General features: G+C 39.2%; 3 protein-coding genes across 5 annotated transcripts; 2 read left to right on the top strand and 1 right to left on the bottom strand.

Moving 5' to 3' along the window:
* Window positions 1-12001: 12001 nt before the first annotated feature.
* LOC134813956 (hemicentin-1-like) lies at window positions 12002-20450 on the top strand. Its single transcript, XM_063821907.1, has 12 exons — window positions 12002-12099; window positions 12396-12482; window positions 12623-12778; window positions 12930-13097; window positions 13275-13440; window positions 13555-13706; window positions 13845-13982; window positions 14238-14387; window positions 15393-15552; window positions 17190-17308; window positions 17479-17625; window positions 20296-20450. The coding sequence occupies exons 1-12, from the start codon at window positions 12033-12035 to the stop codon at window positions 20448-20450; spliced, it is 1665 nt and encodes a 554-aa protein (XP_063677977.1). The 5' UTR covers window positions 12002-12032.
* Window positions 20451-20464: 14 nt separating this feature from the next.
* Window positions 20465-52076, top strand: LOC134814365 (titin-like). The gene is made up of 31 exons (XM_063822463.1): window positions 20465-20554; window positions 20878-20989; window positions 21845-21913; window positions 22078-22152; window positions 22313-22624; window positions 22744-22865; window positions 23923-24088; window positions 25761-25905; window positions 26090-26244; window positions 27840-28023; window positions 28407-28513; window positions 30058-30167; window positions 30884-30974; window positions 31563-31661; window positions 31800-31917; window positions 32080-32176; window positions 32687-32771; window positions 32967-33109; window positions 33696-33876; window positions 34549-34648; window positions 35071-35152; window positions 35667-35787; window positions 36090-36200; window positions 36401-36604; window positions 40308-40433; window positions 40713-40901; window positions 41083-41171; window positions 51165-51282; window positions 51469-51540; window positions 51719-51850; window positions 52069-52076. Exons 1-31 carry the CDS (start codon window positions 20465-20467, stop codon window positions 52074-52076), a joined length of 3813 nt encoding a protein of 1270 aa, XP_063678533.1.
* Window positions 52077-60296: 8220 nt separating this feature from the next.
* LOC134814164 (neutrophil cytosol factor 1-like) lies at window positions 60297-65113 on the bottom strand. 3 transcript variants are annotated; one of them, XM_063822215.1, is made up of 9 exons: window positions 64924-65113; window positions 64512-64701; window positions 64204-64310; window positions 63940-64060; window positions 63617-63690; window positions 63110-63232; window positions 62857-62974; window positions 62271-62375; window positions 61226-61692 (listed from the first exon to the last, which is right to left on the bottom strand). In XM_063822215.1, the coding sequence occupies exons 2-9, from the start codon at window positions 64589-64591 to the stop codon at window positions 61611-61613; spliced, it is 810 nt and encodes a 269-aa protein (XP_063678285.1). In that variant the 5' UTR covers window positions 64592-64701; window positions 64924-65113; the 3' UTR covers window positions 61226-61610. The 3 variants fall into 3 exon arrangements, 2 of the variants coding, with proteins under 2 accessions (XP_063678284.1, XP_063678285.1); XR_010160108.1 differs by lacking the exons at window positions 61226-61692; window positions 64924-65113 and adding an exon at window positions 60297-60964 and having other exon boundaries at window positions 62271-62570; window positions 64512-64703; XM_063822214.1 differs by lacking the exons at window positions 61226-61692; window positions 64924-65113 and adding an exon at window positions 60736-60964 and having other exon boundaries at window positions 64512-64703.
* Between the last annotated feature and the right edge of the window lie 6976 nt (window positions 65114-72089).

The raw sequence follows: 72089 nt of genomic DNA, 5'->3' as shown, positions 1-72089 counted from the left end.
TTGACATCGTCAATTAACCTGGGGACGGCCCAGTCTTTACTGTTCATATAAACATGCAAATATGGCGAAGTGACATGCCGAAATGCCCCAAACACCGCCCCCGGTTTTAAATAAATTCCAAAACAAATTTAATTTTAAAATTTTTGTATACCAAAAAAAAACCCTAAAGTTATTGTTTATTGGGGTCCGACAACCCGGGTCTGTTCAAAAAGTAAAACTAACTCAAAAAAAATAATAATTTGGGTATCAATTAGTGCCTATTGGGTTTCAAAATGAGAAATTAAAATGTACCCTTTGGATGGTTTTTAGCGCCGCGGGGCGCGCAAACCAATTTTAAAAATATAATTCAGATTATCACGAAAATAAATTTTTCGCAAAATAGTCAAAGACTCAAAGGGGGCGATAACAGTCTCGCAGGGACGTTTTGGGGGGCCACCCCCCCAGTACGGTCGCACAGCTACCCTATTTTTAAAAAAACCCGATCGCAAAACCCTTTGTCTTTGACTCTTTTTTTTGCCTTGGGGAACCCTTTGGGGTCATTTTATCGGGGAAAAAATTTTGGGTTTCACGTTTTATTTTTGGGGATAATTTCCAGTAAAAAATTTAAAATTTTAAATTTATATTGCATATTTTTTTTACTGTGTTTTTAGTTGTCGAAATTTTTTGTTTTATAATAGGGGGCGGACAGGGCACAAAATTGAAAAATTAGTCGCCTTTTATTTGCGTTTTGCTCGATATTTCAATATTTTTTTAAAAAAAATTTACTGTCGAAAAATAACCATTTTTTTTTAGTTTTATAAAAAAAACAGAAAAACCCGGGTCACAAGAAAAGGGAACTAATAGTTAATTTTTTAGAAGTTTAAACCGGGTTTAAAAAAAATTTTTAAAACAAAACCCAAGAATTTCCGCCATAAAAAAATCGGGTCGGCAAATAAACACCCGTAAAAAACAACAAAAACCCATCAAAAAAACATTTAAAAAAATCATTGCCCGTGCACGTGCGTGCAAACTAATAACCCTCGTTTTCCATGTTCCCAACAACTTCCAAAAAAAAAATTTTATTTGATTTGCACGTGGGCGGCGTATTAAACTTCCAAACGCGGGATAGCCCGTTACCTGGCAACCGGGCCCGGGTCATGGGTGTCTTCTCCGACCAAAAAAAGTGGGCAGCACCCCCGGGGGATTCTTAAAAGGGAATCTGCACGAGGAGCCCAACCCCAGCTACCCAAGAAGTTTGTTTTCCAAAGGCCCAAAAAGCCGGTACTTTTTTGGCAAACAAACCGAGCTTTTTTATAATTTAAAATTTTTTTCATAAAAAATTAAATTTATAAAAATGCCTTTAAAATGACGGACCGTTCTTTATATTTTTGCCTTAAAAATATATGTAGTTATAACCATTTAAACGGTATCGACTTTAATTGAAAAAAAAGGCCTCTTTTGGCTCGGGGCCTGATCTTGGGGACGGAATTGACTAAGCCCAAAACTAGGTTAGATTTCTAAAAAACAAAAAGGGAATGGGCATTCCAAACGAATTTCTGCATTTGTGAATTTTTAATTTTCAATAAAATTTATATTAAATTTTTTTTAAAAAAATTTTTATATAATTAAAAAAGCCGAACGTAGAATTTTGGGTCCCTAAAAGCTGTGAGAGTTAAGAGAACTCATACAAATTTTTATTTTTTATTTTTGCCTTAAAAGGGGCCGGGGGGGGTTAATTTTTTCCCAAAAATTTTTTATTAAAAAAAAAAAGAAAAAATGCGTAATTATAGGCCCTGTATTATTTCCCTCCACTAAACCCAAAAAAATAAACGTTGTGGGCGACACCCCAAAATATTTGGGGGACAAAAATTTCTCCCCGGGGCGGGAAAACGCTCATCCAAAAAATTTTTTGGGAAAAAAAAGAACTACGTTTACAAATTTAAGGGGGGGGGGGGGGGGGGTTCACCCTGATTTTTTTTGTGAAAATTAGTTCGAGATAGCATTTTTTAAACCCCCCCCAAAAAGGGGCCGGGACCGAAATTTTTTAGGGGGGCCCGGACCCCAAACCCCCAAACGGTGCCCGCGGGGGAGCCACGCCCCATAAATTTTGGGCCAAATTAGGCCCAATTTTTCCAAAACCCTGAACAGCCCACAAAACCCAAATTTTAGGGGCCCACTTTTAGCTATTGGGGTTCCCGAACTTTTATATGAATTTCATCAAGATGGACAAAAAATTGGGGGGGGGGGGGGGGGGGGGGGGGGGTGAGTTAAAAGAGCCAAAAAAACCTTTTGCCAATTTGGGCATACGCCCCCAAATTTGTCGATTTTTTTGGGCCCCTAAATTTGGGTCAAATTACAATATTTTTGAAAGGGAAAACCCAACTTAATATGAAAGGTAAGCCTAAACTACACATTCTCTATGATTATCAGCACAGTATCTACCTAACTGTGGATTCTGTATTCAAATAATCGCAAAAATTAACAAAATCGCCCATATCTCAGTTCGCGATATTTGCAAAACTGACTTCGCTCAAAACAATAGACTCATAGGGTTTCAATATTTTTTTATGAAATTTTCAGAATCGACGTAGATCAATTGCCTCATGACCTTAAGTTTTGTATTAGAATTTTGAGTTAGGCCTTTAAAAAAATTTGGCGTACAGGCAGTTTGTATATCCCGTGTCAATTCGAGATATGCCCGTATTTTTTATTCATTCGTCAATGAAAAATTCAATCGTCACGTTTATTCGTGATCAGGAGAATAGGAAGTATTTAGCGATTCCATGAATAATAGGACATCATACCGCAAATAGACGGTATTCTAGAGAATTTTTATGAATTCGGAATTCAGTTATTTACAGCACAACTTAATATTGTTAGCAGATATCAAGGAAATCGTACTGTAGTGCGACACGTACTCTAGTGCGAAGTCCGACAAAAACACCTCTTTCGCACTACAGTACATAACCTTTATTTACCATACATTGCATGTGGATAAATAAAGGTTAGTAGAGTGACATAATCAACCAAAAAGAGAAACAGATCCTAGAAAGGTAGATATTTAGACATATAATGGAGTGCGTAAGAAATAAAAGTCAAGGTGTCTTGCAGAGTGAAGACAAATGGAAAGAAAAAGCATCAAAACTGATTATATAAATGGTTCTTTAACATTCGCTTGAAGCAGTTGGTATCAGTAATACATCTCAACATCAGTGGGAGAGAGTTCCATGCAATCGGTGCATGGCTTGAGAAACGTCTGTCATCAATTTTGGACGTCCAAAAAAAGTTGAAAAAAATTCGGATTTTGTATGGTTTTCTAGCGTTCATATTAATGTCCGTTCATAATTATGTCCGTTCAAGTAATGTCCGTCCAAATAAGGTCCGATAAGGTATACAATATATATTATTATGTACGTGTCGCACTAAAGTACGGGAAGACTCGGGTTTTTCATATAATCGAGCGGTTCTATTAATATTTATCTTCGTGAACTGGTGAACACTGGGTTGGATATATAATTATGACATATTTAATTTGTAGAAAACCTGATTTTATTTATTTTAACTCAATTACTTAATATTGTTAGCAGATCGGGAAGACACGGGTTTTTCATTTATCGTGCGGTTCTATTAATATTCATCTTCGTGAACGGTGGATTCGATTCACTAAAAATCTTAATGCCCGGCAGACAGTAATATTCGGTATTCTACACCGTTTGTAATCAATACGTATTTCTACAGATATTAAGTAACGCGGTGAATCGTCTCAAATCCTGAAGTTTGTAGCCGCCCCTGAGTCACGAGCTCCATTATCATTTCTACACACCGCGGATGCAAGAACATTCGGGAACTCCGTCATGATCACCAAGAACATGATGAACAGACAGGAGAAGAAACAATACCACGGGATCCTACCCTGTGGAGATGCTTCATATGCTAACAAGTTTAACAAGACAAGACCAAGGAGAGCTGCCCAGCATGTCTGGGATACTTAGGGCCAGATGGCGGAACCTATTGCCAGCAAGATGGCTTACATGGTTTCTCCGGGTAACCACGAAGTAGAACGAGTTTGAGAGTGCGTTTGAAATGGGACGATGTATTCTAAGAGGTTCATCATGCCTGGCAATGAACATAAGCACCCGGTTCTGGGCCCGCCTACCATTATAGTTTTATTCTCACTTTTAGCAATTATGACATATGAATAACTAATAATACCTCAGTAATATAATCAGCAAAGCACGATACAGTATGGTATGGAATTGAATTTGAAGGTGAATCATAATGAAATAGTCACCCGGCCAAAAAATGTATAACCACTTTTTCCGCCTTAACCAGATTCCTAGTCACTTTTTATATTTTAGTAGGGCCATTTTGGTAGCAATTTGTATTCAAGCAGATTATGATGCCGATTACTGATTATAGCTGGCAGTATTATAATACTTTTTTATATGATGTCAGATGTGCGGCGCGTGGCAGCTGATCTTTTAGTTTTAACTTCAGTACTTGCATACTTTCAACTTTGCGGAATCGTTTATTGCAAGAAATACGTGCGTATTCGTTCGGACAAAATTTAAGGCTGCATTTCTTAGAATTTTGTCAAACGGTTTTTCGGCGTACCTACTGTACTTAACTGTAACATCGATAAATACAACACCGCACTTTGTAGATAGCAGAGACACGCACATCAATATCACAGCAGTTTGTATATCCCGTATCAATTCGAGACATGCACCGTATTTGTTTTTTATTTATTCGTCAAGGCTGAAAGCTGATTGGTTCTTCGGAAAAATTCAATCGTCACCACGAGAATAGGAAGTATTTAGCGATTCCATGGAATAGTACAATATCAGACAGTAAATATACGGTACGAGGTGCTCCCCCAATTATGGTTTGTAACTTCCGAGTAAGTGATACGGTGATCACTGTTACGGGTTCCTCTTCCCCGGATCATTGCTTTTGAGAGGACACAGAGGATCGAGAAATTGAGATGATATATCTTCTGTTCCTAATACCGTTAGGATGATTAAGTTTGTCATATTATCATAGGTCATAACTGGAACTGGAAAGTAGTTGAGTGACCACACTCCACAGCCATTTTGACGTCAACAAGATATGCGATTGTACCCATACCACATACGAATAGTACCCAGAAGTCAGAACTGCATCTGGAGGTGAAATGTTTTTATTTTTTATTGGCACTTTTTGCCTCTTTATTTTGTATCTGCAATGTAAAGAGAGCTTGTCTGGTAGATCGTAGAAACAGGGTACATTCAAGTATCTTAATTGCCCTCTTAAAGACGGTCCTTGTTTGTGCAATTTGCCTCTTACTGCTCATAAAAGCATAAATGTGCCACTCACATTTTTAGGCTATGACATATACCTTAATTCTAAAAATTTGGGCGACAAAAAATTTGAGCGGGCCTCTCGCCCAAATTTTTTGCAGACCAAATTAATTGCATAAATCTTTTCCGTCTGCTAAATTTTTTGCTAACCAAACTTTTGGCATTTGGCCTGTGGCCCTGAAATCTATAGAAAGATCGCTTTTTCTTCATATCCAAGTGAAATAATATTTGAAATTTTAGTTTTCTAAGCAACAAGCCTTCCACGTAACTGTAGTTCAAAGAATGTGATGGTGCATATGTCTGGACTCTGGTTAATTAAAATTAGACTTGACCTTTGGTCCGGGTATACAGTAGTTCGCTACACACAATTATGTACACCTTTGTTTCCCCCAAAGCTAAGCGTATGTGCCGCTTAGTTTGATAGATCATGATGTAAACCTTCTAATTTTCTTCCAAACCTTTCGACCATCTTGTGATGCGTCATAATGATAATTGTATGTGAAAGGGGTATGATAAGATATGCTGAGTGTAAGTAGACTAAACTATCTGATTGAGAGACTAAATATCACTATTGTATATCTGTCATTTTGTACTGCGCCATCATCACTGTATTTTTTAGTAGTTACTAGGCAGATCGTAAATTTCATAATGTGAAACAACTCAGACTACCACCTACATGCTTTAAATTGAAAGCAAAATGAATAAAAAGGAATAATAATGAACTACTACTAATATCTAACTGAAATTTTAGTGGAAAATCGTTCATTTTTCGAAGAATCTGTGCCCAAATTTTCGGTCGCCCAAATGAGTTCAAATTTTCTGCCCAAATTTTTCGGGCTCAAATAAATTGTGCTCAATATAATGGCACACAAATTTTTGGGAACTAAGGTAATTGTTTTTGTTTCTAATTTTTGGGGAAAAAAACGAAATTCGTCAACTGCGGTATACTTATAGGTGCCCAAGTTTTTATTTGCATATTTGTCTGATTACGAATGAGCTTCGTAGTTCCACAAAATTAACGTAATCAAATTATGTTGAGTCTTGGTATTCGGGTTAATTATTCAGGATATTATTTTATTGTAGGTAACAGTTAAGTCTGATATGACCGGCTCCAAAATTGAAAATACACAAAGTTAACGTTCTGATCTCATTTTGACAATGACCTTTGTCTTTTCAAGTTATTTGCGTTATAATGGTGGTAAAATGTCGAATTGACCAAAACATTTTTCATTAGCACCAACACTCAACGGCTCCTTTCTACATAGATCACCCGCGTACCATTACAGTGTTGAGTCTCCGTATTTGTTCGAAGAGAATCATTCCTACACCCCTCATGACTAGGAATCGACAGAGCCGGGTGCCTGTAGAGTTTAGACCGGTTACAACACGAAGGTTCACGAGGCCTGGGGGCATCCGATGGGTTTTAGGAGGATCCATGGAGATGCTTTTATTTATGGCCGGTGGCGTAACGGCCGACCACCGAATTTTAGGTTTTTTAAAACGTCCCATTTATGATTTGTCCCGTTTAGGTTTACCTGAATTCGTCACATCAGTAATTTATTATTAACATATTTGTCATACTACTAACAGCAACATCAGTAATCATTTATTAGTTTATTAAAGAGTCATACAATCGTACAGTTCTTATTGTAGTTTAATTTGATCACAGTGCTGGCAAGCATGACCGTTGCCATTATACCTCCTTATGCTATTATACCCCCTTTACTGTTTTTTCAGGCATTATAAGCCTCATCAGAAGTCATTCGGTAGGGTGGGCCAAAATTCAGTACCCATACGTTGGTCGTTGGCCTTTATAATAGCTCAGTTTTTCAAACTTTGGCGACGGAATCCTCGAACAAGTAGGTACAGTATGCCATCTGTAAAGCAATATGAACTCTCAAATGTAAAACACGGCGGAGGTACAAGGCCCAACGTATGAGTACTGACTTCTGGTTCACGCTGTATTTATACTAAATATATATATATCGTCTCGCTTTATATAGCTTTATAAACCGGTAGGTTGCATTTCTTGAGCTCAATATATATAAATATATATTGAGCTCAAGAAATGCAACCTACCGGCCCTAATTTTGAACGGTCCTATAATCAATAATCAGGCAACATTACATAGCTGAGCCTGAAGAGGAGACAAAGTCTTAACCTGATTTAATTTTCCCCTTCCGTCTCTCACAATGTTCATTTCACAACAATTCCAGACGCACAAGTTTGTTTAAGCTGTCATTTAAAATTGACGTGTTATTCTCTGAAACTGCATTATAGATCACTCAGCTACAAATAAGGGTATTACTGGGCGGCGCTCAGCCTGTCATTCCGCCTAATCTCTATGTTTATGAACATGATAGCCTGGGCCGGGGTCCCCAGGTAAATAAGGTATTATCTGGTCATCTATTTGCTGTTACTTAGGACCCCCCCTCCCCTCCCTCCTCTAGATCTAGTTGTCCATACCGGTACTGTTTGAGATACCTTTTTTATTAGCAAACATAACAGTGTCATAACTCACATTTATTAGTCAAATTAGCTTGATTTCGTAAGTATTCGCTATAAAACTTGACCTAATTGTCACTTCCTAATCATTCCTTAATCACTTCCTTTTAACTAAAGTACTCGTGCGTGTATTCCGGTATTCGGCCATTTCCGGCTTCATTTTCTAAATTCAATTGCTATAACGTAATGGTCATGGCTCCCATGAGCACACATTGACAAACACTGTTGCAAAGTTACAAGGTTCCATGTCGTAAACTGTAAAAGAAGATAGATTTTAAACAAAATTGCATTTGAAGTTTTCATTTACAATAGAATTACAGCCACAGGTAAACCTCAAAATTTTACGCGCGATATCTACCAATGGAAGTTCCCTGAGAGAAGGCAGTACGTAATTCAATTTTTCGAAATTGTGAGATAAATTGGTACCAAAATTGTCAGGAGAAGATTCTTTACAAATTAAGCCGTTATAAAAATACTGTTTTAGCTGTCACGAAAGGCAGTAAGTCTCACAAAACTTTAGCACGTTATCCCAAAACCTTCCATGAGAAAAGGCAGTAACTCCATTTGTATACAGCCTTCTCTGAGGGAAATTTTTCTGTTCTCCAGATTACAATTATGCCCGTATGTGCAGCTTAAAACTACGAAGTTGTGACGTGAAACTTAGATCTCATTATGACATTAAGAAATGCTGCTGTTGATCTGATTATTGATCTGATTATAGGTGATTGTCCGTGCCGGTGCAGACTACAGGGTATCATTATTGGGAGGCGCTCAGCCTGTCATTCCGTAGAATCTCTATAATATGCTTATGGTCATTGGGGTGATCCCCAGGGTATCAATAAGCATTTCGCGGAATAATAGAAATACTCTAATCGTAACTTCATTCTTTTGCCTTTGGGTGAGGGGACATTTATCATTTCGTTCCTACTTTCTAGGGTGTTTCATAAATAGTGTCCGGTTTTTGATTTTTTTGTAAAATTGAGTACAAATGAAATAACTTTTGGTTGTTATTGTGACAAGTATATCAAAAAAAATCATAAAACACAATAATATGTGACTCAATAATTTATTATCTGCTCGAACCATGATCGTCCTTTATTGGAGGGCACATGTAAATCTCGGGTGAGGCAGTTGTCTACTGCAGACTGCATGGCACCGTGCTCAACAGTCAACTGTATTCTCCTTGCCTCTCTCCTGATATTCTGCTTAAGTTCTGCGGTTAAGTCTTAGGGACCTGGATTGCTATAGACTTTACTCTTGAGATATCCCCAAAGGTGGAAGCCGGTTGAGGTCGGGGGACTATGGGGGCCAGGAAAAGTCTGCATTTCGGGAGATTATCCTCTCCTTCACCTTGAACTTCTTCTCCAACCACGCAAGACTCTCTTTGCTGCAGCGGGGAACCACCTATCAAGCACATGCTTTCTTTTAAGAGCTGGCACAAACTTCTTCTTTAACATTTCAATATACCTTATCGGACCTTATTTGAACGGAAATTAATTGAACGCTCGAGGTCCTAGCTTTCATCTTAATGTCCGTTCAAATGAAGGGGGTCCCGGACCCCAACCGCCAAACGGTACCTGCAGGGCAGCCACGCCCATATATGGTCCAATTTTTATTTAGGCCCAATTAGGAACCGACCGGAAATCCGGCTGAATCCGGATCCGGCCGGATATCCGGCTTCAAAATCCGGCTCCGGCTCCGGCTCCGGCTCCGGCTGGAAAAAATTTGCCGGATTTTTGCCGGATTTCAGTTTTTTTTAACCACTTCCTAGCTCGTGTTGCAAAGGGGAGGCCTGCCTTCCGAGATCACATTACCGGGGGAAACCTCTCGTCCAGAATTGTGTATCGAGGGATAGGTGCGGACTTCGAAAAACCGAAAAAAAATTTTCGGCTAATAATGAACAAGGTAGCCGAATCGTGGAAAAAAGTGGTTTTCAGAAAAACTTAGAAAAGATTTTGACTTAGAAAATTTCGGTCCAATTCGTTCTCGAGACGTACCTCCTGTATCGGGAGCTCCCGCTTCCTAGCTCGTGTTGCTAAGGGGAGGCCTGCCTTCCGAGATCACATTACCGGGGGAAACCTCTCGTCCAGAATTGTGTATCGAGGGATAGGTGCGGACTTCGAAAAACCGAAAAAATATTTTCGGCTAATAATGAACAGGGTAGCCTGAATCGTGGAAAAAAGTGGTTTTCGGAAAAACTTAGAAAAAATTTTGACTTAGAAAATTTTCGGTCCGAGTCGTATAACCTCCTGTATCGGGAGCTCCCGCTTCCGAGCTCGTGTTGCAAAGGGGAGGCCTGCCTTCCGAGATCACATTACCGGGGGAAACCTCTCGTCCAGAATTGTGTATCGAGGGATTGGTGCGGACTTCGAAAAACCGAAAAAATATTTTCGGCTAATAATGAACAAGGTAGCCGAATCGTGGAAAAAAGTGGTTTTCAGAAAAACTTAGAAAAAATTTTGACTTAGAAAATTTTCGGTTCCGAGTCGTTCTCGAGACGTACCTCCTGTATCGAGAGCTCCCTCTTCCGAGCTCATGTTGCTAAGGGGAGGCCTGCCTTCCGAGATCACATTACCGGGGGAAACCTCTCGTCCAGAATTGTGTATCGAGGGATAGGTGCGGACTTCGAAAAACCGAAAAAATATTTTCGGCTAATAATGAACAGGGTAGCCTGAATCGTGGAAAAAAGTGGTTTTCGGAAAAACTTAGAAAAAATTTTGACTTAGAAAATTTTCGGTCCGAGTCGTACCTCCTGTATCGGGAGCTCCCGCTTCCGAGCTCGTGTTGCAAAGGGGAGGCCTGCCTTCCGAGATCACATTACCGGGGGAAACCTCGAGTCCAGAATTGTGTATCGAGGGGTATGTGCGGACTTCGAAAAACCGAAAAAATATTTTCGGCTAATAATGAACAAGGTAGCCGAATCGTGGAAAAAAGTGGTTTTCAGAAAAACTTAGAAAAGATTTTGACTTAGAAAATTTTCGGTCCGAGTCGTTCTTGAGACGTAGGTACCTCCTGTATCGAGAGCTCCCGCTTCCGAGCTCATGTTGCTAAGGGGAGGCCTGCCTTCCGAGATCGAATTACCGGGGGAAACCTCGAGTCCAGAATTATGTATCGAGGGGTAGCCGTAGGTGCGGACTTCGAAAAACCCGAAAAAATATTTTCGGCTAATAATGAACAGGGTAGCCTGAATCGTGGAAAACTTGAACCTTATTACGAACAGTAGCTCTAGTATTTATCTTTATCACGTTTTATAATTAATATTATGATGATTAAATGACAAAAGTATAAAAATAAGAATATGAATTTAAATTTTCCGGCGAGATCCGGCAAAATCCGGCAAGATCCGGCTGCCTTATATTTCACTCTGAAACCACCGGTTCAGGTCCGGCAAAATCTGGCTTGCCGGATTTGAGATTGAAATCCGGCAAGATCCGGTCCGGCAGCCAAAACCCCAATCCGGTCGGTTCCTAAGCCCAATTTAGCCAAATTCCCCGAACATGCCCAAAACCCAACAAACATTATACATAGTTACATAGAAATATACACGATATTCAATTCAATATGGAATTAACTGGGCGGCGCTCGGCCTGTCACTCCGCCATATCTGCATGCTGATAGTTATAAACAGTGAAGACTGGGGTCCCCAGGGTATATGAAATATGATAAAATACGCCATAACGGATCTGGAAATTGAGCGGCCATATACACAAAAGAAAACCGGCCGCATTTTTGTTTATTCTACGTTCTCTTCGTTCAAGAAGAAAAATGTCGGAGGATACGAAATGACAGCAGCTCTTTATATCCTTCCACAAAGTCAGAATAGTGATCTATTGCATGCCAATCCATTGTATCTGTCCATCGCTCTTATCAATCATTGGACCCGTTCTTTAGGAGTGCCAGTACAATATCACTAATGCAGCTTCTTTCCTGTCACGTGATGAGCTTGTGAAACTTTCCGTGAAGCTTGAAGTTGAAGCTTGAAGTTTGGCAAATGCCGTTTTTGAGAATAATTGTATTGATTTTCTCTTCCGATACTCGAGTTTGCCGCTATACATTTAGTTTATGATATAAATCCATTTATTAACATTATAATCTGAATTAAACTTGCTTTCTGTTAGATTTTGATATTTCAAACTTGTTTTTTGTAAGTATAAAATAAGCTTCTTATACATAGATAAGATAAGTGGAAAAGAAACTTTTCGGAATTAAATGAGGATATATATCCTGCTGACTTTATTGGGAACGCTCGCTAAAGAATCGACGTCATTTGGGATTAGTAAGTACTGGTTTTAAATTAATATAATGCAAGGGGTACTGTACATGTAATCATCGTGTTTCTTTTTCAAACAAAGTATTCCAATAAACTAATTTAGTTTTTCTCGTAAACTTGCTAAACCAATTAACTCACAACTTACCAAAATCATGAATATTAAATATTTATCGAAGAACTGGTGAGTATGTAAATTAGCGCCTCGATATCAATTGATATGGTTAAGTTTATCAATCGCTTGTTGATAATCAGTTGATATGGTTGAATCGCTTGTTGATAATCACTAACTCTCACATTCACAGATTGGGATTTTGACGAAGCCTCAGACGTGGACTATGAATCTACAGTGGAGTGTGCCTCCCCACTTATAGCAGTAGACGGGTTATGTAGTAAGTATGCCTTCTTCTCTTTCTCATTGTTTTACGTCGCCAAACTAATAATCAAGTATCTCAGTTTCTACGCATAATACTGATGTTTATCCTTTCTTTAACACCACGTGTTCTTTAATTAACACCACGTGTTCTCCCAGAGGAGTGCTCAGCTGGAACCTACATCGGCACCTCAGACTGTATTGACTGTCCGATTGGTACCTACACAGACACAGTCAGTCAGACCTCCTGTACTGCCTGTGGAGGTGGGACCAGCACAATGAGTATCGGCTCCACCGCCTCCAGTGACTGCATAGGTTAGTTATATCGACTGGTTCAGGGTATTTGTTTAGGTTCATTACTAATTATTCAGTATTGTCCACGGATGAATTTTCTTTATCTTCTCGTAACTAAATCAACATATTTCCGTTGCATTATAGTAAAACAACACGTTACCTTCTTTTTCAGCCGTATGCACGGTCCCCACTGCAACCTTCTCGAGCGGTATGTATCCACTTGCTGGAACTAACGTGGCAACTGGTACCACAATTACCACATTCTGCCAGAATGAGTACTATATCGATGGTCAGAGTACTAAAACGGAAGCCTGCAGCACCACACCTACTAGTTGTAGTAGTAAGTGATTTTACATATTTTCTTTTAAACTTTGGTTACAATTGGTTACCAATGGTTACTAACGATTACTATTGATTACTTATGGTTATTAATGGTTACTAATGGTTACTAATGGTTACTAATGGTTACTAATGGTTACTAATGGTTACTATTGGTTACTAATGAATCTTCTCCCAGAGGTGACAACAACAATTGGACAGAGCGGCTACTTCACAGCTGGATCTAACGTCCAGCTGACTTGTACTGTAGTTACTGGCGACACTCCTACTTTAAACGATCACTCTAAATGCTCTTGGACCAAAGAAGGCAGTTCCATTGCCAATTCCGGCGGGGCCTCGTTTAGGTATGTCAATAATCTTAGTGACAGTTGATTTAGGCACTCTAATTCTTTAAAATCACGCACCGCTGGTAATTGCCAGGAACTTGAAATTTCAGTTTCTGATTTTACCTCTCTCAGTGCTCACACTACTGCTGCTAACACATACGAGTGTGTGCAGACATTATCTGGAGTGACCTCCAGTAGCGCAGGTATCTACGCTTGTTCTGCTGTTATTGCCTCCAGAACTGAAAGTGCCATCTGTATACCAACTGCTACCCTCAATGTTCTGAGTAAGTTTATTGTCTCTTAGTTTATAATGTTGCACTGATCAGTGTTAGAAGTAACTTGTTGTAAGATTAGTAGTCTCATTGCTTCCTCATTAATATGTTTCTAATAAAGCATTTCATCTAACTGACACTCTACTTCAGCTCTCACATACGACACGGCACAAGTAGTAGATATCCTAGGAGTATCTATTCAGTTAACGTGTACAGCAACCATGCCAACCCCTCTTAGCGCTATACTTACCTTCGAGTGGGAGAGAGATGGAACCTTAGTTACATCAGGTGAGTTGTCAGGTGGTGTGATGTCATGTCAGGTGGTGTGACGTCATGTCAGGTGGTATGACGTCATGTCAGGTGGTGTGACGTCATGTCAGGTGGAGTGAGATTGGAAAATTGTTTGCAGCAGACTCTGGTCTAATAGTCAATATATTTAGAACTAGAACAATCATACCAAGTTGACTTCGTTGGGCCTTGGACACTTAAGACGATGATTACAAAAGTTTTCCTTGTGTTTGAGTTAAACAAATATTAAAACAGGTGTGGTCTCTGACACATACGGAACAACACGTGACAGTGTGTTGACTCTATCTCCCCTGGCAAGTACTGACACTGCAAAGTACAAGTGTTTTGCTACCTACAGTAACATCGGAGTCCTGGAGTCTTCAGAAAAACAAGTCGTCGCTGTCTGTAAGTTTGTGTGTTAACTTTACCTTTTCAGTAGTTGTTATTTATATTTATCAAACTCTATCATTTACCCAAAAACATTGGGATGCTCACAAACCTTCATTGGACTTAAGTATAAGTCTGAGGGCTGGGTTCTTGTCAGTCACTGGTCGTTTGTGACGCCACACGTCACGTGATTTTACACCATGTGACGTCATCATGACGCTATCGTGACGTCATGTTAACTGTGACGTCACGTGAGTTGTAAGTATAAGTCTGAGGTCTAGGTTCCTGTCAGTCACTGGTCGTTTGTGACGCCACACGTCACGTGATTTTACACCATGTGACGTCATCATGACGCTATCGTGACGTCATGTTAACTGTGACGTCACGTGAGTTGTAAGTATAAGTCTGAGGGCTAGGTTCCTGTCAGTCACTGGTCGTTTGTGACGCCACACGTCACGTGATTTTACACCATGTGACGTCATCATGACGCTATCGTGACGTCATGTTAACTGTGACGTCACGTGAGTTGTAAGTATAAGTCTGAGGGCTAGGTACTGGTCGTTTGTGACGCCACACTATACGACTCGTATCCTATTACTGCGGTGACCAAGAGCTCAGGAATTGGAAAAATGTCAAAAATCATGACTTAATTTTTAGTGCATTTTTAGTGACGATTCTTTCATGTTATTAATGTGGCACTGTATAAAGATTTATATGTTGGAAATATACGAGATCATCAGAAGATGATCGGAAATATTCTGGAACGAATTGAAATATACCTATCAGTTGGAACATAGGAATGATGACTGCCTGGTTAGGCGGTATGGGTGAAAAATTGGTCAGCCACAAAGGACACCTAGTGGGACTCAAAAATGTCAAAACTCCTTTGCAAGCTCGTTGTGAGGACTGTGGGTAAATCGGGTTTTTTTTTGACGGATCTGTCTGTACTATAATTGGTGGGGGTTGTAAATTGTAATAAGTTGTGGTTCTGAATGTTGGGGTTTATAATTCAAATATTTGCAGATATCGCGACGCCTATACCTAACAGACAAGCAGTAGCAGGAACCAGTATTACCCTTACCTGTATAACGTACGGTACAGCTCAGACCATCACTTGGACTACACCTCAAGGATCAAATGGTGGCTCACAAACAAGCTCCTCCACTACTGACGGCGTCAAAACGTAAGGAGAGAGCCTTTTCTTTCTGTTTTAGGCCTACTTTGTGTTTTAGGCCTACTTTGTGTTTTAGGCCTACTTTGTGTTTTAGGCCTACTTTGTGTTTTAGGCCTACTATTACTAAATATTGGAAATAATTATAATTATCATTGCAAATCTGCGTCATCAGAAAGGCTCGCAGGGAAGTCGGTAAACGTTAATGAAATTTGTCTGCCAATATCTCGATTGTGAGACTGGAAGAGTAATGACAAATGATACATAAGATCATCACAAATACGTTTAGTACTTCCTAACACTGCGTCACCAAATATTATAAGAATGTTCACTGCTTCAAACTTCAAGTTAAACGCACCTAGAAGATAACCTTAGTTCTTTGCAGAACCGTTCAACAGTTTATGTTTTTGTTGTTTACTCAGACAAGAGCATTTTTACATTGGCCCTAAGTTATACAACAAAACGATCAACATTATTAACCAGGACATAAAAAACATCACGATCACTTGCCTACAAGACAAATTCTTAAATTCATTCAAGTCTACATAACAGTCAACAACAATTTTCTTACTACACAAGCACTTGAGCCGAATGAATAGGACTGGAACGATTCAAATTTCGTACTTTTAGAAACTTAAATAATTTGGTGCAACATCACCAAACACAAAACGTTTACCTTTAAATATGACTATCTTTATCAAATGTTCTCTGTTTAGTTCTAAATTTATGTCAAGAGGTAAGAAGATAAGAGTTATCTAAAAATTTGTAATAGTAGGTAATATCTAAATTTGCTAATAGCGTTATCATATTGATGCATGTGTGCATATATTTATATTTGATTTAATTTATATTTGATTGTAATTAAAGATTTTCGATGGGCCAAATTGGCCCATTAAATAAAAAAAAAAAAAAAATACACAATATTTTTTGTGAAAGTTGATTTCGAGATAGCAGTTTGAGTTTTGACCAACAAACTACGACCGGTGACCGAACTTTTGAAGGGGTCCCGGACACCAACCGGCGAACTGCTCCCGCGGGGCAGCCACGCCCATATTTGGTCCAAATTAGGCCCAATTTTACAAAATACCCTGAACAAGTCCAAAACCCAGGTTTTAGATGATATACTTGTAGCGAATGGTCTCCTGAACTCATTAGGACGGAGCGTCCTAATAACTAAATAACTAAATAACTAAATAACTAAATAACTAAATAACTAAATAACTAAATAACTAAATAACTAAATAACTAAATAACTAAATAACTAAATAACTAAATAACTAAATAACTAAATAACTAAATAACTAAATAACTAAATAACTAAATAACTAAATAACTAAATAACTAAATAACTAAATAAATAAATAACTAAATAACTAAGCAACTAAATAACTAAGCAACTAACTAACTAAATAACTAAATAAATAAATAACTAAATAACTAAATAACTAAATAACTAAATAACTAAATAACTAAATAACTAAATAACTAAATAACTAAATAACTAAATAACTAAATAACTAAATAACTAAATAACTAAATAACTAAATAAATAAATAACTAAATAACTAAATAACTTAATTACTTAATTACCAAATTATTCAATTACTCAATTACTTAATTACTTAATTACTTAATTTATAACTACTCAGCTTGACGAACGAGCTAGTGTTAGCAAATGTTGAAAGTGCTACACACGACGGAGCGTATACCTGTGTTGTAGTCAATGCTGGTAAAACTGTCACTTCATCCGGCAACCTAAACGTTTACGGTAAGTCCACACATATTGACTGACACTGTGTCATGAACATTTTGGCAACCGCTCTTTTATGAAAATTGTTCCCTTTATTCAAAATAGTCACAATTTTATGGAAACACCCTGTAAATCCATCATGAGTATTTTGCTGAGCTTATCTTGCTTAAAACTCGAATACATTTCAGTGGATGGTTGGCGGTCCACACAGTCAGATATTGTTGGAGTTGTGGGTAGCGACATCGTATTGACTCTTAATGCAGACACTTACGGACCCGATGCAACAAAATTCAAATCAATAGCGTGGTACCACGACGGTAACGGGATACATTCTGGTGAGTCACTACACATACTTTACCGTTGCAGATATTGCAGATATTGCAGATATTGCAGATATTGCAGATATTGCAGATATTGCAGATATTGCAGATATTGCAGATATTGCAGATATTGCAGATATTGCAGATATTGCAGATATTGCAGATATTGCAGATATTGCAGATATTGCAGATATTGCAGATATTGCAGATATTGCAGATATTGCAGATATTGCAGATATTGCAGATATTGCAGATATTGCAGATATTGCAGATATTGCAGATATTGCAGATATTGCAGATATTGCAGATATTGCAGATATTGCAGATATTGCAGATATTGCAGATATTGCAGATATTGCAGATATTGCAGATATTGCAGATATTGCAGATATTGCAGATATTGCAAATATTGCAGATATTGCAAATATTGCAAATGTTGCAGATATTGCAATGTCTGCATGCAGACATTGCAGATATTGCAGATATTGTAGATATTGCAGATATTGCAGATATTGCAGATATTGCAGATATTGCAGATATTGCAGATATTGCAGATATTGCAGATATTGCAGATATTGCAGATATTGCAGATATTGCAGATATTGCAGATATTGCAGATATTGCAGATATTGCAGATATTGCAGATATTGCAGATATTGCAGATATTGCAGATATTGCATATATTCACTATTTGATAAACCTGCTGCAGTCAAAACTGACTAGCAATTTAATCTAAGTGTCTGACAAAAACTACTAGGAGCTTGTTCGTTTACTATAGTAGCAGGGAGTAGTTGAGATGTACACGATTTCTGACAACACAGGGTTGTATGTTGGGTCATTCTAAACCAAAATCGTTTAGGTGCACAATTTGTTTCGCTGTAGACAACCCTACAGGGCAAATTTTCTAAATTACCCTCAGTCGCGTATACGGGATTTTTGTATTTCGGCTCCTGAAGGTCATAGAGACTTCATTTTTTACTTAAAATTACTGCAATGGCCACATTTATCTACAAATTATTAATCAATGTATGGTCTAAAATTGTTTGTTTCCGAGATTTCTGCAAAAAACTAATTTTAAGCTCAGGCGTAAGCACAAATTTCATCAAATTTGTATCTCAGCTAGTTTGAGGGTCTTAGAGACTTAAACTTTGGCTTGAAATGACCGCAATGCTCATGTTTATATTGACACTATATAAAAGGCCCAAAATGCTTACTTTTGGAAAAAATCCAGAAAAACTGATTTTCACTGGGGCGAGTGAAAAAAATCTACTCTAGAAGCTTATTGAAATCGAGTATGCAGTTTGATGTTTACCACTTTTCTAGAAACTAGGTCCTTTGTAAGGTCATTCTGAGTCAGAATTGATAAGGTACGCAATTTCTATCAGTAGTTCCAACCCTAGGGGGAAATTTCTAAATTACCATCAGGCGTAAATATATGACTTTTGTATCTCGGCTTCTGAACGTTGTAAGAGACTCTCTTTAAGCCAAAACTAACTGCAAAGGCCACATTAACATACAAGCTATAAAGCAACATAGGGTTTATAGTGCTTAGTTTTTGGAGATATTTATTAAAAACTGTTTTAACATTTGTGCATCGTAAAATAGTAACATCAAACATGTACTTAATTTTGGTATCCTGGACTAAAAAAGTCTTACAGACAATTTACTTGCAACACAGCAAGTAATCAACTCCATAACAGGTTAGAATGAGCGTTCTGAATAACACTATCATTATAAACCCCTCCGGCTTAGAATAAGATTCTGATAATCCCGGCTCCCGCTAGATAGATTCTGATAATCCCGGCTCCCGCTGTTAGTTTTTTCCCGCTGAATAAATAACCCCGCACAGCTTCTATAATCCCGCCCCGCTAATTTGGCTCAACAAGATTTGTTTTGTATTGATATTCCATGATAATTTCAACCGCGCACTGTCACGTGTTCTGATGACGTGTATCACGTGACTAACTACTACGACGCGCATTGGTAAAAAATGTCACGTGATCTATGGCTTTATGTAAGAACTATACATACACTTGATCTACGTATCGGTCTAATTGCAGGCGCTGGCAAAACTCCAGCACACTGCGTACATTACTTAAACTCTTACATTACTTGGACCAGTTAGTTCCAGAACTTGTCTCGACGGTTACATTTGTCCGGTTAATTTTGTCGTAGCAATTGCCCAACTCGACGCCCCTATCGATATTCATTCAACGTTCTGACTGAGGAATAATGTTTAGATATAACGCCAATTTTCAAAAGTCATAGTACCTTAGTTGTATTTTATTTGGTAGTATAATATACTCCCCAATTCCAATTCATATTTTCCATACTGATCTCGCATAAAGTGGAATATTGATATTCCACTTTTGATCTAATAAAGGTAGTATTTCAATAATTATTTGCAAATATAAATATACTAGCTGGGATTTGAGTTATCACTTGAGCAATCTGAATAACACTATCATTATCACCCTGTAATGTGGAATATTTTGATCTGATATAAACATTGAACATATTGGGAGGAGGGAAGGTCCGTATTGCTTGATGATAGGTATGGTAGATGGTGGGATAAACTCGCTTAGTTTATTCAGAAAAAGTCAAAAATTATGGACAGGTTTTTCGGTTTACTGGGACAACAGCTTGATTTGGACCAGTCCAAATATTAAAAAACTGTTATTTCAGGGGTTGAGTACAAGATTACAGCGATTGAGTACAAGATTACTTACTCTATATGGAATGGTATGATCGCAAAAAGTACAAGCCCTCAGTTTGTTAGCATTAAAGGATCAAATGGAGCTGAACAGCTGAACATCTGTGTAATGCAGACTTCAATGTAATCAACCAAGATGTTATGTGTGTTTTTGAGAGTGATATTGACATCGGGGATTACGAATGTATATCTCTGAGGAATGGAGGAAATGATGGACTTGATCTAATAAAGGTAGTATTTCAATAATTATTTGCAAATGTAATAGCTGGGATTTGAGTTATCACTAGAGCAATCTTTTGCACATAGAAACTCGCTCAAACTTACAAAGATTATTCGTCCTATAATCACCATACTTTATGGAAAGTTTCAAGAAAATCGCACGGTAGGATCCGACATAAACTATTGTCCGAATAACATATTTTCTGAGTCGGACAGATGTCGCCCAATCTGCTCAAGGTGCACACTATATTTGCAAAATAATGCCACAATGCCTTTCTCGGCTTCAAGCTAAGCTTATCAGAGGTTTTTGCTAAATTTTAACTGAAATCAACCAGGTGTTAGTGCAAATAGACGGTACAGTGACACACACAATTGTTCCTGAAGGAGGTGCAGACTATATACGTCTGGACACGGATTATGTTGACACCAAGGAGTTCTGTACATCTGGTAAGACTAACGTATCTTATTTCTAGCATTTTTGATAAATGCATGTACATAATAATAATAATAACCTCATATAGTAAAATCTACTTCTAGTTCCCTTCAATTCTGCTACGTCCACTCTAGCTCTTTCTAGCATTCTCTGAATGCTACTTCCTGAATCCTGCTCTATGTAGCTTCCACCAACACCCAATAATTGTTGTTATGCTACCACTAACACCTGAAAATCCTAGCCCTATCCAGCAACCTCAAAACTTACTCCTATTCTTTTCAGCTATCACTAGCAACTGCAAATTCTAGCACTATCCAGCAAGCTCAGACTACTTTCTAATTCTGCTCAAATTAGTAGCATTTAGAGGTTGCTAGAAATAGCAGGTTTCCTCTTTCTCAATGAGCTGAAAATTGTATAATGCAGCTGTGGCAGCCGGAAAAAGCCAGAATGGTGGTAAGGCAAGAGGTAGCTTAAGTTAAGTTTGCTAGAAAGAGCAGAGATTGGAGGGGCCAGGGCGACTTGCAGTAGTATTTAAATATATGTAGCCGAAATAGGTGAAAAGAGCTGGAATTGGTGGTTTCTGCCCACTGGTAGTGGTGGTACCTGTATAGAGCAGGAGGTAGCATTTAGAGGTTTCCAAAAAAGTGCTAAAATTATAACGTGCTGGTGGTAGCTGTGTAGAATAGGCATGACATGGAGATAGCAGAATTAAAGGTAGCTAGAAGTATATTCTACTTCATGAGGTGGGATTGAAGTTGATTAGCCATAATAGTCAAACAGTACTGGAGAGAGCCCAACTTGTGGTAGCTATAACGAGATAGTTAGTTGAATCCTTAATACTGAACCTTAATACACAGTACCCTCTCCAGGTATTGTATCTCCGACTACTCATACTACAGCTACCCTCACTTTATCCTCCGTCATTATCTCTGATACTGGTAAGAAATTTAACTTTTAAATTACATTATTGTTAACTGGTCACACAAAACGAATTTTTCAGTTGGACCAATCAAGCAGAAAACGGTATATAACAAGTAAAATGAAACGGTTATTCACGAGGAAAGTAATGAAGTTAGCTTGTTAACCACTGTACTATTCTCAGGTTATTATTGGTGCGTCATTACCTACGAAGATATTAAAGCCATAACCTCCGACATCATCAGAGTCTTTATAGAAGGTTTGTGTAATTTTATTGTGTAAATTCAATTATCATCCATTCTGAATCTTTTCTTTTTCTTATTTTTCTCTGATTGCTTAAAATTAATTTGACATCAGACACATATAGAGTTTTGGGGAGTCGATATAAGTTTGCAAACAATAATCTAAATCCTCTGCAGGAGTAATAACACCCCCGGTCCACACTGTGGGGGACCTAGGAGAATCTGCGACCTTCACTGCAGTATTCACTGGACAAACCACCACGTCAGCCCCAACCTGGGCAAAGAAGGCTCTTACCACCGGAGCCTCCTATGATGCTAACATCCCCAGATCAACAATAACCCAAGCTTATGACTCATCCACCCTCAGCTGGACCTCCAAACTAGTTATATCAACTCTGGAAACGGCTGATGAGGCTGCGTACGCGTGTACGATAATCTACGCCAGTTCAAATCAGAAGACGACAACTGATGCTGCGCTATCTGTCTCTCGTAAGTCATTGTCCTTTTATCTTGTGATGCTTAGTTCTAGCAAAACATCTTCTAACTGTGTTTTCATCTGTTGTAAATTGAAACGTGGATATCATTTAATAACACACTTGTTTTGTCAGACGCGGCAGTAGAACCCGCGTACGGGTTTGTGGGTAGTTCTTTAACACTGACAGCCAAGATAACGGCTAATGAGGAGGCGACCAACATCGTGTGGTTCAAAAACAGCGCCCATATGGCTGATGTAAGTTTCGCTGAAACTATGGGATTTTTATATTAGTTTCATATTATATAATTCCAGTAACTAGTCTCAGTTTCCTATTATATAATTCCAGTAACTAGTCTCAGTTTCCTATTATATAATTCCAGTAACTAGTCTCAGTTTCCTATTATATAATTCCAGTAACTAGTCTCAGTTTCCTATTATATATTCAGTAACTAGTCTCAGTTTCATATTATATAATTCCAGTAACTAGTCTCAGTTTCATATTATATAATTCCAGTAACTAGTCTCAGTTTCATATTATATAATTCCAGTAACTAGTCTCAGTTTCCTATTATATAATTCCAGTAACTAGTCTCAGTTTCCTATTATATAATTCCAGTAACTAGTCTCAGTTTCATATTATATAATTCCAGTAACTAGTCTCAGTTTCCTATTATATAATTCCAGTAACTAGTCTCAGCTTCCTATTATATAATTCCAGTAACTAGTCTCAGTTTCATATTATATAATTCCAGTAACTAGTCTCAGTTTCCTATATAATTCCAGTAACTAGTCTCAGTTTCCTATTATATAATTCCAGTAACTAGTCTCAGACCTCAGTTTCATATTATATAATTCCAGTAACTAGTCTCAGTTTCCTATTATATAATTCCAGTAACTAGTCTCAGTTTCCTATTATATAATTCCAGTAACTAGTCTCAGTTTCCTATTATATAATTCCAGTAACTAGTCTCAGACCTCAGTTTCATATTATATAATTCCAGTAACTAGTCTCAGTTTCCTATTATATAATTCCAGTAACTAGTCTCAGTTTCCTATTATATAATTCCAGTAACTAGTCTCAGTTTCCTATTATATAATTCCAGTAACTAGTCTCAGTTTCCTATTATATAATTCCAGTAACTAGTCTCACTTTACTACATAAATGTATTTTATAATTTCAGTAAATTAAAATATAGTCTCAGTTTCTATATAATTTTAGATAGATTTTGCTTCCAAGGATAGGATTATACGAAGTGGGATAGCCCATTAAATCATCCTGAAAAAATGTGTCCTAAACTATTCTCATTTTCAGACGATAAATAACGTCTATGACGTCGGAACAGGAGTCACAACTTCTGAAATCGTATTCGGGTCTGCGGTCTCCGCTGGAGACATCACCAGTACCTACAAGGTCACCGCAGAGCTCAACATCGCCAGGGTTACCGTTCAGTCCCCTGAGATAACTCTTAACCAGATTGGTGAGTCATTTCCCTATCTCATATTCAATGAAGCGAACTATACGGGCTAATCTCTATTATACTTAATGTTTTCTATACCTGTTTATCTGGAGAACTAACCACGTGATATACCTGTTTATCTGGAGAACTAACCACGTGATATACCTGTTTATCTGGAGAACTAACCACGTGATATACTGTTTATCTAGGAGAACTACCACGTGATATACCTGTTTATCTGGAGAACTAACCACGTGATAGATAACCTGTTTATCTGGAGAACTAACCACGTCGATATACCTGTTTATCTGGAGAACTAACCACGTGATATACCTGTTATATGGAGAAACTAACCATGTGAAATACCTGTTTATCTGGAGAACTAACCACGTGATATACCTGTTTATCTGGAGAACTAACCTCGCTGATATACCTGTTTATATGGAGAAACTAACCACGTGATATACCTGTTATCTGGAGAACTAACCACGTGATATACCTGTTTATCTGGAGAACTAACCACGTGATATACCTGTTTATCTGGAGAACTAACCACGTGATATACCTGTTTATCTGGAGAACTAACCACGTGATATACCTGTTTATATGGAGAACTAACCACGTGATATACCTGTTTATCTGGAGAACTAACCTCGTGATATACCTGTTTATCTGGAGAACTAACCACGTGATATACCTGTTATCTGGAGAACTAACCACGTGAATATACCTGTTTATCTGGAGAACTAACCACGTGATATACCTGTTTATCTGGAGAACTAACCATGTGATATACCTGTTTTATATGGAGAACTAACCACGTGATATACCTGTTTATCTGGAGAACTAACCACGTGATATACCTGTTTATCTGGAGAACTATACCACGTGATATACCTGTTTATCTGGAGAACTAACCACGTGATATACCTGTTTATCTGGAGAACTAACCACGTGATATACCTGTTTATCTGGAGAACTAACCACGTGATTACCTGTTTATCTGGAGAACTAACCACGTGATAATACCTGTTTTATCTGGAGAACTAACCACGTGATATACCTGTTTATCTGGAGAACTAACCACGTGATATACCTGTTTATCTGGAGAACTAACCACGTGATATACCTGTTTATCTGGAGAACTAACCATGTGATATACCTGTTTATATGGAGAACTAACCACGTGATATACCTGTTTATCTGGAGAACTAACCACGTGATATACCTGTTTATCTGGAGAACTAACCACGTGATATACCTGTTTATCTGGAGAACTAACCACGTGATATACCTGTTTATCTGGAGAACTAACCACGTGATATACCTGTTTATCTGGAGAACTAACCACGTGATATACCTGTTTATCTGGAGAACTAACCACGTGATATACCTGTTTATCTGGAGAACTAACCACGTGATATACCTGTTTATCTGGAGAACTAACCACGTGATATACCTGTTTATCTGGAGAACTAACCACGTGATATACCTGTTTTATCTGGAGAACTAACCACGTGATATACCTGTTTATCTGGAGAACTAACCACGTGATATACCTGTTTATCTGGAGAACTAACCACGTGATATACCTGTTTATCTGGAGAACTAACCACGTGATATACCTGTTTATCTGGAGAACTAACCACGTGATATACCTGTTTATCTGGAGAACTAACCACGTGATATTCAGCTATAACTGAGAACCCGACGGGAGGAGATTACACTGTGGGTGGTCAGGGTACCCTCACCTGCAAGTTCGGACCTTCCACTGTCTCCACATTTGCTACCCCGACCATCAAATGGGTCAGAACCACTGACAACTTCGAATTCGACGGGTTAGTGCTCCTTCATTAAGATGTTTGAAATACTGACATTCACTCAATTGGCATGATATTACAAAGTCTAGTATAGCAGTATTTCTGAACAATTAGTGGCATATTTTTTAGTATTCCTCAACAATTAGTGAGTTATTTGTAGTATTCCTCAACAATTAGTGACTTATTCATGGTTCCACATCAGAACAATAGAGGACACGTTTGATAACTCGGTCTACACCTCACTGATGAAAATATTCCCGGCTGCTGTTGGTGACGCGGGGATCTGGAAGTGCGTTGTGACCCTCCAGGACTTTACTGGATCTATTGAGAGTTCTACTGCTACTGTTACTGTATCAGGTGAGCGGTTAATTGTACTGGCCAGCTTTTATTACGATTTATCACGATTTTACTCAGACAGATTGTTAAGGTACCAACTTTTGGAGATCGAATCCACGTACTGATGTACACAGGAGACAATCTACCATTGTTTTTTTTGTTCACTGTACCATAGCTCTGCTTGACACTAAGCCATCATGATATATGTTGTTACGCCAACTTTTATACTCATGGGAAATTATATCAGCATTAGAGTTGAAAAGTCAAAAACCCCCCACTAAATAAACCCCCCACTAGATAAACCCCCCACTAGATAACCCCACACTAAATAAACCCCCCACTAGATAACCTCCCACTAAATAAACCCCCACTAAATAAACCCCCCGCTAGAATAACCCCCCACTCAATAAACCCCCCACTAGATAAACCCCCACTAGATAAACCCCCACTAAATAAACCCCCACTAAATAAACCACCCGCTAGATAACCCCCCACTAGATAAAACCCCCACTAGATAAACCCCCCACTAGATAACCCCCCACTAAATAAACCCCCCGCTAGATAACCCCCCACTAAATAAACCCCCGCTAGATAACCCCCCACTAGATAACTGATAAACCCCCCACTAAATAAACCCCCACTAATAAACCCCCCGTTAGATAATCCCCACTAAATAAACCCCCACTAAATAACCCCCACTAAATAAACCCCCACTAGATAAACCCCCACTAGATAACCCCCCACTAAATAAACCCCCCGCTAGATAACCCCCCACTAAATAAACCCCCCGCTAGATAACCCCCCACTAGATAACTGATAAACCCCCCACTAAATAAACCCCCCACTAAATAAACCCCCCGCTAGATAACCCCCCACTAAATAAACCCCCACTAAATAACCCCCCACTAAATAAACCCCCCCACTAGATAACCCCCCGCTAAATAAACCCCCACTAAATAACCCCCACTAAATAAACCCCCCACTAGATAACCCCCACTAAATAAACCCCCACTAAATAAACCCCCCACTAGATAACCCCACACTAAATAAACCCCCACTAAATAAACCCCCCACTAAATAAACCCCCACTAAATAACCCCCACTAAATAAACCCCCACTGAATAACCCCCCACTAAATAAACCCCCCGCTAGATAACCCCCCACTAAATAAACCCCCCGCTAGATAACCCCCCACTAGATAACTGATAAACCCCCCACTAAATAAACCCCCACTAAATAATCCCCCCGCTAGATAACCCCCCACTAAATAAACCCCCACTAAATAACCCCCACTAAATAAACCCCCCACTAGATAACCCCCCACTAAATAAACCCCCACTAAATAACCCCCACTAAATAAACCCCCACTAGATAACCCCCACTAAATAAACCCCCACTAAATAAACCCCCCACTAGATAACCCCCCACTAAATAAACCCCTCACTAGATAAACCCCCACTAAATAAACCCCCACTAAATAACCCCCACTAAATAAACCCCCACTGAATAAACCCCCCGCTAGATAACCCCACACTAAATAAACCCCCACTAAATAAACCCCCACTAAATAAACCCCCACTAGATAAACCCCCACTGAATAACCCCCCCCCCGCCAGGAATAATCACATCTCCGACCTCTGACAATGTCGTACAAGGAGCTCTTGTAACCTTATCCTGTGTTGCCTCCACCCTGACAGAGCCGACTGTGGTCTGGAAAGAAGGACTTAGCTCCGAAAATACAGTAACAGCTGGATCGGGAACCTCCATAACTAACACTTACTCTGGCACTTCCTTCACCAGGTGACTATTAATTTTCATGTTGTTAATTTTATCTTATATATCTTAAATCTTTTCAAAGAATACATGATTATACAGAAATGAATGAATTTAAATAAATCCAGAATACAAGAAGAAAACCAATCTAGCCCCAGTTAACAGAAGCCCGGTATCCCGAAAGAGAGTCACCAAAACACGAAATTATGCAGTAATGAATACCACACCCGCAATAAGATTGGGCCCTTGCATATAAAGTGCTGTTAATGCTGTTAACTTTGTTAATGTTGTTAACGTTGTTAACGTTGTTAACGTTGTTATTTATTTTAAAGATCCCACGCGCACCACTCTCAACTTCCTGAAAAGTTCCACTAACAAAGAAATCGACTTTAACTTTATCCTTATTTCAGCGTGTTGATATTTCAATACACTGTGTCCACTACAGACACTTACGTGTGTGAAGTAACGGATTCCTCCACCACCTACACATCTTCAAAAGCCAACTTCAGCCCCCTCGGTTAGTACTCTTTCACCACCTACACATCTTCACAAGACAACCTCACCCCCTCGGTTAGTACTCTTTCACCACCTACACATCTTCACAAGCCAACCTCATCTCCCTGGGTTAGTACTCTTCCACCACCTACACATCTTCACAAGACAACCTCATCCCCTCGGTTAGTACTCTTTCACCACCTACACATCTTCACAAGCCAACCTCACCCCCTCGGTTAGTACTCTTCCACCACCTACACATCTTCACAAGCCAACCTCATCCCCCTCGGTTAGTACTTTTCCACCACCTACACATCTTCACAAGCCAACCTCATCCCCTCGTTTAGTACTCTTCCACCACCTACACATCTTCACAAGCCAACCCCACCCCCTCGGTTAGTACTCTTCCACCACCTACCTACACATCTTCAAAACCAAGCCCTCCCCCTCTGTTTAGTACTCTTCACCCACCTACACTCTTCACAAGCCAACCCTCACCCCCTCGGTTAGTACTCTTCCACCACCTACACATCTTCACAAGCCAACCTCATCCCCCTCGGTAGTACTCTTCCACCACCTACACATCTTCACAAGCCAACCTCACCCCCTCGGTTAGTACTCTTCCACCACCTACACATCTTCACAAGCCAACCTCATCCCCTCGTTTAGTACTCTTCCACCACCTACACATCTTCAAAAGCCAACCTCAACCCCCTCGTTTAGTACTCTTCCACCACCTACACATCTTCACAAGCCAACCTCATCCCCCTCGGTTAGTACTCTTCCACCACCTACACATCTTCACAAGCCAACCTCACCCCCTCGGTTAGTACTCTTCCACCACCTACACATCTTCACAAGCCAACCTCATCCCCCTCGGTTAGTACACCATTTTGTTATTACTTGGAACTGTAAGTATTATAACTTGGAACTGTAAGTATTATTACTTGGAACTGTAAGCATTATTACTTGGAACTGTAAGTATTATAACTTGGAACTGTAAGTATTATTACTTGGAACTACAAGTATTATTACTTGGAACTGTAAGTGTTATTACTTGGAACTGTAAGTATTATTACTTGGAACTACAAGTATTATTGCTTGGAACTGTAAGTGTTATTACTTGGAACTATAAGTATTATAACTTGGAACTGTAAGTGTTATTACTCGGAACTGTAAGCATTATTACTTGGAACTGTAAGTATTATAACTTGGAACTGTAAGTGTTATTACTCGGAACTGTAAGTATTATAACTTGGAACTACAAGTATTATTACTTGGAACTACAAGTATTATTACTTGGAACTGTAAGTATTATCACTTGGAACTGTAAGTATTATTACTTGGAACTACAAGTATTATTACTTGGAACTGTAAGTGTTATTACTTGGAACTGTAAGTATTATAACTTGGAACTGTAAGTATTATTACTTGGAACTGTAAGTGTTATTACTCGGAACTGTAAGTATTATTACTTGGAACTGTAAGTATTATTACTTGGAACTGTAAATGTTATTACTTGGAACTACAAGTATTATTACTCAAATTTAACACTGCCACTTCCAGTGATCACGAGTCAGCCTGCGGCTGTGATAGCAAAGTCCGGTGACTCCCAAGCAGGTCCTATTTCTTGCACCGCCTCCGATCACAGCTCCCTTACTATTTCCTGGTTTAAGGTAGGTCCATTTATCCTCTGGATTTGATTCTATGTTTGATTCTATGTTAGATTCTGTGTATGATTCTATGTATGATTCTATGTTTGATTATATGTTTTTTGCATAATAATTTTGGTATTGGCGACGCTATGGATATAAGTCCTAAAATCCATGACATTATGCAAAGCAAGCTTCGCTATAGTTACTAGTTGCTATAAGTATAGGTACCAGTGGCTATAGTTACTAGTTGCTATAGTTACTAGTTGCTAAAGTTACTAGTTGCTATAGTTACTAGTTGCTATAGTTACTAGTTGATTTATTTACTAGGTGCTATAGTTACTAGTTGCTAGTGTTACTAGTTGCTACTTGCTATAGTTACTTAAGTTGCAATAGTAACAAATGTTTTGTTTGTGGATTACCAATATTTTGGTGATACAAGTTTGAGTTGAAGGCAGTTCTAGCGTAGTACTCATGCCGTACAGTCATTGTTCTGCCTTCGTCGTCATTAAATTGTGCGACATTTTCAGGGAAACATTTCAATGAAAGAATATTATATCTATAATCTAAACCCAGTTAAATTTACTCTCTTTTGTTAAATTTACTCTTTTTTGTTACATTTACCCTCTTTTGTCACTAGAACTTTATTTTCTATTATTTAGAAAACATGCAGGATAGATAACGGTTACTACTTACTAGTTGCTATAGTTACAAGATAGATAACAGTTCCTCTCTCACAGGGAAGTACTGAACTGACGGATACTAATAAATACTCCTTCTCGACCACTTCCGGTGTAGGAGAAATGACGGTGATAAACGATGTGAATATAGGTAAACAGATAAACAGTCTGACAATGCAATGTTATGTGTCACGTTTGCAGTGTCACGTGCAATGCCACGTGCCAAGTTTGCAGTGTCACTTGCAATGCCACGTGTCAAGTGTGCAGTGTCACGTGCAATGCCACGTGTCAAGTGTGCAGTGTCACGTGCAATGCCACGTGTCAAGTGTTCACCTTCCCACCAGTCATCTTGTTTCTTGTTCTGAAACTCGGTGCTTTTAAATTTAATGCCTTGATGATGCAGATTGTTGATATGTTTATCATTCTATTATTACCTTATTACATTTTATATGTAATAAATTAATACATATTTGTAATATATATTAATACATATAAATTAATTAAATAAAAAACAGCCTCTCCTCAACCTATCAATTATTGCATAACATATATTTATTTTAAATGTATAATGTGGTATTAACCAGTTGCTATAGTTACTAACTGATATTAATGTTACTAGTTGCTATAGTTCCTAGTTGCTATAGTTTCTAGTTGCTATAGTTACTAATTGCTAAAGTTACTAGTTGTTATAGTTACTAGTTTAAATTTATAATAAGGTATTTTTATCACATCTCCCCAGACGATGCAGGTGACTACTACTGCAAGGCAGAGTACGCACTGAATGGGAACTTCAACGGGGGTAGCTTGACCTCTAACTCCGGAACTCTCGATATTATCAGTACGTTGTCTTATAACTTTATAAGCTCTAAAAGTAAAATAACGTTTAAATCTAATTATTACTTACATTTATTGCCAAATATAAACCAATTCATTCAAGACTAAAAGTAAAAACTAAGAATGACATGCATTTTTCCAGGCATTGTTGACGAACCGTCTATACTAACATTATTATTCAATACTGGAATATTCAATACAGCGTACTCTCTTCCTCCGTGTGTTGCAATTGGGCCCAAAGAGGCTGACACAGCTATCTGGTAAATATGAAACAAATATTTTGTAACACTTTACCAAGAGGCTGACACAGCTACCTGGTAAATATGAAGCAAACATTTTGTAACATTTTCCCAGTTTCCTAATAAAGTCCCTGTCTTAATGTCTCGAGTATTATAATTAAAGATAACTGGATTTGTTTACAGGACTTCCGATGCAGATTTGACCGCAACCACTTCCACCAAGACGTATGATCCTAACACCAAAAAGACCACGACCACTCTATCGTGGGCATCTATACCGGTACAATTTAAATAATAAGAATTTTACTGTAAATTCTTAAGAGTATATTAAAGTTTAAAGATAAAACAGAATCTAAATCGATTGTTACGTGTTACTCCAATCACTGTAAAAATAAACAGTAGCATATAATCATTATATACAAGATACTGATTTGATCAGCGAAATGCTGTCTTTTAGCTTAGACTTAGAGGGTGTTTTGGTTAAATCTATTTTTAAACTTTAAAATAAATCTTAAATTCAAAATATTTTGAAGTAAAATATTAAGATTGATGAGGTAATCTTACTATACAATAGTACCATCTTACTATATATAAAATGAGACGATATATAATATATATGTATAAATCCGTACTATTTTACTGACACCACGGTATCAACTTTAACACGACTTTCTTCAAAAACTGTAAAAGATATACAACTTTTTTGACTGGTGCGAATGCTTAAGTGGCCTTCAAATCAGCATAAGACAAAAAATTGGTATTATTCCTGATATAACGTTAATCTTCACAGAATGATTTGAGTGGCAGTGGATACATCTGTACTATAACATATGACGCTAACAGTGTCATCACATTCAGGATGATGGAACCCACATGTAAGTCAACACTCAACACTTTCAAATAATAACAGTTATAATAATATATTTATATATATATAATATTGTATAGGCTAGAAATAAAGTTCTTCCTTTGAAAATTATTTGATATAATATATTAAATATTTAGTATAATGTATGACGTATGTATATATGTATAATGTATATTGTATAGTAATCCAGTTTTTACTTCAGCTAAGGGCTTTGTGACCCACCCAACCTCAGTCGTCCAATCAGGAACTGCAGTTACCTTCACCGCCGTTGTGGACGGCTCCCTGAGTTCCATATTGTATAAAACAATACTATGGTACGGTGTTATTCCGGGGTCCTCATATTATGTAAGTTTTTAAATAACTTGAATAAGGTGATAGTAACGGTAATAGTAACGTTACTATAGCAACCATGTGAAGATGATAGTAATGGTGATAGTAACGTTACTATATTAACCATTAACCATGTGAAGGTGATAGTAACGGTAATAGTAACGTTACTATAGCAACCATGTGAAGATGATAGTAATGGTGATAGTAACGTTTCTATAGTAACCATGTGAGGGTGATAGTAACGGTGATAGTAACGTTACTATAGTAACCATGTGAAGGTGATAGTAACGGTGATATTAACGTTTCTATAGTAACCATGTGAGGGTGATAGTAACGGTGATAGTAACGTTACTATAGTAACCATGTGAAGGTGATAGTAACGGTGATATTAACGTTACTATAGTAACCATGTGAAGGTGATAGTAACGGTAATATTAACATTATTATAGCAACCATGTGAAGGTGATAGTAATGGTTAAAGTAACGTTACTATAGCAACCATGTGAAGGTGATAGTAACGGTGATATTAACGTTACTATAGCAACGGCAAAACAATAGTGCTTAGTAAGTTTTTTTAATTGATTGAAATTTTTCTTTTCAGGTCACTTTAAACGATGTAGATGGATACACAGTTACAGTACCGACAGCGGCTTCCCCGACTTCAGAATTGCGAATAGACACAGCAAGTGTAACAGCTGATTTATACACGGCTTACGTGGCAGGGATTTATGTAACTTCATATACCATGGCTTATTCTACCGAAGCTTATCTGTATAAGCGAGGTAAGCAATTTTGCGGCATTTTAGATATTTCAAAAAGCATCGGTCCACTGAACTATCCCTTCACTTATTAGTAGAGCTAAAATTGACAAATCACATAGTTTTCTTGTCATGTTTTTACTATCATACAAGCTAATTCAAAATTACTATCTGGAAATATTAATAAGCGAATTGTTAAACGGTTGAATATTCGATCATCAATGAGATACGCTCCCATGAATCAGAATGAATAAATAGTATTTCCCCAGAAATAGTTGTGGAACACAACAAGAAAATTGAAAATAATCTTGTGCGAGGGTAGGGACCCAGATGTCGTTTCTAACCCAAATAAACTTTAAGGAGGCTTCTCATCAGTAGCCGCACCTCCTTACTCGGTTTCTGAACTGGAATTCTATCGGCTTCCAGACGGCCAGACCGAGTATTACCACCCCATCATATCCTTCTAGAGTTCATCACAAGTAGCACCCACCTTGAAGATCTTTGACACCCAGACACACCCCATTGGCGAACAAACTTTGGATATAATCTTACATGCTCCCGAAGGAATCCCTGGTTTATGGTCTTTCTCATCGTCACCAGCACTTTCACTAGAGTCACCAGCCCTTTCACTGGAGTCATCAGCCCAATCACTGAAGTGAAACCTCAGAAATAACAACGTAAATAATATTTCCTCAGAAATAACAACGTCCCTGTCTGGAAATACTTATTCACTCCCGGGGACGGCTTACACCATTACTTGTACATATGAGGGTGACGCCACAGACAGCCTGAAATGGTAACGTATAATTATAATTACTTAACAACTTAAATTAATTGAATTAATTGATTAATTGAATGAATTAATTAATTAATTAATTGAATTAATTTATTTATTTTAATTAATTAATATTTATTAAAACTTGATAGATTTAGATACCATGGTTGGGAGCTGTTCAGACGTTTCTGACACGTGACACTGTTGGTAGTGATCAACCAATCACGTGATGGTGAATTTGTTCTAGCTAAACGTGATGTGACGCGTTACGTGATTGATTGCGTCACGTACTGCAGTCTTAGAGGGGTAATCGTACTGCAGTGCGACACCAGTTTGTAGTAAAGGTAAACTACCTAAGTAATCACGTGATAACGTGTAAATAATGAAAATACCAACCGTCCTCACAATTACTAATTTCTTATTTTAATTAATCTCTGTTTCAGGTACAAGGACGATGTTGAATTGGAACAGAAAGCGGGCTGTCTGGTCAGCTCACAGACCAGTTATTATCAAAATCTCGTTCAGGTTTGTGAACATTTTGTTCAAAATTATAATACCCTTTTAAGAGTTGTACTGCTGTGTGAAAGTTCATGTCTATACGAAGGACTGGAAACTGGTTGGAAGTGTAACTTTTTCGCACTCGTGACAGCAATTAACCAATCAGATTCAAGCATTGACCGAACATAGACCAATCAAAACCCAAAGTCACGTGTCAAAACAAATATGATACACAGCTCCCAACCAGGATCCACGTTTATAATATTCACCCACTAATTGTTCAAGTCAACAATTACCAGTTAATTACCAGTTAATAACCAGTTGATTGCCACTTAATTACCACGTAATTACCACGTAATTACCACTTAATTACCACTTAATTACCACGTAATTACCACTTAATAACCACTTAATTACCACTTAATTACCACGTAATGACCACGTAATTACCACTTAATAACCACCTAATTACCACTTAATTACCACTTAATAACCACTTAATTACCACTTAATTACCACTTAATTACCACTTAATTTCCAGGTGTCGAAGTTGTTCTTTGAGTCACCCACAGCTTCGGATTCTGGATCTTACAAGTGTAGAGCTATTACGACCGATTCTACGGTGACCGTTGATTCGGCTGCCTTTTACATTGGCATCCCACGTAAGTACTGTTACATCGTTACCATGGTTACTTCGTTTCTTTACTATTAGTATTATATTGTAAATGGATGGAATTCACCACTGTATGCTCAATGTTCATCAAGTATAATATTATGTAAATTATATGTTAATCTATTATTTGCCAATCTGAGTTATATGTAAATCCTAAAAAAACTCGGCTACCCTGGGGTAACATGTCACGTTATGGCCATATAAGGGCGTGTTAACATGACTAAACTACCCTGGGGTAACATGTCACGTTATGGCCATATAAGGGCGTGTTAACATGCCCCAACTACCCAGGTTTTATTCCTCCAAGTACTCTATACACGACAGTCGGTTCTACTATATCAGTGTCCTGTACCCTAGAGCTTGACACTTTGTTGCAATCCAGCTTCTCCAGCAGCGCGTCCTGTAAGTTACATCTAGTTCACCTTTATTTTCCACAAAATCTTTCTCATAATAATATATTCAATTAGTTTATGTTCAATTTTTGCTACTTATATAACCAATCTGCATATACTATTATTTAATCATTAATTATTTAATAGTTATGTAGTTCTGCGTGTTATCCTTTCAATTTATAATTTTACTGATTAATGGTGTATTTTCAGACTTAGTCAGGGACAGCACTTCGATCTCCACTCTAAACCTGATCAGTGGATCTACAACCAGTACAACCCTGCTGCTAGCAGCAAATGACGTATTATTGAATTCTGCAAGTTTGTTCTCTCCAGCGGTGTCCTACAAGTGCAAGGGCTACTTCACTGGAAATAACATTCCATTTAATTCAACGACGTTCGACATACGCCAACTTCGTAAGATATTTAAAACTATTTATAAACCCCTTATAAACCCCTAATAAACCACCTTTAAATCCTTTATAAACACGTTATAAACACGTTATGAACCCGTTATAAACGTGATGGGTCGTTTGCAACCCGGACGAGTGGGTCGTTTTTGTCCATCGCTGTATCTTTTAAGGTAAACGAGGTAAAGATTAGCTTTATTGGATATCTCATTTTTGCAGTGAAGTGACCTAGTGTGTTAAATGGCATCAAAATGGGCGAACTTTAAAAATCGTTGTCCCTCATGGGTTAAACCCCATTATAAACCCCTTATGAACCCCTTATATACCCCCACCTGTTCTAATATCGAGTAGGTACAATTCGAAGGAGAAATGCATCACTTTACTCAGCTAAAATTGTATCTTTTCACTGCTAATCATAGGTCTAATATGAATGTTTTGTGGCACTAACGCTGAGAATCTCTCAATCTCTCACTAAAATATCTGACAAAAGGTGCACGTGATAACCAGGTGCACACGGTAAGTTACCATGGTAACCAGTGGGGGGGGGGGGGGGGGGTCCAACCCGATGTCCGATATGAGGGTTGATGAGGCCAAAATCGGAATCGGAAAAATCGGAAAAATCGGAAAATTGAGAAATTTTAGAGAATCGATCTCTAAAACCTCTCAGAAGTGAGGAAGTGATAAAAAACCCCTACATATGCTATATTGTTATGAGAAAACGAACTAATTGGACATTCCAATAGTATGTTTTATGTGTTTTTCCACTGCAGGGGCTAGTATGCTCACTACTAGTTGGAGTTGTCATGTACTCCCAGACCCGAGTGCTTTGGCCTCTTGACGTGAGATCGATTGTTTCTGCTCATTAATTTTATCCCTGTTACTTGTTATTATGTATTAGTACAACACTAGGGTTATATTTTGTGGTCCGGTCTTTAAACATACCATAATATCACTAGTACACTGCACCTTAAATGTATAGTCAAGTACATTTGTATCGTAACACATGCTTGGCTGGGGGATCATGTTTTGTGTCCGTTCGGTACCCTGTATTTTCAAAACGGACAAAAAGTAGGGCGGACAAAAACAGACAAAACATTTAGATATCCTCCTCCTCCTCCTCCTAAGTCTTCCTCCTCCTGAGTCCTTCTCCTCCTCAGTCCTCTTCAGTCCTCTTCCTGACTCCTCGTCCTCGTCCTCGTCCTTCTCCTCAATCCTCCTCACCCTCCTCCTCAATCCCCTTCTCCTCCTCAGTCCTACTCCCAGTCCTCCTCCTTCTCCTTCTCCTTCTCCTTCTCCTCCTCCTCATCCTCATTTCTCCTCCTGATCCTCCTTCTCCTCCCCATCAGGCATCAGTTCTCCTTAGTCCTCCTCATAGTCGTCCTCCTCCTCCTGAGTCCTTCTCATCCTCCTCCACCTCCTGAGTCCACCTCCTGAGTCCTCCTCCTCAGTCCTCATCCTCCTCCTCAGTCATCATCCTCTTCCTCCTGAGTCCTCCCCCAGTCCTCCTCCTCCTTCTCCTCCTCATCCTCCTCCTCCTTCTCCTCCTCATCAGTCCTCATCCTCTGTCCTCCTCATAATCGTCCTCGTCCTCATCCTCGTCCTTAGTCCTCCTCCTCCTTATCCTCCTCCTCAGTCCTCCCCCAGTCCTAATCCTCCTCCTTCTCCTCCTCCTCCTACTCCTCCTCCTCTTCTCCTCTTTCTTCTCCTCCTAATCATTCCTCCTCCTCAGTCGTCCTCCGCCTCCTCCTCGTCCTTAGTCCTCGTCCTCTTCAGTATTCCTCCTCAGTCCTCATCCTCCTCATCCTCCTCCTCCTCCTCAGTCCTCCTCCTCCTTCTCCTCTTCCTTCTCCTCCTAATCAGTCCTCCTCCTCAGTCGTCCTCCTCCTCTTCATTAGCCCTTGTCCTCATCCTCCTAGTCCTCGCCCTTAGTCCTCGTCCTTAGTCCTCGTCCTCATCCTCCTCAGTCTTCCTCCTCAGTCCTCATCAGTCTCATCGTCCTCATCCTCCTCCCCAAGTCCTCCTCTTCCTCAGTCCTCCCCCAGTCCTCCTTCTCATCCTCCTCATCCTCTTCAGTCGTCATCTTGTTCTCCACAGTCCTCCTCTTCCTCCTACTCGTCAGTCCTCCTCCTCCTCCTTCTCCTCAGTCCTCCTCCTCCTCCGCAGTCCTTCTCCTCCTCGTCAGTCCTCCTCCTCGCCAGTCCTCCTTCTCCTTCTTCTCCTCCTACTCCTAAGTCCTCCTCCTCCTCCTCAGTCCTCCTCCTCCCTCTCATCCTTTTCCTCCTTCTCCTCCTTCTCCTCCTACTCCTAAGTCATCCTCCTGCTCCTCAGTCCTCCCCCAGTCCTCCTCCTCATCAGTCCTCCCCCAGTCCTCCTTCTCCTCCTCCTCATCCTCAGTCCTCCTCCTCATCATCCTCCTCAGTCCTCCTCCTCCTCAGTCCTCCCTAAGTCCTCCTCTTCCTCAGTCCTCCCTAGTCCTCCTTCTCCTCCTCCTCATCCTCAGTCCTCCTCCTCAGTCCTCCTCGTCCTTAGTCCTCCCCCAGTCCTCCTTCTCCTCATCCTCAGTCCTCCTCCTCAGTCCTCGTCCTTCTCCTTTTTAACAGTCCTCCTCCTCAGTCTTCCTCCTCGTCCTCGCTCTCGTCCTCCTCCTTCTCGTCTTCCTCCACACCAATCCTGCTCCTCTTCCTCAGTCCTCCCTCTCCTCTTCAGTCCTCCTCCTCCTCAGTCCTCCTCGGTCCTCCTCTTTCTCCTCAGTCTTCCTCCTTTTCCTCCTCCTCCTCATTTCTCTTCCTCATCCTCCTCCTCCTTCTTCTCTTCCTTCTCCTCCTAATCAGTCCTCCTCCTAATCAGTCGTCCTCCTCCTCGTCCTTAGTCCTCGTCCTCATCGTCCTTAGTCCTCGTCCTCATCCTCCTAGTCCTCGTCCTCATCCTCCTAGTGCTCGTCCTGGTCCTCCTCAGTCTTCCTCCTCTGTCCTCCTCAGTCCTCCTTCTCCTCAGTCCTCCTCCTCCTCCTCATCAGTTTACACAATTTATTGTTACTAAAATGTTTTTAAACGCATTTGAGTCTGTAACATATTGACATGTTACTGTTACTGACTCAAAATGTGCCCGAGAATTTTTTTGTTTAACAGAGTTTTACTCTCCAGTACTATGGAAAAGTTGTTACATGATAAATAAAGATTTTGATAAATAAAGTGATTTTCATCCCTTTTAATGTTATTGAAAATTGTGTAGACTATTCTTTGTATCTAACTGAGGATTGGAAGTTTGAGAAAGGACCATAGTCATTAACCGTGCTACCCATTTCTGCAGATAGCCTGTTACAAATTGTGGAGACAATTTAAATCAAAAGTTACTAAAGCGTTCGCTATTTGTTACGATTGTTATTACCAACCGTACCTCTTTCAATTGTGGACCGGGGTGGATGTTTCTGTCAAACAAGAGTTGGTACGACATTGTGTTGTTTTTCGGACGAAACGATTCTTGTTTGGAACAAGATACCATTTTGGGGTTCTGGGACCACCACCAATCGATTTCTTGTCATATTTAAGTACAGAAATAGCTACCTATATCGCCTAGAAACCTCAGAGGGAAGATTTAAATTTTCCCGATTTTTCCGATATGAGGGTTGATGAGGCCAAAATCGGGATCGGAATTATCGGAATTGATCGGGTTGGACCCCCCCCCCCCCCCCAACCAGTTGCATATTTCAGAGATAACCAAAGCGCCATCTGACGTGAACACAATCGCTGGTGTTTCAGTGACCTTCACCTGCTCTGCCTCCAGTCCTACTGATTACACTGCAGATATTAACTTCTACCTCTCAGCCAACCTTAATAGTTAGTTGTAACATTTTTTGAGCATGCTATCTTTTTTGACTGGCTCAAATGCTTTAATGGCCTCCGAATCAGCATGAAAAAATAAAAAATTGGCCAAGGAATAATGATTTTAGAGCTTGAGTCTTGACACCATGTTTTAGGGTTAGACGGGTAATTCCTGCTAGTAACCATAAAGCAGTTAAATCAATATAATACCAAGAAATACCAATTATAATGCAGATATAATCTAACGATATTTCTTGAAAACATGAAAGATATAACATATCCGAACTACACCAGCTGCTCTGACCAGTGGGGGAGACTACACAGTCAGCTCGATAACTACAACTAACTTCATCGCCACAAAGACCTTGTCACGTACAGCCACCACTGACGAGAGCTTTGTGTGCGCAGTAGAGTACAGCTCACTAGCTGTGGTTGGAGGGAGTAATATAGTCACTAGTAGTCCGGCTTCTATCAACATACTCGGTGGGTAACTGGTTATTGGTTTAATTAATTAGGTTAATTTATTAGGTTAATTAGTTTACACGCTGTGTTTATTATATCAGTCCAATGTCTGGGTTGTTATCTCCAACTTTAGAATTCGATTTGATATTGTTTTGGTACTTATTACTATAATTCATTTAATTAATAACACAATATTGCCCAGCGAACACTGGTGCCGCCACAGCTACCCCCAACGGGTATGACGGAGTTGCCCTAACCCTCTCATGTGCATTCTCTTATACCCCCACCTCGGTTAGTGCATACTCATTGTTATCAATAACCTCAGTTCAACTTATCACGTGTTTATCTTATCTCGTGTTTATCTTATCCTAAGATGGCAAGTACGTACGGTACAGGGCTTTAAGTACGTACGGTACAGCTACTTTTAAAGGTACGTACCATACAGGCCCTATAGGGTACAGACTTTTTTGGGAAAAAAATGAAACTTTTTTCAAAGTTAGTGGAGTACTTGCAATGTTCCTTTAGTAATAGTATTATCATAATTTTATTTGAGGTATTAGTCGAAGAGGAACATGAATTATTAAGATAGTAAATTAACAGTGAGAGATAAAAATGGACAGTGACAGATAAAATCAGTATCACATTATAATGTGCTTATTGGAGTAAATAAGTACTCTTTTTTCAGCAAGCTGAGGCTTCTTATTATAAATGACCCGTTTATAGGCTATTAGTTTTAGGTCCTGTCTAACGTTGAACAATTAAAACAGTTGGATAAAATACGAATAAAAGTAACGTTGACAATTAGTATAATATCAAGACGATAAAGATGGGAGTAAAGAGTCTATTCAGTAACTCAGTAAAGTCCGTGGCAAATCTCCCGTGCTAGAATCGAAGTGACCCTCCTTGCTGAAGTCTGCTTAGACACGTATTGCGATGTTGCTGTGACGTCACGTTGCATGGTGCAGATGTGCTGGGATAAGAGTGGTGTCCGGTGTCCAGGCGATGTGTCCTGCTCCTAGTCGTGGACGCGTTGACTGTGTTAGTAATCAGCCACTGAGTTGACGGCTGTATTACTTCGTTGTTAAAGTGATCTTCTGTTAATCAGTTGAACTATAGGAGAGCGTGGTTAAGCTTAAAGTTAAGAAGTTAAAACTTGTTATACAAAAGGTATAACAAATCCTCTCTACCAAAACGTTGAAAGAAGAAGTTTAAACTTGTTATACAGAAGGTATAACAAATCCTCTCTACCAAAACGTTGAAAGAAGAAGATAAAAGATTTACATTGAAAGATGAAATGAAAAAGAGTACTTCAAGTAACTAGTACATATTCATGTACAGTTGAATACTAGTAGAAGGACGTAGAGTAGAGTATCTTAGTCATCCTGAATGTTAAACCAGCAGACAGCAGGGACAAAAGGATTTCGCGGTAATTTTGGCCAAAAATCGCGATACCGCGAATTACATTTCGCGGTATATTAAACTATACATAAAATTTTTCGCAAATAATGGGAAAAATCGCGATTCCGTACATGCCGCGATTTCCTTTTGTCCCTGGCAGACAGGGCTCATATGGCGTTGATGAGAATGTGCGTTGACTTGACTCCTGTTAGGAATGGCAACTTTTCCTGGATATGGGATTTCTGAGTCAGAATTGTTTAGCGTGATGCTAATATCGTTGATAATATCAGGTTGATTAAGGTTTGAATGAGTTAAGCTCAATTGACAATCGTTGATCATGTCGTTGGAAACAGTTAAAATGTTCTCCGTAATATAGATATCAAGATTTTTAACCTCCCTGTTAATTGTGGTAGAGTAGTCCAAAGAGTTGGGCGTTGAATCAACATTTAAAAGATCAGGTGTAACATTATCAATAATGCTGTCTGATACGGACATACTCTAAACAGATAGAATAGATTATCGTAACATAGAAAGTGATAATAAGTTGAATAATGCTAATGAGAAGCAAGTGTAAGTGAAATAACATTACTGCGTAGAAAAGAAGTAAAGTAAGCAAGTGGCTATACTAGTGTGTAAAAGTACGTTGACATAAAACGAGTGAAATGTGAAGTGAGTCGTAATTCGTTGGTAAGGAGGACCCCGGCTTCACGTGATTGTTAAACTCGTAATGCATAGGTTAGCTGAAGGTTGCGTAGAAGAGCACTTCGTTGAGATAAGATAATTCGATAAGTAGAAGCCCCCTTTGAGTTGGATGGGGTAGTTTCATGACTGGTGTTGCGTTTATCTGTACGTTGATTTGATAACTCAACAAATTCGGCCGATAACCGTTGCACTTGAAGTGTTTTTACGTTGATTTGTAAGATTATTAACCATGCAATGCACCCAAAGTTAATATGGTTAGACTCGTTGACCAGCTGTTGGAGTGATACTGGTTGATAACAGGGGTGATAAGACTGTTTAGCGAAGTGTTATCTCACCTATATTCCCGAATACTTGGGAAATTTCGGTTGAGTAAATAAAATTAAAAGGCGTTGAATATGCCGTAAGATTAACCGTGCGAATCGGTTTACGTTGAACATTAGGGGAAGTTCGTTTAGCCTCCCCGGCTTGGAGTCCTAAAATATTATTCCTGCGTGCTGCACTGTGCTAGCAGAAAATCGGGCAAAAATTTAGAACACTAATCATAGTGTGAACCTGCATCAAAGTTATCATACCAATTTATTCAGCTTTAAGACCCAGGTGATAACCAAGTCTTCAGAGGAACCCCGCGGATCCCAAAATTTACCATAAGAGTTGCCGTAACAATATGTTAGTAACACCGAAAATACTAACATCCATATAGCTGAATGAAGTAGCAAGTTAGTACTAGTAAAATCTAAATCACAATTGAAGTTACCTTCAGTTCGAGCAAAGCAAACAAGTGACTACGAAGTACTAACAAGCAGACTATAAGTGCCTAAAGCACGTGAGGTATGATAAAACCATCTGACTTAATGTTGAGCCTTTTAACTCGAGTCAGGCGTTATTGACACGTTGATAAAGTCAAACTCGTGAGTAACCTACGTCACTTCTTAGAAGATTTCGTTTTGGTTATCTTCTTTTTTAGGGTTTTAACTGGTGAACTAAATCCATATTTCTTCACCCCAGTTACCCTAGGTCTTAAGCCATAACGAGCATTAGACCTGTGATCCGCAGTCAGATCTTCTTGTACTTCTGATCTGCTGAGTTCTCTGGAAGCTAAGGGAACTTTAACACCCTTTTTCTTCCCGTGTTTATCTATATCCGGCAGAGTTAGATTCCTGCCACTACCACTCGGTTGATTGTCTGGCTGTTCATTACCAAGCAAAGATGTGCTAGCATCATAGAATGCTTCTTGGTCATCATCTTCATTTTCTGACTCGTTGATAGAACTAGCAGGCGTTGAAACTGCACTACTATCGTTGTTTAACTCACCTACTGGAATAGGTGTAACTCTGGGTTCCAAACTATTCGAAGGAGAAGGCATTTGTACCTCCTGTTGATCGACATTTATAATAGGAGTACCAGTAGAAGTGATACATTGGTTGGAGACAGTGTTTTGATCTGTCTTCCCTTCATTATTGTTTATAGCTTGACTTGAACTGTTATATGTATCAAGTTTAGTGTTCGTTGATAATGGAATATCAATAGATATGATGATGTCATCATCACTTTCGCTGTCCTCCTTGGGATCAGAAGGTTTGTGATTGGAAATTGAAGTTGATGGTTTATTGTTAGAATTTCCTGTTGATAAATTCTTCTCTAGTTCACCGTCGATATTTGAATATTTAGAGATTTTGTAGTGTTTTAATTTCTCGATATTTACTACTTTTTCTATTCCGTTGACTTGAATAATATAATTCCAATTGTTAATTTTATGGGTTATAAGGTAAGGACCGGTCCAGCGTTCACTATATTTGTGCTTTGGTACGTTGACAAGTAGGAAACAGTACTGCCCTTCTTCAAAGAATGGACCCTTAACTTTTTTGTCATACTGAGTAGCCATATATTGGACTCGTTGTTTAGTGCTGGCTATGACGGATCTGGTTACGTCACGGACTTGCTTATAAAGTTGGTAAGCATAATTTTCCTCCTTAGAAACATCCATTTCAGATTGGAGTTTCTCTAATCTGTTGTCGTTGATAAACAGATCCCTAGGCATGATAAGCTCATGACCGTGGACTAAGTAATATGCCGAATGACCTGTTCTGGAGGATTTCAGCGCGTTGAGCACAAAGGTAATGTACTTAGCGTACAAGTCGTAGTTTTTAAAGTCCTTATCAGACAAAGTTGAACGAAAGGCAATGTTCAGTCGTCGATTCATACTTTCAATCTTGCCTTGAGTTTTAGAACTGAAACTAGAGCCTGGCTTATCTTTAATGTTAAACACTTTGAGAATGGCCTGAAACAGTTTACTGGTGAATCCTGCACCTTAATCGTGGTGAAGGTTGTTAAACATGCCAAATCGCAATATCCAATGTTCAATAATTTTCTGTATCGTGACTTCAGCCTTTTGTGACTTAACTGGGATACAAACTAAATAACCGGTGAACATATCAGTGATATTTAATAGGGCTGTTATGCCTCGTGGAGTAGGCGTTTTAGATACTTCCAAGTGATCAATGGAAATAGCTTGAAAAGGGTGGTTATAAATTATAGGCCGTAGAGGTGCCCTTCGAAGTGCTTGTGCTTGTTTGGTTCTGTTACACACTAAGCATGCGTTGACCCACAATTCAAATTCTTTACGCATTTTGTAAAAGTAGAATCGTTTGATGCACAATTCATAGGAGTTTTCAGCTCCAGGATGACAATTTGAAATTGTGTTATGATACGAGTAGAGTACCCGTTCTATTAATGTGTAAGGTAACACAATAATTTTAGTGGTTTTCTTGGAATTAGCGTTGATTCTATTGATGTACAATATTCCATTGTTGAATGTGAGTTGATTGAAATTTTTCCAATAATGGAATGTTTCACAATGAGAGCTGCGAGAGTCAATGTTAATTGGTTTTTTGTTGATTTTTACCCAATCAATAACCTCAAGCAATATTTTGTCGTTGAAGTACTCACTGCGTACGTCATCTAAGGTAATTGGCGTTGTTTCTTTTTCAATACTTTGAAGTAGTACGTTGTGCAGCTTGGTTGAATCAAGCTCATCTGATTCTGATGATTCTTCATCAGTTGAACTCACACATGAGTCGCCAAAGCCGTATTTGTTCGTCTGACAAATATTATCCTCATTATAATTGAGCATATCAGAGTCATTGATTTTACTGATTTCTGATGTTTGTGTGCCTTGTGAGACTACACCTGCCAGATTTTTGGCATTAAAATCGTTGATTTTATTGTCAAAAACGCATTTTTTTTTTTTCTTTTTGCAGTGACGTTGGTATTACGGGTTTGAGTTTGAGCATTAGTTGACTTCACTTCAAACGGTCCCCAACGAGAAAGATAATCACTTATTTTGATCTCTTCACTTTTTCCACTTATATGTTGAATTTTAAAAGTGAAACCTGCAAGCATAGCTAAGCGTCGTTGCATATAAGAATTTTCCTTATGAAAAATAGATTGTAATGAAAGCAGAGCAACACAATCTGTTTTTACTATAAAGGGCGTTGCGTGCAAGAGGATTCGCCAATGTTTTAATGCGGCTAGCAATCCTAACATTTCAAGTTTAGTAGCGCCCAATTTCTGTTGATGCTTTGGTACGCTTTTACTGAAATAAGCAACTATTCTACGTTGATTACCATCCCACTGAGTTAACGTAGCACCATGTCCAGCTTTGCTGCTGTCGATAGTTACTATGTATGATTGATATTTGTCAGTATAATCGACAATACCTAATATGGGAGCTGTCATTAAAGCAGTACGAAGTTTAGACCAACTTTCGTGACAAGAATCGTCCCAGTTAAATGGGGCGTTTTTCTGCAGCAGGTTGTATAATGGAGCGGCAGTTTGAGCGAAATGTTGAATATGATTTCTGTGATAGTTTAACATACCTAGAAAGCTCTGTAAAGACTTAACGTTGATGGGAGGAGGCAGCTTTTTAATAGCTTGAATTTTGTCGTCCGAAACTTGTAACCCTTTTTCACTGAGAGTGTGTCCGACAAAATTGACCTCTCTGGCCATGAGATTTGTTTTATTGGGATTACATTTGAGATTACCCCATTCTAATCGTTGAAACATAAATCTTAGCCGTTTGATGTGTTCTCTCTCAGTGTTAGATGCCATAAGCAAATCGTCGATAAAGAAGCATAATGACGAGAAAGGCGTTGATTCGAACAAGAGTCCCATTGCGCGGGAAAATTCCGCAGATGAGTTGATAGCACCCTGGATCATTCTGTTAAACATATAGCGTCGTTGATTGTATGTGAATGCCGTTAAGTGGCGTGAATTTTGCTCTAAACCAATTTGAGTAAAACTGGAGGTTAGATCAAAATTTGACCAGAATTTACCTTCTGTCATTTTGTCGAGGATGTTGTTAATACGAGGTAATTCGTAATTATCCTTAATGACCTGAGAGTTAATCTGTGAGGATTGGCCGTTGATTTAGAATTTGGTTTGACTGCTAAGAAGACAGGAAGATTCCATATAGAGAATCTGCATTTAGATATTTGACCAGATTTTTCTAAGTTCTCTATCTGTTGATCCATAAATGGTTGCATCTTATAAGATGTTTGGCGCGTTGGTACCCATTTAGGAGTAAAGTCTCTTTTGAGAGTAAGCCTTGCTTCGTAGAATGAAGCGCATCCTAGATCGAATTTGTCTCTGGAAAAGCAGTGACTAAATTCCGTTATTAAGGACTTAAGCTCGTTTCTGTAATTTTCAGAAACATCTATTTTGTCAATTTTCAGTTGTTTGATTAAATTTTCGGGATTATCCCATTTTCCTTTTTCCCGTGTAACTTCAACGGGTTCAGCTGTTGATAGTCTCGGAACGTTGATAGAAGCATCGTAGAAATCAGTAGCTTTCTTAATAACATGTGCTTCTTGAATTGAACCAAAAGGTTGAAATGGTTCAATAAATGCCAACAGTTGATTTTTGTAGACTGTTACTTCCCAGGGCATTGGGTTGATACAGTGTATGGGTACTAAGTTCTTGTTAGAATAAGATATAGACCCAGTAACAAAAATGCCATTTGATTCGGCTAATTTCTTGTAAGGTTCTATAATTCCCTCATAGTTTGTCGTGGTATTACAAACAGGGATCTTGCCGTTGACGTAGCAAGCTGTTTTAGCTGGTATTTTAATGGTTCTGTTGCATCTTATTTTCATTCTAGATTTTATAGCAACAGGTTTGTTAATGAAGGTAACGTTGTTGTTATGGGGCATTTGAATCAATTTATGTGGTACGTTGATACACATGTTGAATTTCTTCATGAGATCCATACCCATCAAGATCTCAGAATCAAGATTATCACTAACTACAAATATGTGTCGTTGACTAGCTTTACCCAGTTGGAGGGACAGGACTATCTCCCCTCTCATAGGGATGATCTTCTTACCTAATCCTGCTATGAGTTTATTGATGTTAAGTTCCAGATTCATTAAGTAGATTATTCTACTAGACACTAAGCTGATTGTTGCACCTGTGTCCACTAAAACGTTGCACATAGTATTTTCACAATATCCGTTGACAATAATTTGGTTATAGGGGTTTAATCGAGGTTGTAAATAGTTACTTCTATTGTTATTAGAGGCAATATTTTCGTTGAAATGAGAGAATTCACAACCCCTTTTTAGTTTAAACCGTTGTGATTTTGTATCGTTGATTGGTCAGTTGGAATCTGATTACTCCTAGAGACATGTTGTTGTGTATCAGGATTAGACGGAGGGAAATTCCTTCCATATTGTTGGAACTGTTCGCAATTTTGCATTGGTGGACGTTGACTTACAAAATGATTTACTGTATTATAAGAACAGTTTCGTTGAATATGACCTTGTTGTTTACAGTTATAACAAGTTACGTTACGATGGAAATTGTTTCCATAACGGTTATTTCGTCTGTAATTATCGTTGTTATTATAATCACTGCGATAATTATACCTTTTATATTCCGGAGTCCTGGATCTACCTCGTCTATCGTTGAATCGACCAGTAGTATTAGACCTATATCTACTGGAGTCACGTGACGACGATCTCCTACGAGATCTGTCATAGTTGTCACTTCGTTGATTTCCTTGATTGCTATCCCTATCTCTGGGTCGAGATCTATTGTGGTCTCTTGACGAAGATCTGTCTCTCTGTTGATGATAATCGGAGTTTGAGGCTCTATTGGGAGACTCCGATTTACTATATCGTTGAATATTATAAGACTCATTTCGTGGATAATCAGGTTTTTCTCTTTCCGGTTTGAACGAGTAAGTTGACTCTTTAAGAATCGAATTTACCTCCGGTTCCTCGTTGAGCATTTCGTTGACTTTTTCTAAGCGTTTTGCTAGGGTTATTGCATTTTTGAACGTTGATAAAGATGATGCTTCATTAAGTTTTCTCCTCATTTGAGGATCTTTAACTCCCCGTAGGAATGCTATTAGACAATTTTCTTCAGCATCTTGCGTGTTAGGATATGCAATCATTGCTTTTTCTCTGAGACGAAATGCGTAATCCGCAATGTTTTCGTCAACTTTTTGACGACATTCCATCACTTCGTTTTTGAGTGAGATGGACATGTCCGCGTAGATTGCTCGCTTGTAAATTGGACAGAAAAGTTGAGCATTAACTTTTTGTTCGTTGGTAAGTTCTACATTTCTTAATTGTGAATAAGTTTCATCGTCCAAATTTTGTAGAAAAAACATGTTAAGGTTTGGATCGTTGATTTTTGCTATGTAAACGTATTCTTGGAATCGTTCACAATATCTTGAGAAGTTGTCTGTTTTGACAAATTTGGGCATTTTCGTTGATTGTGAAATTTTTAATCTTGCTAGTGCCTCTGTTAAACCTGGCTGAGCACCGTTGGTTTGGGCTGCAGTTTGAGTAATCTGTGCTTGTAAATCTAATAAATCTACAGCCTCTTGTTTAATAAGAGTAGCGTTCTCACCTGCTTCGTCGATGATGGTTTTGAGTTGTTGAAGAAGTTGTTCCTTAGACATGTCTACTTGTTCTCCTCTGGATCAGTTGTTCTTTTTTGGATCAGGCTCCACTTATTATAAATTACCCGTTTATAGGCTATTAGTTTTAGGTCCTGTCTAACGTTGAACAATTAAAACAGTTGGATAAAATACGAATAAAAGTAACGTTGACAATTAGTATAATATCAAGACGATAAAGATGGGAGTAAAGAGTCTATTCAGTAACTCAGTAAAGTCCGTGGCAAATCTCCCGTGCTAGAATCGAAGTGACCCTCCTTGCTGAAGTCTGCTTAGACACGTATTGCGATGTTGCTGTGACGTCACGTTGCATGGTGCAGATGTGCTGGGATAAGAGTGGTGTCCGGTGTCCAGGCGATGTGTCCTGCTCCTAGTCGTGGACGCGTTGACTGTGTTAGTAATCAGCCACTGAGTTGACGGCTGTATTACTTCGTTGTTAAAGTGATCTTCTGTTAATCAGTTGAACTATAGGAGAGCGTGGTTAAGCTTAAAGTTAAGAAGTTAAAACTTGTTATACAGAAGGTATAACAATTCATATAATAAGATATTCATATAATAAGATATTCGTAGTCTCTAAAGTTAGTTTCACACATTAATGAGGATGCGCTAAAAATCGCGTAAACAACATCTGCCAACTTTTTCAACCAACATAATTCAAAGCGCCAAATCCAATGTCACATGGTCCAACCCTTCTTGCTTCTGGAACATTCTTGTACAACGGCTCTAAATCTAATGGTATAAATTGAAATGCAGCGATGAGCGAATTCAGCTTCCATGAAAGTTGTCGTGTGAACGTGGTTTTTGTGCATCTTTTTGCAATTGCAAGCATTGTACCTTTCAGCCCAAGTTTAAAAGTACGTACCGTACAGCTATTTTTAAAGGTACGTACCGTACGTACTTGCCATCTTAGATCTTATCACGTGCTTATCTTATCACGTGTTCAACTTATCACGTGCTTATCTTATCACGTGCTTATCTTATCACGTGCTTATCTTATCACGTGCTTATCTTATCACGTGCTTATCTTATCACGTGCTTATCTTATCACGTGCTTATCTTATCACGTGCTTATCTTATCACGTGCTTATCTTATCACGTGCTTATCTTATCACGTGTTTAATGTGTATATTATCACGTGTTTATCTTATCACGTGCTCATCTTATCACGTGCTAAGCCTATCACGTGTTTATCTTATCACGTGCTAAGCCTATCTTTTCATCAGATCACGTGGTCTAAAGACAACATCCTTGTGGACACTACAGCTAACTCTGGTTACGAAAAATCCTCTTCCGCACCTAACCACTACCTCAAAATAGTATCTCCCCAAACTAGTGACGCAGGTGATTATTAACTGTTACAATATTTATTAGTGGACCATGTAATGTAATGTTTAATAACAAAATTGAAGTAATTTATTGAAGTAATTAATTGAAGTAATTAGTTGTGGTAATTTAAATCAATTGAGGTGAATGGTGTTCTCCAATTAAACTTATATTTATTTAGAGCTTCAAAACCTCGCTTTCCAGGTTCCTACACGTGTGTCGCGGACTACGGAACAGCGACCGTTTCTGGAACCGTGACCACTCTAGCAATCAAAGGTATGTAACACTAACACGTCATATCACGAACCAGATTCAATATCTACTGGTTGTTTCATCCTAAATCATGACATATTGATCTGTTCGTGAAAATAGAAACTTGTGACTTTACATTGACAATAATGCAACAGCAAGAGTCAGCAGTATAATAATTTTCACTAAATTTGCAACACTCCAGGGTTCAGCGTGGTACCGACCTACACTAAAGTTGGGGCAGACGCCGCCTTCACCATGTCCTGTACCATATCAGCTGGTCTGGGAACTAGCGGAAATCTGGAAATGTACAGAGCTCACCCCTCCTTCATCTCAGGTACGTAACCTTAGTTAATGTTTATAGTACACCTTTAGTGTTACTTTACCTTGTTTGGACATATTTTGTGGTTTTGTTTCTTATGGCCGGATACGGTTCAAGTTGTTTCCCCGTGAAACTGGAGCGTTAGAAAAGGCCTGGTAAATATTGAATATTGAATAATGAATATAACGATTGGATCCTAAATTAATGATTTATTATAAATACAAAAACATCAGGTTGGTAGCTGTTACTAATATCCTCGTGCATAATTTTAGTACCTGGCTATGCGTAATTCACAGCAAGACAAGTAAAAACTCATGCGCAAACGTGACCCCATGGCCATCCTCAGTCACTGTGTTCCGCCGAGGAGTTTTCATAATCCGGGCTATACAAAAAAGCGAGCTAACTAGACGAGCAAGCAAAATCGCAAGGTACCTCGATATACCAGGCCCCCCTGGCCCCAAAATTGTTATGTGATTGACCGTGTTGCACCAGTTCATGTTGGATGATTTTTTTAGCTACAGTAGCTAGATAAAAAATTTGTTGGCCACTATTATCATCTTACAATCACTGATAATATTAAGTGTGAAAATCCAGAGTTTAAATTATTACATTGTTCACCAAGTTAACCACTTTGACATCAACAATTTGTTTTTTTTTTGTGATATTGGCTGTTGATGTAAATGGGATAAAAATGCTTTCTTTCATTCACAGTTAGTTACAAACTTATTTAACATGAAAATGGTGACTTTATGGGGGGGGGGTGTCATGTCCGTCTATGTCCGCCTATGTCCTGTCCTTTTTGGATTTTATGAGACAACGGACGTGTTTTTTGGGACATTGGCGGACACGGACGGACATTGGCGGACTCGGACGGACATTGGCGGACTCGGACGGACATTGGCGGACTCGGACGGACATTTGCAGACCCGGACGGACATTGGCGGACTCGGACGGACATTGGTGGACATTAACGGACATTGGTGGACATTAGCGGACAAACATTTTGAGAATTTTTCCCAGAAGGAGGACCTAGGTGGAGGAGGAGGAGAACTGAGGAGGATGACTGAGGAGGAGGAGGACTCAGGAGGAGGACTGAAGAGGACTGAGAAGGAGGAGGACTGAGGAGGATGGCTGAGGCCTGAGGAGGATGGCTGAGGAGGATGACTGAGAGGGAGGAGGAGGAGGAAGAGGAGGAAGAGGACTGAGGAGGAGGAGGAGAAGGACTGAGGAGGAGAAGGAGGACCTAGGAGGAGGAGGAGGACCCAGAAGGAGGACTCAGGAGGAGGAGGAGGACTGGGGAGGAGGAGGACTGTTGAGGACTGATGAGGAGGACTGAGGACGAGGAGGAGGAGTAGGAGGAGGACTGAGGAAGATCAGGAAGACCCAGGAGGAGGAGGAGGAAGAGTAGGAGGAGGAAGCATCTAAATGTTATTTCCATTTTTGTCCGTTTTTGTCCATTTTTGTCCGTTTTGTCCGCTCTATTTTTTGTCCGTTTTGAAAATATAGGGTACCGAACGGTGGAAGACTGAGGAGTACTGAGGAGGATGGCTGAGGAGGATGGCTGAGGAGGATGGCTGAGGAGGATGGCTGAGGAGGATGACTGAGAGGGAGGAGGAGGAGGACTCAGGAGGATCAGGAAGAGGAGGAGGAGGACTCAGGAGGACTGAGGAGAACTGAGGAGGAGGAGGAGGACTGAATAGGAGGAGAAGGAGGGGGACTGGGAGAGTACTGAGGAGGAGGAGGACTGATGAGAAGGATGAGGAGGAGGACTGAGGAAGATCAGGAAGACCCAGGAGGAGGAGGAGGAAGAGTAGGAGGAGGAAGCATCTAAATGTTATTTCCATTTTTGTCCGTTTTTGTCCATTTTTGTCCGTTTTTGTCCGCTCTATTTTTTGTCCGTTTTGAAAATATAGGGTACCGAACGGTGGAAGACTGAGGAGTACTGAGGAGGATGGCTGAGGAGGATGGCTGAGGAGGATGGCTGAGGAGGATGACCGAGAGGGGAGAGGAGGAGGAGCAGGAGGAGGACTCAGGAGGAGAAGGAGGAGGACTAAGGAGGACTGAGAAGGAGGAGGACTGAGGAGGAGGAGGAGGAGGAGGAGGAGGAGGAGGAGGAGGAGGAGGAGGACTGAATAGGAGGAGGATGAGGGGGACTAGGGGAGGACTGAGGAGGAGGATGAAGGACTGAGGAGAAGGATGAGGAGGAGGACTGAGGAGGACATAGGAGGACTGGGGACTGAGGAGGAAGAGGAGGAGGATGAAGAGGAGGACCCAGGACGAGGACTCAGGAGGAGGAGGACTGGGGAGGAGGAGGACTGTTGAGGACTGATGAGGAGGACTGAGGACGAGGATGAGGAGTAGGAGGAGGACTGAGGAGGGGAGGAGGAAGAGGACTGAGGAAGATCAGGAAGACCCAGGAGGAGGAGGAGGAAGAGTAGGAGGAGGAAGCATCTAAATGTTTTTCCATTTTTGTCCGTTTTTGTCCATTTTTGTCCGTTTTTGTCCGCTCTATTTTTTGTCCGTTTTGAAAATATAGGGTACCGAACGGTGGAGGAGGACTGACGAGGGGAGGAGGAAGAGGACTGGGGAGGATCGGGAAGACCCAGGAGGAGGACCCAGGAGGAGGAGGACCCAGGAGGAGGAGGAGGACGGGGGGGTACCAATGGCATAAATGGCATAATGGAGAATTGGCCAATAAAAATTTCCATTTATGCCATAAAACGTATGCCATTTATGCCATTTTTGATATAATACATTTCTATTTTCTTTATTTGTCATATGAATCTTTAACGATCATTCCAAGCGTTATAAAGCATGAAACATGTCTCTTATTCAAGTACTAATAATAATTTGCGAATTTAAAGTCAAATATGAAGACCTAAATTCATGGCATAAATGGAGAATTGGCCAATCAAAATTTCCATTTATGCCATAAAACGTATGCCATTTATGCCATTTTATGCCATTGGTACCCCCCCCAGGAGGACTGACGAGGACTGACGAGGAGGACTGACGATGACTGAGAAGGAGGAGGACTGAGGAGTACTGAGGAGGATGGCTGAGGAGGATGGCTGAGGAGGATGACTGAGAGGGTGGAGGAGGAGGACTCAGGAGGAGGACTCAGGAGTAAGAGGAGGAGGAGGACTCAGGAGGAGGACTTAGGAGAAATGAGAAGGAGGACTGAGGAGAACTGAGGAGGAGGAGGAGGAGGAGGACTGAATAGGAGGAGGAGAAGGAGGGGGACTGGGAGAGGACTGAGGAGGAGGAGGACTGATGAGAAGGATGAGGAGGACTGAGGAGGAGGACTGAGGACCGAGGAGGACTGAGGACCGAGGAGGAAGAGGAGGAGGAGGACTCAGGAGGAGAAGGACCCAGGAGGAGGACCCAGGAGGACTGAGGAGGATGGCTGAGGATGATGACTGAGAGGGAAGAGGAGGAGGAGGAGGAGGAGGACTCAGGAGGACGAGGAGGAGGACTAAGGAGGACTGAGAAGGAGGAGGACTGAGGGGGAGGGGGAGGAGGAGGAGGACTGAATAGGAGGAGGAGGGGGACTGAGGAGGAGGATGGAGGACTGAGGAGAAGGATGAGGAGGAGGACTGAGGAGGACTGAGGAGGACTGAGGAGGAAGAGGAGGAGGAGGACCCAGAAGGAGGACTCAGGAGGAGGAGGAGGAGGACTGGGGAGGAGGAGGACTGTTGAGGACTGATGAGGAGGACTGAGGACGAGGAGGAGGAGTAGGAGGAGGACTGAGGAGGGGAGAAGGAAGAGGACTGAGGAAGATCAGGAAGACCCAGGAGGAGGAGGAGGAAGAGTAGGAGGAGGAAGCATCTAAATGTTATTTCCATTTTTGTCCGTTTTTGTCCATTTTTGTCCGTTTTTGTCCGCTCTATTTTTTGTCCGTTTTGAAAATATAGGGTACCGAACGGTGGAAGACTGAGGAGTACTGAGGAGGATGGCTGAGGAGGATGGCTGAGGAGGATGGCTGAGGGGGATGGCTGAGGAGGATGACTGAGAGGGAGGAGGAGGAGGACTCAGGAGGAAGAGGAGGAGGAGGACTCAGGAGGAGGACTTAGGAGAAATGAGAAGGAGGACTGAGGAGAACTGAGGAGGAGGAGGAGGAGGACTGAATAGGAGGAGGAGAAGGAGGGGGACTGGGAGAGGACTGAGGAGGAGGAATACTGATGAGAAGGATGAGGAGGAGGACTGAGGAGGAGGACTGAGGACCGAGGAGGAAGAGGAGGAGGATGAAGAGGAGGAGGAGGACCCAGGAGGAGGAGGACTGAGGAGGACTGAGGAGGACTGAGGAGGACTGAGGAGGATGGCTGAGGAGGATGACCGAGAGGGAAGAGGAGGAGGAGCAGGAGGAGGACTGAGGAGGATGAAGGACTGAGGAGAAGGATGAGGAGGAGGACTGAGGAGGACTGAAGACTGAGGAGGAAGAGGAGGAGGATGAAGAGGAGGACCCAGGACGAGGACCTAGGACGAGGACCCAGGACGAGGACCCAGGACGAGGACTCAGGAGGAGGAGGACTGGGGAGGAGGAGGACTGTTGAGGACTGATGAGGAGGACTGAGGACGAGGATGAGGAGTAGGAGGAGGACTGAGGAGGGGAGAAGGAAGAGGACTGAGGAAGATCAGGAAGACCCAGGAGGAGGAGGAGGAAGAGTAGGAGGAGGAAGCATCTAAATGTTATTTCCATTTTTGTCCGTTCTTGTCCATTTTTGTCCGTTTTTGTCCGCTCTATTTTTTGTCCGTTTTGAAAATATAGGGTACCGAACGGACAAAAAACATGATCCCCCTATAACAGCAAAAATTGAACATTTTATTTAGCAATTTAGGTGTCCATTAATATCCGCTAATGTCCGCTAATGTCCGTTTATGTCTGCCTATGTCCGTCTATGTCCGCCTATGTCCGCTTATGTCCGCCTATGTCCGTCTATGTCCTGTCCTTTTTGGATTCTATGAGACAAGCGGACATAGACGGACGTGACACCCCCCCCCCCCCTTTATCAGCTCAAACGTTTGCACAAAGACATGTGGCCACCTGTAATTTGAATATTTAATATTTTTCAAAAATGGTCAGCGAAACCTTGGTCCTACTATGAACAGATGCAGATATACTATGCTCTAAGAAATTCAAGAAAAAGCCTGAACTTCTAAATTAAGCAGTTGAACAATTGGCCAGAAAGCTTTGGTGCCAAATGATACAGCCCAATCACCTGAAAACACACAAACTTCATACCAGCCATCATGGGCGAAGGATTTGCGCCTGGCTAGATAAGGGAGATGGCTTTACCTCCTGCGAATGGGTGGTCTGAGTATTCTGCACATAGACAGCAGAGTCGAGATGGAGTACTCTAACTCATTCAAAGCTTCAAAACAGCTCACAGAAGCAGGGTTTCAACAGCCCATCTCCAGACAGTTAAGAACTTGGTAGGAACTACAGACCTACAATTTGAATAAGGTTCTGCTGAAAACCGAACTTTTTTATAACTGGTGACATAATTCAGTATCAAATATTCTCAAAAGCTTGTAAAACTTTGCAAGCATTCCTTACTTTAACGAACACTTTTTATCCTAGTTGCTGCTTTGTGATGTCGTTTCTTTTAACAAAATTATGACTGTGTTGTAAATACTATCCCTGAAAGTTGCAAACCAAATCCATGATCATTACATGTAAATATAACAAGAATTGCGCCCGTTAGGCCATAGGCGGACGCTAAATTTCCATCAACTGTCTTTTTAAGTCCTATAATTACAATTCTATATCATAATACTTATTAAAATTCGTTCGAATATAATATATGCATCTCGATTAATTTGCAGTATGACTACGTTCACTGGTTAGCTGTGTTATTTTCAACAGCTGACATTTCACTTGACAGATCGGTCGGTAAATATGGTACATTATTTGGTGACTCACCAATAACAAAGTCACATTCACATTACTAACTAAATCTTATACCCGTCCTGATTTCGATTCGCATGACCATATCTGGAATGATGGCACGTATTGCGACTCGTGCAGTTTTTAAAGGAAATTCACGCGCATGTAATCGGACAATTTAGTTGCATTCTGTTCTGTTTGCTTTCGTTGAAAGTTTGATCGCCAGCCATGCGCACCGCTGAGCAGCGATTTGCGTCATTTTAAGTGCACAATTCTACAATTGTAAAGTGATTTTATCGGTTTTCGATGATGGCTACGTTCTTCGGACATATGTTTTGTTATTCTCAAAATCTAGTTTTATGTTATGTATTTACGAGTTTTTAATGCACTACCAGACTCAGTTAAACAATGTTATTCTGTTGAGGCGTTTAAGTCCGCACTGAAGACTTATTTGTTTACTTTATCTGACACTGAGGTAGCAAAAATGTTTTATTAATAATTTTAACCCTCTCTTTGACTTATCTAAATTATATTAGCTTTTTGGAAGTTTTATGAACGAATTTAAACATGGAACTTTATTTTGCTTTTGATATATAGTTTTAAAAGTATTTTTGTAAACTAGTTGTAGTGACACTGCTGAGTAAAAGTGTACGCTTAATAGTGGTGTTTTTAAATTTCAATTTTAATTAATTAATTAATTTACTACTTAGTCAAGAAAATGGTAAAAATGTTGGATTTGATTGCGATCAGTTTCCTTTTTAAATTTCATCTTTGCAATTGCAGTTGGCAACTGTTTTTGAAATTGTTTCGCATACTGTAGCTATGATAATAATGAAATACTGAATTCATTGCAATTATGATCGATTGAAGTTACATCCCATGAACTTGGCTTGAACGTAAGCCGCAGCATTACCAAAAAATCCACTTTTTACGCTATGTGTACATTTATGAAGAAGCGCATGTATCCTACCACTTCTAACCATCTTATGCTTTTTTAAAGAAAAAGAAGTCGATGGAAAAAATCTAAATAAATCAAAAACTAGTGATAACGCGACGGGGTGTGAATGTAGCGCTCGATTTTCACAATACAGATCAGTTAAAATACGAAATAGAATGAGCGCGGCGCACCTTTGAAATATGCGCGGCGTACATAAATTTTATCTCAAAACGATATCAAAAAGATAATTAAACATTTTAAGTGTCTTTTAAAATAATTTGACTTTTAAATTGAGCTAAAAGTTTTTAATATAAGAAACGATATATTGGATATCAAAAAGGTATTTAAAAATGTTTAGTTTTACTTGTCATACGTTGTATGACCCGCCGCGCACGAGTGCGCGGCTCCCCCTGTATCGTCGAAACTCTACAGTGAAGCGACCGTGGGGTCACCACGTGATACAAAGTTTTACTGGATTGCAATAATTTGCATGCCCAGTGCCCAAATTCCAATACAAAGGCGGTTTTATTTTTAATATTTGAGCGACGTGAAATGCACTATTTGTTGTAGCACAATGCACTTCTGGGCCACGCCGCGCATCCAATAATGCAGATCGTTGACGGATGTTACTCGTCTAAATTTCTTCGAAGTAGCGCGCGCCGCTTTCTTCTCGAGCTGGCACGAGCTACGAAGTAGCGCGCGCCGGGCCAAATCATTAACAATGGTCAACTTAATTGACGATGTCAATTCATCGCAGCACGGCGCGGCACAGTAGCGCATCTCGCCGATCTAGCGCTGTGAGAAACCTCATTGCATTGAGTCCGCGGCGCGGCACAATAACGCATCGCGCTACAACTTTTCGTCAATATCTCGTCACAGGAGCGTTTTAACCCTATGTCATGGGGGTGATTCGGAATCAGCGTTTGAAAATACATCGATTGAACATTAAAGTTGGTTTCAACTGTCGGGGGCCCTTTTAGACAATCTCGAAGATCGACTGTAAAGTGATTTAGCACGCTCGAATATTTGAAACAAATATTTTACGAGTATCACTATCACCCGTTAAATTATTTATAAATTATATAATATACTGGATCGATCGCGCCGTGCATCAACAATCAAATAATTAATTATGTTTTTTTGCATTTTATACTTCTTTGCGACTACAATTTTTGCCAAATCGTAAATATTAATAGACGATGTCAATTCATCTCAGCTCGGCGCGGCACAGTAACGCATCGCGCTACAACGTAAATATTACTTGTAGCAATGCGTTAGTGGCCGCTACGAGTTTTGTTAACGGGTGTTACTCGTAAAATATTTGTTTCAAATATTTCAGGACCGTCGACGAGTCCAATTCTGCCCGCGTCCTAGTAAATTATAAACCTAAAAGTAAAACGAGTTTTGAATGTTGAAGGATTGGCGTAAATCAAGACACGATGCAAATTTCAATTAAAAAATTTGTCTCACGTCGTCATGATACTCATTTGTCATTACCTGGGGACGGACCTCAGGCTATTATAATTATGTCCATAATCATAGAGATTCGTCGGAATGACAGGTTGCTGGCTGAGCGCGGCCCAGTAACATGTTTGTCATCGTTGCGTCATTTACAATTACAAAATAAAGTCTGTTTTATGTTCATATAAATGATTATCAAGAATTTGTCTAAATACTTTTATCACCGAATATGTCGTTTGTTTCACATTAAAATATTAGTCATGAAATCAGAAGTAAAAATAAATGGCAAAATGCCAGCTTTTGCTCATTAAATTTGTCGACTACAAACACGTATAATCTAATCAACAAGATCAAAGATTAAGATTACTCAAAAATAGAAAAAACTTTATAATATTATGCATATCAATTATTAAACTTATGTTATCCAACTTTTAACCATTTTAAAAACATTAAAAATATTGAATATGATCTTATCTATGATCTAGTTAATTGTTAATATTAATAACAAGTCTTTTATGTACATTAACATAATGTTATAAATTTACTCCGTAGACAGTAGAACTAGAAAAGATTTCATGCATGTTCGTGAATTTTAAACAAATATACAGTAATTGTAAAAATGTCCCAATCGCTGTATTATACCACCGGATGATCAATCCATATTGAACATTGAAGTACATTAACAATCACGTGCATACTAACATACAGTCAGTATGGGGAACCGTGAGCGTAACTTCCGGACATCACATCATACATGTCAGGAGGCATAAGGGCAGTGGGTCCCAAGGTTCTCGTTAACTGTAATAGAACGGCCATCTTGTCCACTTTCACTCTCGGTTTCGACCTGAGGGAAACGTTATCTCACTATTCTAGTGGATCAGTTAAAATATCCCGCAATTACTACTTTTGCCAAATATTTGTGAACTTTTTCTACTCAAGCACCGGATGGGGTAATTCATTTCGCAATTTTTGACCACCCATTTAACATTTTAATTCAGTCCGATGCACAATATCAATTATCGTGATGATGACTTACACTTATTGAATAAATATTGAATGGATCTTTATTTCTAGTTGCAAAAGCACAAATCAAACAGTTACTCTTGAGTAACAATTTGTAAAATACATTTTTATTTGTCATCACATAATATAAATCTGTCTGTAAAAACTATCTGAAGCGAAATTAGAAATGCATCAATATAATAGCGATATTGAGTATAAATTATTTATTGATATTCCCACCGTTAATCAAAATTAGTTAAAATACACGTATTTTGACATGTTATATTTTACGTAGTTAAAATACACGTACTTATACTTATAATAATATACGTAGTTAAAAATACGCTTATTTGACCTGTAAGGCAAAAAGTACAGAAAACATCTTGTTTTGGAAGTGACCAAAGAAGTAGAACTAAAAACACTGATCAAAATTCAACACCCTATAATACTGATCACAGTTAGTTTGACAGTTAGTTTGACAGTTAATTTTACATTGCATCAGAAAATATTCCGTAAGTTTCTTTTTTCTTTTTCTTTTCCTTTTTGTTACAATCCACCTCTTCCCCAGTCCTGAACACAAAATAACCACTGGGTAATAAACCACTTCGCTTATAGTTATCAATCTCCACACTTATACAATATAGCTTATTAATATCATGCTTTAAATAAAAACACACACGAAGATGTGATCATTGGGAAATTTCACGTTCGCAATAGATCATTCAGGCAAAATTACATTTAATTTCATGAAACATATGATCAGGAAACATGTAACACTAGCTTATAAAGGGGGTTACAAAACATCATTAAGTTTTGAACGAAGTAATAACTTAGATCTGTTTGCAGCAACAAAGATTCAGGCTTAAAGTTTTAAAGATATTCATCGAGTGAACACGTTAAATGAAAATAAAATAAAAACGTTTAAAACTAATTACAATTTATTTACAATTGTTACAATACAACAACTATTGATAAAATAGCTTATTTTAGATAAAATAACGCCATCAATTATCATTAAACTCCACTTCCATATCTGGAATGATCATTAGTCAAATTAATTAATTTCATGCATACAATTATACTCGAGATATCATCGATTTCTACAGTCAACAGTCACGTGCACATGTCACAGTCACGTGCAGACTTACGCAGTTGTAGGTTCGATGTCGAAGTTTGCATTGTTTTCCCTCTCCCGCTCCGCGTCCGTCATTGACCTCAGACTTCTACTTCGAACCAATGTTTTCTTAACTTTCCTGTAGAGAAATCATGAGTTTAACACCTCACACTTCTACTTCGAACCAATGTTTTCTTAACTTTCCTGTAGAGAAATCATGAGTTTAACACCTCACACTTCTACTTCGAACCAATGTTTTTATAACTTTCCTGTAGAGAAATCATGAGTTTAACACCTCACACTTCTACTTCGAACCAATGTTTTCTTAACTTTCCTGTAGAGAAATCATGAGTTTAACACTGGTCTTTCTTGAGGAACACTATTTTTTGAAACACGATCCCACGGACTTGAAACTCTCATTTGACAATCCCGATTTTACCAGATATTTCTTATATTGTTCATCCCTAATGTGTAATGTTTTGCATATTAAGTATTAACTATGGAATTTGTGACTCCCATTCAGTGTCTGGTAGCGGGGAATACTGTATGGTTATTGAGTTATCTCCTCCAAAAAACAACCCTGTGAAACCCGTTGGGCTCAGCAGTGAAAGTATGCTCACCTGAAAGATCTCCTAAAACTGCGTTTTAGAATGTTTTCATTCTGTGGAGGTCGATAAAGTTCTTGCGGCAGAGTCACCATTACCTCTTTTGGATCAGTTTCCTTGAATCTGAAGAAATCTGAAAGAAGACGGTCGCTGTTAATGTAATAAGTTACAAAGATAACTTAGAGTTAGAGAACTAGCTACTCTCAACAAGCTTTAACAATGAGTCCTATAATGATAATATTAATTCAAATCAGTACGAGACATTTACCTAAGACAAGATTGCACCGAGATATTTTGTAGGGCAGATCCAGAAGTTCATCAATATAAGCTTGTATTCTTGGCTGGTCTTTCATCGCCAAGTTTCTCGTGCCCCACGTCCATATTGCTCGACCTAGAGGTGTCACTTTTTATTTATTTAACTTTCACTTTCGGGCTTACAATCTTTAATACTTTGCTTGATGTGACGACAGAAAGATTAGCAAACAAATTATTAATGGAATTTGCAAAATAGTTTGAAATAATTCTGAGTTTAAGGCCTCCAGTTGAATTGTTTTTGACCGTTAATAATAAACACTATTCCGTTGTTTATTAAACTGTATCCACACCACGTGACACAAACCAACCAATCAGAGCGCAGTATTAACACCACGTGCAGTATTAACACCACGTGACACAAACAAACCAATCAGAGCACTGTATATTACACCACGTGCAGTATTAACACCACGTGACACAAACAAACCAATCAGAGCGCAGTATATTACATTTAACAAACCTGGTAAAACGGGAATGCTTCTGTCCGGTGAGTCCGGATCTTCTCCAAAGAAGTCTAGAAGTCGCATCTGCATCCTGAACATTCGTTATTTTAGGAACTGAATAGCTTGGGATGTGACGTATATTATCACATGACATTATCAAGAGATCCTATGAGTTAACCCAACGTTACTACGACGTTACTATGACGTTACTATAACGTTACTACGACGTTACTACGACATTACTATGACGTTACTATGACGTTACTACGACGTTACTACGACATTACTATGACGTTACTATGACGTCACCAGTAACTATGCCGTTATATTTAGAACTCACGTGAAGAAGTTATCATAGCTTCTGTACACGGCAGTTGTTTTCCCAATGTTCCACTGAATGTGTATTTTGTAAACATATTCTCTCGAACGAAATAAATTGTTCCTCACCCGTCTAGTGACCTCTGAAATCAACAAACATTACTTACTAATCAGCTAATTAATTATAACATAATTAATTAGCTAAGTGACTGGCAACTGTCGACAAAACAACTCTTTTGGAAACAGTCTAACGGCACTGTAACGTTTTAAAATAGGTGGCAGGTACCTATAATGGTAGCACGTTTAATAAAAAGTTCATCAACCCATGCTTCTTCGTCGGAATCGGGAGCGTCAAATCTTGTGGGGTCTTTTAACCTCTGGTGAGTGTTTTTCCTGCGGGAGGTTCATGTAAATAATATATTATTTTTTAGCATACATAAAATACGGGGATATATCTTAATGTGTCGCGCACTATAAGTATGTATTCAAGAATGAACTAGATCGGATCAAATACTGAGTGAAATCTCCGCCCTTAGATACAATATCATCCCTGACTAAGAATATCACCCTATCAATCACATCAAACTAACTTACTTCAACTTCTTTCTAATGGAACGTCTAATACTAGATCGTGCATTGTTGCCATGAGTTCCGCGTTTTATTTTTAGTGACATGTCACATGACACGTGACTAGAGTGTTTGTTAGGTTTAGAGGGCTGTGTGAGGGTCCTGGTTATCTTCCCTCCTTGAGTGTGGAGGTTATATCACATGTAAACAGTCCTTCCTGAACAGATACAGGGTTAAGATAGGATAATTTGAGAAAACAATTTGGTAGCTGTAACATGATATAGGGCTGTATAAAATGTTTGGAAATATGGATTTATAAATGACAGACCAGCGGTCAGGACATGGCGAGTTACAAAGTATAGGAACAACATGGCTGGGTTATGAGCCAAAACGTGATACAACGTAACGGCTACAGATAATGAATCCATCATAATCTCACCTTAATTAATACCTGCTGTGCAAAAAACAAATCTAAGTATATCTAAAACCATCAATTATCGAATCACGTACTGTGAATAAAACAACACTAACAAAACTAACACCACCAAATTATACAATAGCCGCTTGGCGCTTATTATACATCTACACGCTAAGTCATTGATCGCAAGTACATGACACTAGGTAGGGTCTGTTCTTGTGAGCTACATATCTTATGTATTATGAAAGATAACATTGTGTATATCCTAGGCTATAATGGCAACTTTATACACATCAGCAAGTGGGACTATTGTGTAATTACATGTGGGAATGTGGGACTACTGAGCACTGTATAATTATAGACTAATCTATAGTAAAAGCAGTTTACTGTAGTTAGTAATTATATTGTTGTGAAGAGTAATTGGGATGAGAATATTTACCTATGTAAAATAATAGGTTAAGATCAAAATAGAAAATGGCTGACGAGGATCCTCTAATCTTACTCGTGGTACAGTACAGAACTGCGAAAATACTGAGAAAAATGGTATAGGATACAAGGATACAAGGATACAAAAGTGATAATTATTTTATTGAGTTCACAATAGTTATAATTCTGAAATAATTTAAGTTACACACTTCTAATCATTTACAAATGTGTAGGGATAAAATAGAAATGTTATAATATAATGCTATTTTCTTTAAGTAAATCAAATTTGTATGGTTCATGAGTTTATTTTGAGTTCCTAGAGCATTATGCACTTGCCAGTATTTGAGTGGAAATCTGGGCTCTTATAATAGGCTGTATATTGTTCGTTCACAGAGAGAATTGAATGGATTGCTCTTGCTGTGGCAGTAAATTTGGTAGGATCTAGATTTTTGTTGGAGAGCAGACCGGCTAGGTCAGTGATGTTTTGGGGATAAAAGTTGAATTTTTCCCTAACTGAGGAGTAAAGCAAACAGTCAATTAATACATGGCTTTCGTCCTCGATAGGTTTGAGCCCTTTACTGAAAAAGCAGTAAGTGCACCAACGTTCTTCTCTTGGTACAAGAGGGGTTTCGTATCTGCCCCTTTCAACGTAGAGGTTGTGGCAGCTGATACGAAACCTTGTCAAGCTTTTTCGAAAATCAGGTACTTTGATTATTCGTAGGTATGCCTCTGGTTCAAAATCATGTTTAATTAAGTTATAGAATTCTAGTTTTGGTGAGGAGGCCTTGGCAGATTTCCAGGTATTCACGAATTCTTCCCTCATATTATGACTGATTTGGGTGGAGAGCTTAGATTTTGATGAAGATGAGTGGGGGAAGTTGTATTTGGTGAGAAGCTTTGAGATGTTGGTATACCAAGGAAGGCCCAGCATGATCTGCTCATGAAATGCAGCACAAAGTAGTTCATTTTCGGTGCTTTCAAGGCGACTATAGTAATCTATTGCAAGTTTGCAGGCTTCAAAGAATAGGGGGTGGCGCCCACTTTCGCCCCAGCAACCTATATTTGATGCTTTTGAATGGACGGACAAAGACCACTTGATAAATTTTAGGTGGAATTTCTCATAGTGGTCCTGTGCAATGTACTTCAGGGTATGCTGGGGGCTGGCTTTGTCATCTATTTTTGAAAGGTATCTCATTGTTTTAGAGTGGGGGCATAAGACTTGACAGCCATAAAGCAGGATTGGTTTGATTAAGGAATCAAATAGAATATTAAGGGCACGGTGAGAGAGGGCATCTTTAACTATATTGCCTTTAAGGCCATATAGAGCACGGAGAGCTTTGGCCCTCAGCTCAGTATTTGCTGCCGTAAAGGATCCATTTCTGTGGAATATTATGCCAAGATAGCAGTACTTTTCGGTGTGCTGGATGGGCTGACCTCCCAATGTAAATGTTTCATGGGACTGCTTCTTTTTGGGAGGGCTGAATATGACAATCTTAGTTTTCTTTATATTTACTTCAAGGCCCATGGAGTTACAGAAGTCAGATAGAATGTTGATATTGACTTGCAAGGCCTTGGGACTTAGAGCAAGAAGGACAAGATCGTCAGCCCAGAGCAGATGTGATATTAGAACGTCAGCAAGAACTGGATAATCACCAACAGATTTCAGAAGAGATGACAAGTTATTAATATAGATTTTAAAAAGGTCTGGTGATAGGGGGTGTCCTTGCTCCGTTCCTTTGCCAATATCAATTTTAGGGGACAAGAGTTTGGAGATTTTTATATGAGCAATTGAGTTTTTGTACATATCACTTAAGCAGTTAAAGAAGTTACCGGTAATTCCAAGGCATGTTATTTTGTGCAGAAGAAGGTCCCTACATACAGTGTCAAAGGCCTTTCTTAGATCAACAAAGCATGCATAGAGACGAACTTTTTTAACTTTAGTGTATTTATCAATGACTGTCTTAAGGGTGAAAACGTGATCATTAGTTTGAGCACCCTTCGAGAAACCGAGCTGTTCTTTTGGATCAGGACAGTAGAGCTTTTTGAAGTATAACAGACGTTCAAGTAAAATGCTAGAGAACAGCTTACCCATACAACTGCCAACTGCTATTGCTCTGTAATTGTCTGGGCTGAAGGGGTTGCCTGATTTGTAGATAGGAGTGATAATACTGGTATGCCATGGATAGTAACCTGAGACCAGAGAGTGGTTGAACGTTTTGAGGATGACTTGGAGACAAAGCGGAGTTAGGCTCTGAAGCATTTCGTTTGAGATCAAGTCATTTGAGCAACTTTTACCCTTTTTGAGCTTTTTGATTGCAGAAGTTAGTTCGGGTTCAGATATGAGCTTGTTTAGGATATCCAGATCTGGTGGTTCAGGGTAATGATTGTGATTGTGGTGAGTGGGATCGGGCTCCTGGTCTGGTTTCTTATAGAGGGATGCAAAGAAATCATGAAAGCTAGCTAGATCGAATTTGTCTAGTAGGGGGCTAGTGTCATGTTCTTGTTTAAGCCTTTTAAATTTTTTCCAGTCAAGAATATGACCCTCTTCAATAGCTTCATTTAACTTCCTAAGAAAAGATAATTTCTTACTGTTAACAAGATTACTGTGCTTATTGCGCTGCTTGTAATATTCACGTCTGAGAATATTGTTGCAGTGCTTACTACCTAGCCGGTTTGCTAGCCTATTCAGGTTTCGCCTCGAGGAGTTGATTTGTGGGTCAAACCATTTCTTGTGGGCGGAAGTTTTAGGAGGTTTTTTCACTTTTAACGCTATATCAGCAGCACTGTGGAGACAGTTAGTAATTGCATCGTTCAGTTCATGATTGCCCTCCAAGGTGCTGCTAAATTCGTTTGCTGCAATGTTTTCCAGGTTACTAACAATTTCGGGCGAGTTAAGGGCTGTTTTAAATAGAGAGTGAGAGGTGTTGCTGTCCCACTTATAGCCACAAGGAAAATTAGAAAAGTCTGGGAGCTGGAAGTTGGCAACAAATGGTTCAAATGTGGTAAGTTTCAAGACTAATGGACAATGGTCAGAGTATGATGTAAACTCCTTCACTTGGAGAGAGTTTACATGATCCCTTGCCCATGAGGTGATTACGAAATAGTCAACCACACTGCTCCCATTGTATTTGTGACAGGTCATTTTTCCAGTGGTGTCCCCGAGGGTACGGCCATTAAGAATTTTGAGTTGGTTATTAATAACCATGTCAAGAAAATGTTGGCAGTGGGGTTCAGATATAGTCAGGTCAGAGTTGTTTCTGGGTTCTTCGATGTCATGTTCAAGTCCAATGTCATTGTAAATGTCATGCATGGCAGGTGCATTACAAGAGAGGATATAGTCTGGGAGTTTTCCAGTTCTTGCATTTGCATCGCCACACATGATAACCTCTCCCTTTTGACGTAGTCTGATACAGATGGAGTCAAGAGCGGAGAAAGTATTAGCAGTATAGTCTGGATTTTTTTTGACATAGGACGAATATGCAGGGCTAATATAGTAACATACTAAAAATAGGTCAAAATCAAGCTTAAAAAAGTATATTAATGTCGGGAAAAAGGCCATCAAAATCTAATTATTTAAAAAGTCATCATGGCCGGTACCGACACACTCTGAAATTCAGTCTGAATCGCTTAGAACACCGAGTAGGTCAGTATTTGAGACTTAAATTAAGTAAATAAACTAAACAGAATTTTAAAACATGACAACTGTTAAGGGAGAAAACAGTAAAATTAAGTAAATAAACTAAGCAGAATTTTAAAACATGACAACTGTTAAGGGAGAAAACAGTAAAATTAAGTAAATAAACTAAGCAGAATTTTAAAACATGACAACTGTTAAGGGAGAAAACAGTAAAATTAAGTAAATAAACTAAGCAGAATTTTAAAACATGACAACATTCAACTGTTAAGGGAGAAAACAGATACCACTTACTCTACATATCTGCATAATTGTGATAATTACGTCACTCAATAATATCACTGAGTAAGCAATTACCGAACGCACCTGCTGACTGTACTTCTATAATGTTTACGTGAATTTATGAGCTAGGAGACTAATAAATGGTACTACAACTTGTCCTGGTAGTATAATTAACACTACTATTTTAATTTTGCGTATATAACTACATACTCTAAAACTAAAACTAATTTCACAGATTACTAAGTAATCCTCTATCAAAATGGCGAAAATGATAGATTTGGATAACTGGATAAGGTTCAAAGAGATCGATTTAATATTTCGTTCGAAAAATTTGAAAATGATCTGCGCATTAATTTTACCGAAATCTTGAAACAAAATCCCGCATTCAGATTAAGAAAACAACCAATGACGACTGTCTATACTGAGTGAGACTACGCTGAGTCTACACCTAAAGTTTGCAAGGTTATCACCTTATGTAATCGACTAATGACCAGTAAAATCAAAAATGTGGCATATTCGAAACTTTAGGCTTTGAAGCTGCAAAACAAATATTGCTAGAAACCGTATTTAACCAAATAAAGGTTGAGCTTTTTGGCTGACGAAGGAAGAATCCTGCTACGATTAAAATCTCATTCAAAAACTAAACCTTGAAATACAAAACTCTAAATCTCAGACACACGCGGATAAGTGCTAACATGAATAAAACGATAAAGATACTCAAGTAAAAGCAATAATTACTGAGTATTAAATAACACTCACTCACAGAGAGGGTCCCTTCACGCTAGAGTTAACCTCGTTACACTGTGCCCCGTAATTCTACCTTTGTTAGCCGCACTCAACTTGAGATATTTCATTACTTGATCACGTGTTAATTCTTTTTGTTGTACATCTTTATGTGGTATATTCGTACAGTGATTTAGGTTCTAAAATTACACGGGCAACACAAAAACAATGTTCAATTTCGATGATTCGAACCCTGCAGTGAACAAAAAATTAGACCGAGCAAAAATCATGAAGACTACGAACAGTCTTAACTAAATAGGGCTGATATCTGTAGTAGTTAGTTCAACCAGTGAACTAGCGTGGAAGTGAGCTGAATAATCCACCTGGGGTAGCTCCTTTGAGTGCTGTAACGGGCCGGTACTACAGCACAACTACTACAGGTACGCTCCACTAGTCGCTCACAATGCTACGCATAAAATGTCAGCTTCATCAAACGTAGGAGATGCAGATGATATATCTTCCAGCAATTGTATATCTTGATATAAATTACAATATATAGCAATATATAGCATTATAATTATATAGCAATATAATATTGCTATATTATAGCAATCTTGATGTATTACAGTGTCGGGTACTCTCACAGAACTAACAATGCCACTAACAATACCACTACTATGACTAATACACTGGCTGCCATTGTTGATTATGTGGCATGATCCAGAAAAGGTTGCCATGACAATAGCACCAATAACCAATTTGAGGGCGTAATTAATCAAATAGCCACTCATTCACGAAATAGCCGGCCAAACTTAGTGCAGGTGCTTAAATACGTTATTTATCATGTAAATATGACAGAGTTGAGAGTTTGTACTGTGCGGATATTTGCTATGTGAAATTTAGTAGAGAGAACCCTGTAGACTCAGAACTTGTACAGAATGATGGATGTGACGCGTTACCAAGACATTATTGGCAGCGTGATCATTAACCCATTAGGGACGATAGGGTCGTTTACGACTCACCTTTTCTAGAGGCTATAGAGGACAAACCAAAATACTAAACGCCACGAATCTTTCGCACATATGCTCAAAATTTATTGGGTTACATTATTGACTTTCCAGTCGAGACCCAATTAATCACTAACAATTAAATAATTAGACTAATTAGTCGTCATAATTGGAAAATATTTCACATAACTTCTTGCCTTGATTGGGACATTTAAACTTTATGTAGGCTTATTTTTTTCAGAACAAAATAGTTGCGGGCAACGATTTCCTTGAGACAAATGAAAAGCCCGTGATAATCAAATGTTCACAAACAGAGCTAGACGCTGTTTACTAACTGCGGTCGCATACGACCCACTCGTCCGGGTCGCAAACGACCCATCACGGTTTTTCGGCTTTAACTTCTGAAACAAAGACGTTAGGATAAAATAAAAACTGTAGCATAAGTTAAAAACATATGATCAATACTGTGTGATTCTCACTTTTTAGAAATAACGAATTTGGGTCATTAACGACCCACTCGGCTCACTTGCTTATTACTGCATATGTCCATGTAACTTCTTGAATTCAGCCTAAAACATGACATCATAAGTGCAAACTCGCCTCTCAGCAAGTGATTATCATCATAAACTGCGAAAAATCGGTTAAATGGGTCATTAGCGACCCACTAGGACCACAAAATTGATTAATTAAATACAATGTTGTGAAACTTTTACAAATGTTAGTTTAAAAACATACTTTATCTTGGTCATTACTCCTGTACGTTGATTTAACTTCTTAAATCGATCAACTGGGTCAATAACGACACACTCGGAAGTTGAACCACGTCATTAATTATCATGCTGTTCCACCATCAAGAAAGACACTCGTAGGTCTTAATTCCACACAAACCACGGTGGCTGACAACTAGCCCTCCTGAGATCCAGGGCCAACTGAAGGGCAGTCATCACTCATCAAAAAGCTGCGAGAATAACACGACTGCATATGCCTGGAGTTGCGTCCTGACTATGGTGCGTGGGCCGTGGAAATCTGTACCGAAAGGACCGTGGCCGTGTCGCAAAAGAAAAGGAGATCGGCCCTCGTTCCTAACTTGCTTGGTAATAGCCATACTGTTGTTG

Source organism: Bolinopsis microptera, chromosome 4, assembly GCF_026151205.1.
Source record: "Bolinopsis microptera isolate Bmic1 chromosome 4, MBARI_Bmic_1.0, whole genome shotgun sequence".
NCBI classification, from domain to species: domain Eukaryota; kingdom Metazoa; phylum Ctenophora; class Tentaculata; order Lobata; family Bolinopsidae; genus Bolinopsis; species Bolinopsis microptera.
Note: the sequence above shows the minus strand (reverse complement) of the source record. Positions and strands in the feature narration are given on the sequence as shown.

Coding starts and splice junctions, on each gene's coding strand:
- LOC134813956 (XM_063821907.1), top strand. CDS start 12,033: ATGAGGATATATATCCTGCTGACTTTATTGGGAACGCTCGCTAAAGAA. Junction 12,483..12,622: donor AGCAGTAGACGGGTTATGTA/GTAAGTATGCCT, acceptor GTGTTCTCCCAG/AGGAGTGCTCAGCTGGAACC. Junction 13,983..14,237: donor TGGAACCTTAGTTACATCAG/GTGAGTTGTCAG, acceptor ATATTAAAACAG/GTGTGGTCTCTGACACATAC.
- LOC134814365 (XM_063822463.1), top strand. CDS start 20,465: ATGTGTGTTTTTGAGAGTGATATTGACATCGGGGATTACGAATGTATA. Junction 22,625..22,743: donor TGCTGCGCTATCTGTCTCTC/GTAAGTCATTGT, acceptor TTGTTTTGTCAG/ACGCGGCAGTAGAACCCGCG. Junction 34,649..35,070: donor GCCACAGACAGCCTGAAATG/GTAACGTATAAT, acceptor TCTCTGTTTCAG/GTACAAGGACGATGTTGAAT.
- LOC134814164 (XM_063822214.1), bottom strand. CDS start 64,591: ATGTCACTAAAAATAAAACGCGGAACTCATGGCAACAATGCACGATCT. Junction 64,311..64,511: donor TCCATTAGAAAGAAGTTGAA/GTAAGTTAGTTT, acceptor AACCTCCCGCAG/GAAAAACACTCACCAGAGGT. Junction 60,965..62,270: donor GACATCGAACCTACAACTGC/GTAAGTCTGCAC, acceptor CGTTTCCCTCAG/GTCGAAACCGAGAGTGAAAG.